This window comes from Oryza sativa, chromosome 2 (assembly GCF_034140825.1).
Source record: "Oryza sativa Japonica Group chromosome 2, ASM3414082v1".
Classification (NCBI taxonomy): domain Eukaryota; kingdom Viridiplantae; phylum Streptophyta; class Magnoliopsida; order Poales; family Poaceae; genus Oryza; species Oryza sativa.
Genome location: NC_089036.1, coordinates 16,530,930 through 16,602,336, shown reverse-complemented (window position 1 = coordinate 16,602,336; position 71,407 = coordinate 16,530,930). Strand labels below are relative to the sequence as shown.

At 43.1% G+C, this 71,407-nt stretch overlaps 3 protein-coding genes and 1 long non-coding RNA gene across 8 annotated transcripts; 3 read left to right on the top strand and 1 right to left on the bottom strand.

Annotated features, from left to right (window-relative positions):
- The first annotated feature begins 7,821 nt into the window (after positions 1-7,821).
- LOC107280087 (uncharacterized) lies at positions 7,822-10,942 on the top strand. Its single transcript, XR_001543139.3, has 4 exons — positions 7,822-8,068; positions 8,159-8,258; positions 9,385-9,450; positions 10,670-10,942. It is a non-coding gene; the product is annotated as an uncharacterized lncRNA (long non-coding RNA).
- Positions 10,943-22,855: 11,913 nt separating this feature from the next.
- On the top strand, positions 22,856-28,338 carry LOC4329350 (aspartic proteinase 39). Of its 2 annotated transcripts, none has more exons than XM_026023501.2 (10): positions 22,856-23,235; positions 23,338-23,467; positions 23,565-23,812; positions 23,953-24,177; positions 26,512-26,674; positions 26,760-26,830; positions 26,944-27,034; positions 27,428-27,500; positions 27,625-27,696; positions 27,841-28,338. In XM_026023501.2, the coding sequence occupies exons 1-10, from the start codon at positions 22,973-22,975 to the stop codon at positions 27,984-27,986; spliced, it is 1,482 nt and encodes a 493-aa protein (XP_025879286.1). In that variant the 5' UTR covers positions 22,856-22,972; the 3' UTR covers positions 27,987-28,338. The 2 variants fall into 2 exon arrangements, with proteins under 2 accessions (XP_025879286.1, XP_015626877.1); XM_015771391.3 differs by having other exon boundaries at positions 27,425-27,500.
- Positions 28,339-32,436: 4,098 nt separating this feature from the next.
- LOC4329349 (riboflavin biosynthesis protein PYRR, chloroplastic) lies at positions 32,437-38,533 on the top strand. 2 transcript variants are annotated; one of them, XM_015767094.3, is made up of 9 exons: positions 32,437-32,947; positions 33,326-33,456; positions 34,338-34,437; positions 34,543-34,668; positions 34,758-35,071; positions 35,531-35,650; positions 36,050-36,295; positions 36,451-36,576; positions 38,052-38,533. In XM_015767094.3, the coding sequence occupies exons 1-9, from the start codon at positions 32,785-32,787 to the stop codon at positions 38,310-38,312; spliced, it is 1,587 nt and encodes a 528-aa protein (XP_015622580.1). In that variant the 5' UTR covers positions 32,437-32,784; the 3' UTR covers positions 38,313-38,533. The 2 variants fall into 2 exon arrangements, with proteins under 2 accessions (XP_015622580.1, XP_015622579.1); XM_015767093.3 differs by having other exon boundaries at positions 33,322-33,456.
- A 10,358-nt stretch (positions 38,534-48,891) lies between these two features.
- LOC9266813 (cysteine-rich receptor-like protein kinase 44) lies at positions 48,892-60,880 on the bottom strand. 3 transcript variants are annotated; one of them, XM_015767443.3, is made up of 8 exons: positions 60,093-60,880; positions 52,273-52,743; positions 51,769-51,963; positions 51,375-51,499; positions 50,726-50,936; positions 49,995-50,232; positions 49,739-49,889; positions 48,892-49,424 (listed from the first exon to the last, which is right to left on the bottom strand). In XM_015767443.3, the coding sequence occupies exons 1-8, from the start codon at positions 60,658-60,660 to the stop codon at positions 49,116-49,118; spliced, it is 2,268 nt and encodes a 755-aa protein (XP_015622929.1). In that variant the 5' UTR covers positions 60,661-60,880; the 3' UTR covers positions 48,892-49,115. The 3 variants fall into 3 exon arrangements, with proteins under 3 accessions (XP_015622929.1, XP_066164176.1, XP_025879281.1); XM_066308079.1 differs by lacking the exon at positions 60,093-60,880 and adding an exon at positions 54,133-54,740; XM_026023496.2 differs by lacking the exons at positions 49,739-49,889; positions 49,995-50,232 and having other exon boundaries at positions 60,093-60,737.
- Positions 60,881-71,407: the final 10,527 nt, after the last annotated feature.

The window sequence follows — 71,407 nt, the reverse complement described above, 5'->3', positions numbered from 1 at the left end:
GTGCAATAGGCGTGGTTGTATCGTTGGAAGGGATGTCCACATCATCCTCCCCTTCTTGCATTTGAGTCGTCCTCGACTCTAACTCATCTTCTTCTACCAAATATGGCTTTAAATCTGCAATGTTAAACGTGGGGCTAACCCCAAAATCGGCAGGTAGCTCAAGCTTGTATGCATTGTCATTAATCTTTTGTAGCACTTTGAAAGGACCATCAGCTCTAGGTAGCAACTTAGATTTTCTCAAATTAGGGAACCTATCCTTTCTCAAATGCAACCAAACCAAATCACCAGGTTCAAAAGCAACATGTTTCTTTCCTTTGCTCCCAGCAAGTTTATACTTAATATTCATGTGCTCTATGTTCTCCTTAGTGGTCTCATGCAGTTTTAACATCAATTCAGCGCGATATTTTGCATCAAAGTTCACTCTCTCTGAAGTTGGGAGGGGCAAAAGATCAATTGGAGCACGGGGTAGAAGGCCATAAATAATCTCAAAAGGGCACTTCTTAGTAGTAGAATGTTGTGAACGATTATAAGCAAACTCAACATGAGGCAAACATTCTTCCCACATTTTAATATTCTTTTTCAAAACAGCCCTAAGCATTGCAGATAATGTTCTATTCACCACCTCAGTTTGTCCATCAGTTTGGGGGTGACATGTAGTAGAAAATAAAAGTTTAGTCCCCAACTTAGCCCACAAGGTTCTCCAAAAATGACTAAGGAATTTTGTATCGCGATCAGAAACTATGGTGTTTGGCACTCCATGCAAGCGAACAATCTCACGAAAGAACAAATCAGCAACATGTGTAGCATCATCACTCTTATGACAAGGTATGAAATGCGCCATCTTAGAAAATCTATCTACAACAACAAAGATACTGTCCCTCCCCTTCTTTGTTCTAGGCAGCCCTAAAACAAAGTCCATAGAAATATCCTCCCAAGGCACACTAGGAACAGGCAAAGGCATATACAAACCATGAGGGTTAAGGCGTGACTTAGCTTTTTGGCATGTTGTGCAGCGAGCAACGAACCTCTCCACGTCTCTCCTCATCTTACGCCAAAAGAAATGATCAGCAAGGATATCCTCCGTCTTCTTCACACCAAAGTGTCCCATCAGCCCTCCACCATGCGCTTCCTGCAATAATAGCATACGCACGGAGCTAGCTGGAATGCATAACTTATTAGCTCTAAACACAAACCCATTGGTGAGAACGAATTTGTTCCAAGTCCTTCCCTCCTTGCAATTCAACAACACATCTTTAAAATCATCATCGTGCGCATATTGCTCTTTTATTGTTTCTAAGCCAAAAATTTTGAAGTCAAGTTGGGATAGCATTGCGTAACGTCTAGATAAAGCATCAGCAATGACATTTTGTTTTCCCTTCTTATGTTTGATGACATATGGAAAAGATTCAATAAATTCAACCCATTTAGCATGCCTACGGTTAAGTTTTGCTTGACTTCGAATGTGTTTCAAAGATTCATGATCAGAGTGTATAACAAATTCTTTGGGCCATAAATAATGCTGCCATGTTTCCAATGTTCGCACTAGAGCAAACAATTCCTTATCATAAGTAGAATAATTCAAACTAGGCCCACTCAATTTCTCGCTGAAATATGCTACAGGTTTGCCTTCTTGTAACAACACACCACCCAATCCAATCCCACTAGCATCACATTCAAGCTCAAAAGTTTTGTTGAAATCAGGAAGTTGGAGTAAAGGAGCGTGTGTTAACTTATCTTTCAAAGTGTCGAATGCATTCCTTTGTGCTGCAGCCCAAGTGAATGTGACATTTCTCTTGGTAAGCTCATGTAATGGGGCTGCAATGGTGCTAAAATCCTTCACAAAGCGGCGGTAGAACCCAGCAAGTACTAGAAAACTTCTCACTTGTGTGATCGTTGTTGGAACCGGCCAGCTATGTATGGCTTCAACCTTGGCTTGATCTACTTCAATTCCCTGCGGAGTCACAACATAGCCAAGAAAAGAGACTCGATCTGTGCAAAATGTGCACTTCTCAAGGTTACCAGATAAACGTGCATCTCGTAGAGCATCAAAAACAGCATGCAAATGACCATGATGATCCTTTATTGATCTGCTATATATGAGAATGTCATCAAAATATACCACCACAAATCTGCCAATGAAAGCACGTAAAACTTCATTCATTAAGCTCATGAAAGTACTGGGTGCATTAGTGAGACCAAAGGGCATGACTAACCACTCATATAGGCCGAATTTAGTTTTAAAAGCTGTTTTCCATTCATCTCCTAACTTCATGCGAATCTGGTGGTAACCACTACGCAAATCAATTTTAGAGAACACAAGTGAACCACTCAATTCATCAAGCATATCATCTAGCTTAGGGATAGGATGACGATATCTGATTGTGATGTTGTTAATTGCTCTACAATCCACACACATGCGCCATGAGCCATCTTTCTTAGGAAATAAAAGCACGGGGACAGAACAAGGACTAAGAGACTCACGTACATACCCCTTGTCGAGTAACTCTTGCACTTGACGCTGAATCTCCTTTGTTTCCTCCGGGTTGGTCCTGTATGGCGCACGGTTTGGCAGAGAGGCCCCAGGAATGAGGTCAATTTGGTGCTCAATCCCTCGAATTGGTGGCAGCCCCGGTGGAACCTCCTTTGGGAAAATATCAGCATACTCCTGCAAAAGGTTAGTGACCGGAGGAGGCAAAGAAATAGGAGTATCCTCAATTGGAAATAAGGTTTCTTTGCAAACCAAAGCATAGCAAACAACAGTGTCAGTGTCAACTTCATCCAAATCTGATTTTGTTGCAATGAAACAAGATCCCTTCAGCTTAATCTCATTTTTATTATTTTGAACAGAGTTGGTGGGTTTCTTCTTATGCTTCTCAAGTTCATTAGCCGCAATAAGATGCTCACTCCTAGTACGCTCCTGATTTTTTTGTTTGCTAGCTCTAGCAAGTTCATCCTTTAAAATAACTTCAGGAGACATAGGATGTAACACAAGTTTTTTCCATTATGCACAAAGGAGTATTGATTGGATTTGCCAAAGTGTAAAGAATCTTTATCAAACTACCATGGCCTACCTAATAACATAGAACATGCTTGCATAGGCACAACATCACAGTTGATTGAATCATGATAAGAACCAATGGCAAAATGTACTCTTACCAATCGTGTTACCTTTACCTTGCCGCTGCTATTAAGCCATTGAATATAGTAGGGCTGTGGATGTGGCTGTGTGCTCAATGCAAGTTTTTCCACCATTTCAGCACTAGCCAAATTATTGCAGCTTCCTCCATCTATGATCACGCGGCAAGAGCGTTCCTTGATCACACACTTGGTTTGAAACAAGGTGTGGCGCTGATTCTGTTCAGCCCTTTCCATTTGTGCGCTTAGCACTCGCTGCACCACGAGGCTCTCATAGTGCTCTGCAGCTTCAGCCCCAATGTGTTCCTCATCTTGGTGGGGCGCGTCACCTTCCCCTGCATTGTTAGTTGCAAGCAAAGCATAGGTTTCTTCATCTAAATCACTAGCGGAGGAGTACCCACCATCAGCTCTCACAATCATTACACGAGTGCTTGGGCAGTCCTTGCGCACGTGACCATAGCCCTTGCAGCGTAGGCACTGAATATCTCTTGTCCTTCCTGATGAAGCTACTGATGATGAGCTCTTGGAAGGTGTAGCAGCAACCCCTCTTGTTGGTTCACTCGGGCATGGTGTAGAGTTTGTTGTAGAGGGACGCAGCTTGTTGCTTGAGGACGATGGTGCTGCTGCTCGAGTTGACGGTGCAGCAGCGTTAGAAGATGTGCAAGAGCTAGCACGACCTGCAGAAATGTTAGTCCTAAAGCTAGCTCTTCGTCCCTGTACTTCCCTTTCAGCTTTACAAGCAAGATGAAACAAACGATTAATTGAATTATATTCTTTGTAGGCTAGAATGTCCTGAATTTCTCGGTTCAGCCCACCCATGAATCTAGCCATACCAGCATCATCATTTTCTACCAATCCACAACGAAGCATTCCTGTTTGCAAAGCTTGATAATACTCCTCTACAGATTTGTTTCCCTGTCTAAGTTGTTGCAATTTGTGCAGCAAATCACGTGCATGATATGAAGGAACAAATCTAGCTCGCATGACTCTTTTCATTGCATCCTAGGTTTGGGGAGTGTTATTTGGATTGGAACGAACAAATTCACTCCACCAAATGGATGCAAAATCAGTGAACTCACTAGTAGCAGCGCTAACACGTTTATTCTCAGGAAAATCATGGCAAGCAAATTTCTGATCAATGGCTAACTCCCAAGTAAGATATGCATCAGGGTCATATTTTCCATCAAAGCAAGGAATGGTAAACTTGATCTTGCCTAAAGAATCATCATTATCACGTACCTCCCGCCGTGGTGGAGCGCCCATGCCATGGCGCTGCCGGCGCAGTTGTCTTTGTGGACGACCAAGTACCTCCTCATCATGCTCAGTGTCAGCAGCGTACTCCAGTTCTTCCCTTGCTGCGATGCTGCTATTAGCATCATGGCCATTGTGGTTGCGCCTAGCCGATCCATCATGACCATCTTGGCCCATTCTCTCCAACGTATTCAAGATATCTGCAAGAGAAGTGTTCACAGCCACAAGGGACCTCTCCAATGAGGAAAGCTTGGAGTTGGTGTCAATTTGAGCAGCCTCCAATTGACCAAGGCGATCATTGGCGACCCTAACATCCTCATCAAGGCCTTCAGCATGCTCCCTCACTTGGCGCTCAAAATGTTGTATGATGCCCCTCGTACGTGGTGAATGTTGAGGGTGCTCCCCCGATCCTCCTGTCATGGTTAATGGGAAGAAACAATTCACAAGAAATATGTCCTATCAACTATTGGAGCTAGGTGTTGTCCATCTCCACTTCTACCAAACTTGTGCAAACGAGTTCTTACATGTTCTTACTTTGTTATGTAAAAGGCGTTGGCAAACAACAAGAACAGCAACAACGGTTAGTAGTACCGGAGCCGACAACAAGCACGATCCTGTGATATAGTAGATAAAAATTTGTGGAGCTATAGGTGGCTGCAAGTAATATCAAGATACAGCTAGAACCACATTAATCAAAGCAAGTTGAATAATCATTCAACGATGGTATTGTGCTGGTCCTAGGCAAAACCCTTTAGAGACGCGAGGCTAGTCACAAGCGTAGCCACTCAAAATAGCACGAAAATAACACAAACAAAACAGCAACAACAACAACTTCCTCTCTTCCCTTCCTTTTTTTTTCCTTCTCTTCACTTCTGATTTTTTTTTCTTTCTTTTTTTTTGTTTTCTTTCTTTTTTTTTGTACAGCAAGCTCAAAGCTTCAGCCAACAAGTCAAAACAAGAAGTAATGATGGGTTGGTTGGCTAGTTACATGATTCAGCCAACAAGTCAAAAGTGAGAGCACTTAAATGCTTTCTTGGGAAGGGCTGATTCACTTCAAAAAGTTGCAAAAGGGTTGGCTGTTGGTGGAGGCAGCAATAAATGCATTTGGGGGTGGCTGATGTGGTGATGAGGGTGCTGCTGGTTGTGGTGGACGAAATTTGGTGGGGTTGGAGGTGGATTTCGTGGTGAATATGGTGGTGATGGTGGCAGCGGGATGAAGATAAATGAAGTGATGGTGGAAGTGTTTGCGGTGACGAATTCGTGAGCAGAACTCGAAACTCTAAAGGACTAAACTACTAGAACCAGCAACTCAACCAATCGATGCAATCGAAAACTCAGCAAGCAAAGACTAAGTAAAACAGCAAAGGCTCAACATGTTTTGGTGATTTCGGGTTTGACCTATTTTAGTGGTTTTTCTTTTGGGCTGTAGGTAAAAACAAAGAAGTGATAAAATCTCTCACCGAGCAACTTGAGCTCTGATACCACTTGATGCAGCAACGGGGGTTCCCGATCTTTCGATGAGAGGAGGATAAACTTCGATTTGGGGAAGGATACGACGTTGGCGGTCCGACTACAACTACCACAGGGGTGCTGCGCCTTAGCAACCGGTACACCGACTCCACGTTATTGCTGTTCTTGCCGTGCCAAGAACAACCTTGAACCTGCAAGCAATCGAAGAACAAGCAAGAACAAGCTGACAAGGAAACAGCTCACGGCACTTGTCAAATGATGAAACTTAAACAAACCAAAATGGGGTTCTGAATACAAGTATCCGGGTGGTCTAGCCGACACACGCGAGTACAAGGAAGTAGCTGCAGCTAAACTTACATCAAAACAAAACCCAAAGTGCAAAATGGTGGCTGCTAGGAGTTTATATAGGTGGAGGAATGACCAGGAGAGGAGGTGGGAGCAAACCCTAGGTTTTGTGGACCCCTAATGGGCTGTAATGATACAAGGCCCAAGCCCAAGTTTCTGATGTAAAGAACTATTTTCGTCATTCTGAGCAGCCTGGGTCAAAGTTGATGGTGAGGCCACACATAGCTGAAAGTAGACGACGAGATCTTTCCAACAAGTACTCATTTGCCCCGTTTGCCCTCCGGAGTGAAGAGCATTGACTTCATCAAATCAGCGCTGCTAGTGCTGCTTGCGATTTGGTTCCTCTCCCATATTCCTAACAACAAGTAGATCATAACAACCATTTAGTAGCACCCAATTCTGACAAGAACTTGTATGATTAGCTAGGAATGACTTTACCTGATAATTAAGTTCACGAGCTCGAGCTCTAGTCATTGGTCCTTGCTGTGCAATAGGCGTGGTTGTATCGTTGGAAGGGATGTCCTCATCACACTGCCACCAGACCCTCCCCCTCCCATCGTTGTTGTTGGAGTCGCCAGAGCCCACACGGTGGATCCGGAGTTCCCCAGCCACTACCGAGTACCCTGCCTCCGGATTCGTCATCGTCGCCCTCCCTACCGCCAAGCTCCGCCATCACAGCATTCCCCACCGCCGGATTTGCCGCCGCCGACCTCCCCACCACCGGATCCGTCCACAGCCGTCGTTGCCCTCAACCCCCCGCCACTGTCGCCCGCCATGCCGCTCCCACCCATGACCGGCCTCTCCCAAGCCCGCTGCCACCGGAGCTGGGAGGGGGAGGGCGTCGGCTGACAAATCTGGGAGGGGTAGGGCGTTGGCCGTCAAGCCCTCAGCCCCCTGCCGCCGTCGTCGCCTGCAGCCACCGCCGCTGGATCTGGAAGGGGAGGGTGCCGGCGGACGGATCAAGGAGGAGGGGTAGGGCGCCGGCCGTCAAGCCCTTTGTAACAGCCCTACATTCATAACCAGGTATTTAGAAGTGCATTTATTGTCCTTTAGATTTCATATTTACTATATTGTAATTTGATCATAGGCGATAACAAAATTAACTCTAATCGATAAAATTGAAACCACTTCTATTTAAACAATAATTTGAACAGAAGTGTACGTGTGTAATAATTTATTCAAATACTAGTTTATTCATCACCAACAAATAAATTTTGTAGAATTTTTACTCTCTGTTTAGGCCTCCTAAAAATTCAAACCAACTTTCAGCCTAACCAATTTCATCTTTTCACCAGAATTAAAATATTTCGAATTTTTGAGTGAAACTTTGAAAAATGGAAACTAGGTGTCCAGATCTATCTCCACACCAAAGGATAAAATTCTATCACTATTATTTCTTGAACTAACTGAGTGTCATAGTGCAAGAGGTGTAAAATTGTTGAAAATTTCTGAAAATCTGCCCAAATTCTTGTTCCACCTCTATTCCAATCCTTACCTCTTAAACCACCATGACTTGGGCCCACTTGTCACTGACCTTGGGTGCCTCTTTAGCCCAAAACCCACCCTTAGGCGTTCTCCCCACCTCAGGACATAAGGTGGGAAGAGGAAAACCCCTTCTTCCTCCCCTTTCACTTCCCTTGCTTGTTCTTTCTTTTCCTCATCAAGCTCATCTCATTTCTCCTCCCCAAATCCCATCCAATAGCTCAAGATCAATCCCTGCATGTTAGACCACAACAATCCCCATCATCCAAGCTTTCCATCCATCCCAACATAATGTGCAAGGAGAGTTGAGAGAGATCGAGAAGGAATAAAAGAGTGGTGGTTTCAGCCTGCAGGGCAGCAGCAGCATTTTGTTTTCCTCCATTTGGTGAGCTCCAGATCCTTTACCCTGGCCAAAAAGACTCTGCATGCAATGTTCTAGCTCATTCAAACGTTTATTTGGGGTTTTTATGGCCAGATCTAGTCGTTCTCGGGTCGTCATCGTGTTTGTTGTGTTGCCGGGCATCTCCAACGCCATCGCTGCTTCCTGGACCTCTCCGACCCCTTTCAGCTGCACGGTGAGACACTGCATACCCCTAAACAACCCATGCATGCACCCATATAGCCCATTCCGAACTGTAGCTCGACATGCATGCACATTCCAAGAACCACCGCCGCTGTAGCTTGTTTTTCACGAGCTATAGACCACCTCTTTCATCAGCACGGACACCTCCGTGTTCGCATGGACCTCCTCTACAGTTTCTCTGTTGAACTCGACCCCATCCGAGCCTCTGTTCGCTGCCGGCAAGCTCTAGACTGAGCCCAGTCATGGCTGCCTCCCCGTAAGCTCGAGCCAGGGACCTCATCGGTGAATTAGATAAACTTGAGGGTTCTTTCCCAAAAAAAAACAGACCAAGACATATAGCACTGTAGCCTTGACCGCTCTGTAATATCCAGGAAGTTCGAGGACTATTAATGGAAAACTGTTTTCAACATGCGCTGAAATTGTACTAAATTCAAAAATGTGTAGAAAATTCATCTGAATTCCGTTTGAGCTGAACAAAATTTCTGTGGATTAAGAAAAACGTGATATTCAATGTTGTAAAATAAAAATGACCAACTTTTGTACTGGTTTTCCCAGTAAAAACATAAATATCTATATGTATCCCTTGTGTGGTCTAGCTCTTAATAAATTCGTAAGAATTTATTGGTAAAAGCTAAAATTGTGAAACCAATTTTGTTGAGCTTATATTTTAGTACTCTTTGCTGTTGTGGTGTTGTTTTTGGCAAAACTACCTCTTAAATCTTGTTTAGTAGTTGTTTAGCATTCCCATGATTTTAACTTGTAAAACCCATATATAAATAATGACAACACATACAGCTGTGAAATATATTTTCTTAGGACCGGACCCGTGAGTGATGTACTTTACTCTAAAAATAATCATTATTATGAAAACTTGGTTTGAGTTGCAAGTTGCTTGTAATGCTCTAAAGGAAACACTAAAATTTTCAGAACTGCCATTTTCAGCACCTGAGATCTTGTCATTTTCATATCTCCCAAACCATAAGTGATAATCTGATGATTCTTTCACCTAAATTCAAGTTAAAATATGATCTACCCACTGTATTTATTCATAATTTATTGATCATTTTACATGTGCATGTTTACTTGGCTGTTATTCGCATATTGCTTCTTTTCGATAGATTCGGAGATTCCGGAGAGTAACGAGCCATATCCCAAGGAGGATAGTTACTACCCTCAGCAGCAAGGCAAGCACCTTAGCATATAGAACCTATGCTTTCTCTAAAAAGGATTTGGTTGCAATCTATACGTATATATATGCATGCATTGCCTAGATATTAATATTGTCGGTTTATGGTGTATGGGTAGAACCTATTTATGCATTTAGTTCTTGTGATATTGTTGTCCTTATACCCTATTACCACTAGTTGGGATTACTTGGGACGTCTTATTCATTAATGCTTAGCCATGCTTAGTGTTAATAGAACTATAGGGATGGACAGTGCTATTAATTGTGGTATATAGACAACTTGCATTATTGGGCATAAAACTTGAGCACTTACACTAAATAATGGTTGATAAAATATGTTGGACTTGGACGGGTGATAGGACGATGATGGGAGGTTGGTTTCCCCTGATGCAAGTAGCCTCGTCTAGGTCGTTAAGGACCGAACATTTTGACATCTAATCAAGCATCTTACGTACTTACCACATGTCTTATTTGGGACCGGCTTGTTCTTACTAGTTCTACTGTGATCATTTATACCACGTTGGAGAGTCGTGAGGCAGGTAGCCTTTGGAGGGCCTCGGGTGCCTAGGTTTGGCCGGGGGTGCCTCCCGCGTGGCGCGCCCGCCTTGGTCACATCATGCACGCACGTGACTGAGTCGTCGGGAACCCCGACGTGGTATAGATGGTTGGGGTGGGATTAGGAAAGGCATGTAATGAGCTTGTATCACTCGTGTACCGCACTCGTCGGGGTGTGTAGCTTTTGATCCTTGTTCATTTCGTGTGGGTCCAGTTGTACACCTCTGATCAGAGTATAATCTATTCGAATAGTCGTGTCCTCGGTTATGGACAATGCTTGATGTGTTAGTCAGTTATGTTAGCATCAAATGTGGATTATTATGGATGGGATTATGTTTGATGGTGGTGTTGGCATATTGTGCCATGTTGGTATGGACTTTGGTGGTCCATGGTTGATGATGAGAGTGCCGTTTGGGCTCATTTGCTTATACATTTCAGAATTATATACTTACTGTCCATAAATTAAAATGATGCTAGATTTACTTGTCCTTGCTTATTTTACTCATTAATTGCTTACAAAAATTAGCTTTATGCAAATGTTGAACCTAGAGACCCACTATAGGCTAGAAAGCTTGCATACTTCTCTCTCCCTTATGTATATACAATTTTGGGTAAGACTTGCGAGTACAATCTTGTACTTAACCCGGTGTCTGCAATTTCAGGAGAGGATTCCGGTTATGAGTTATACTTCTTGTGTGGTCATTGCTCTGCCGAGGGCGACGAGGGCAATGAGTGACCTCTTGCAGCTTGGCTCTTACCCGGTTGGTTTGCCCTAGTGGGATTGTGGCACCACCGGTTTTATCTTTTGCTTATGAACTCTATTTGAGACTTCCGCTGCTATATTTATGTGTTGTATGTTGGGACCTTGGACCCTATTATGTGTCATGTACCTCACTGCACTTTAACCCTATTATGGTACTTGCTATGTTTATTAATTGCTTGCGATAAAAGTGTGAGGCTAGTCGCATTCCTGGGGACTAGCTAAGCATGAGTAACGGGTTTTGATCGCTTGAGATAATCGGGGATAGCACTTTGGATCGAGTCACTGGGGTATGCTTTTGGTCGCCACCTTCGAGTGGTTGACAGGCATATGACAGAGTGGACTGGCAAGCTATCTTACAGTTATGTCTTGCGCTCACTACTCGACATTCCGGTTATTATAACAGAAGGTTGTCAACCGCGATCATGGACACATTGAGGACGAATGGCTATTTATGCGTGTATGGATCCCACTTCTCCAATAATATGTGGTGGTCGCGTTGGACACTGGATGGTATAATACTCGGGGTGTCCACACCTTAGCCCCCCGGCGCCGCTCCCGCCCACGAACGGCCCCTCCCGAGCCCGCCACCGCCGGATCTGGGAGGGGAGAGCGCCGCTGCCTCCCCCCTCGTGCGCCACTGCATGCCTCCTTCCCTCCAGCTGCCGCTGCCGCCTGCCGACGCCCGCTACCGCCGAGGAGGGGAGGAGTGCGTGGGAACCGGGCATACGTGCGTGAGTGCGGGAGTGCGTGCGGGGAGGAAATAACTTGATTATGTTTCTGGACGAGCAATGACGGCGTTTCACGTCGCGTCCTTCATGGGGGTGTTGTTCTAGAGAACCTTACCCATGCAGCGATGGCCATTGGTGGACTCATGTGCCTGTTGTGTTGGCGTTAGCTAGGTGCAGAAAATGGTGCTTTTGTAACTTGGGCTCTGATGATGTCCGACATGGGAACTCGATGTTGTCCATTTTGTTGTTTTGGCAATGCCTTTGCTAATGGGCCAGCTCAATAGTCAGGCCTTTTCTCGGTGAACAAGACGTGGGTTTTTGCATTCCTTGTAACCAAACCGAGTAGTGGGACGGCCGCACGGTTGGTGTAGTGGCACGGGGTGAGGCAGCTGTGGCGGCCGAGCTGGAGTCTGGGGGAGATGGACGACCCTGATTTTGTGCGCGGGCATGGGAGCAGACGCTCAGTCGAAGGGAGGCATGGGAGGGAGAGCAGTGGAGCGTGAGGTGGGAGGAGGAGATGGCCACACGGAGCGGTGCGGTTCGGGAGCGGAGGCGGCATGACGGTTCTAATTTCTTGCGTATCGTATTGGTGTCGACAATAAATATTTTAAATGATAAATATAGTCAATTATCAGTCAACCGATCATCGTTTCTGAATAGCCGCTATCGATTCCGACCATTTCACCCTAAGTGAGATAGTAGAACTAGAAGTCTAGAACCGAGGAAAATCACAAAGAAAAGCCCCAACTCAGCTTGCTTGTTCTACGAATCACCGGCCATTCAACTTGATCAGAAATGGCCGAAAGCTGGCTAGCGCATTTGTTGGGCCATAAATCGGTTGATTAGAAAGACAAGGAATAAGTCCACTTTTCATCCCTCAACTTTACATCAAGTTTGTTTGATATCCCTTATCTCCAATACCAGAAATCTCCACCCCTAAACTATACAAGACCATGCAATTTAGGTCCCATAGCAATATGGATGTCTGGCTTCGCTGATGTGACATCCTAGTCACTAAAATAAAAATAAAAATAATATGTACATGTAAAGTGAAGTGAGAAGAAAAATGTGTGGCTCGCGTGTCAGCCCCATCATTTTTCTTCTCTTTTCTCCATACAAGCCTGGGAGAGAGGGGGACACAGTTGGCGGGAGAGGGGGTCGATGGGCCTAGAGGGAGAGGGGGAGAGAGGCAGCCGACCACGCCAGTGGGAAAGGGGGAGAGAGGCGGCCAGCGAGCCTGGGAGGGAGGGGGAGGTGCCTGCGGGAGAGGGGGTCAGCAAGCCTGGGAGCCATGTTCGCTGCAGTCTCACTCGACGATGATGCACACGTGCCATTGCGGCGCCCACCCTTTCCACCACCAGCTCGCGTGCATGAAGGTTGTGTCACTCAGCTCCAACCCATGTGCTACCGCTGCCAAGGAGACGAGCATCGCAGAGGGCGGCTCTTTCCCGTTGAGCCACCGCATGATGCAATCGGCCTCCAAGCTTGCGCCGACATCGCTGCATCCCCCTCCCTCCCAGGCTCACCGGCCGCCTCTCCCCTTCTCCCTCCGGTGCGACCAGCCGGCTCTACCCCCTCTCCCTCCTAGGCTCGCCAGTCGCCTCTCCCCCCTCTCCTGCCAGCTGCCTCCCCCCCTCTCCCAGGCTTGGGAAGAAAAGAGAAGAAAGATGATAAGGCTGACATGCGGGCTCCACATTTTTTTTCTCACTTCACTTACATGTGGACCCCACATATTATTTTTATTTTTATGTTGTTGACTAGGATGCCACACATCAGCGAAACCAGTCATCCATACTGTTATGGGACTCAAACTATACGGTTTTGTATAGTTTAGGGGTGAAGATTTCTGGTATTGGAGATAAGAGATGTCAAGCAAACACGAATGAAAGTTGAGGGACACAAAGTGGACTTATTCCCGAAAGACAAACACCGGCCGAACGGATTCGACAGAACCAAAGCTCTGGCCCATGAAGGGAGTACAGATGAACGAGAAGCCCAGACGAAAAATCACCTCTGCGGCGCAACCCAACATTCAGTACCCACCACCCAACGCTCGGTCGGATACGGGCCAACGGCGGAGAACGGCAGCCGATCGACTAAACTCTTCGACGCTGACGATGTGATTTGAGGTCGCTCGAGATCGACAATTTGCAATCAGCTTCCCCAAGCCTTCGATGCTAGTAATGTTCTTCTTCCTTTCTTGGGGGATCCGTACCGTATCAGGATGCACCTGACACGTACGTCACTTGGTAACAAACGACGACTCGTATGGTCGTGGGCGCGTGGCGTGCTTTGTGCTTCAGTCAATCGGCAAGTTGTAAACAGTACATCTCGGCTTTGATGCCTGCCATTTGTTATTTTTTTCTTGGAAGCTGCCAGTCAACTTCTTAATTTCTCTAAATAATTCAATTCTCTGAAAGCTAGGGGGGGGGGGAACATATGCTGGAGTACTTACGAATTCGATCGCTACTCTTATGAGGGAGACACATTCCATCCAATGTCCAAGAAGACCCTTACGGACAGTTGTATTAGTAATGTTTTCTGTAATTACTCACTGGTTACTCTTTACAGAATATACACGGTTGACTTTGCACTTAAAAAAAATGTTTGGCTGATGATTTATACAGAAAGAAACAACTGCAGTCCTCTGATTCTCTGACTCTGTTTTTTCAAATTATAATTGTCTCACATCGGTTATATTCCAGATTCTGGTATACAAATTTTGTGTATGAACAATCATTAGCAAAATTAGAATGTAAATTGCACTCCCAGCGCTCCACGTCAACTAGAGTTTGTGCAGTTAAATAGCATGACACATAGGATAAAAATTGAGATGCATTACGATTAATACGGAGAGACAAGAAAAACTTAGGTCATTTTTTTAATAATGGGTTATATTAGCCCGCAAAAAAAACTTATGTCATGCAGGAGACCTTGCTTTAACATGAAATCCAACCACAAAGACTGCACCAAAATTTTACTGAAGCATACACCTTAGGTTGTTTTCGGGAGGAGGGGTTGGGAACTCGGAACACCTTCTCTGGGACATGTAAAATGAAGCACGTATTATTGCATGATTAATTAAATAATAACTAATTTTTTTGAAAAATGGATTAATATGTTTTTGTAAAACAACTTTCATATAGAATTTTTTTTGAAAAAAAAACACACCGTTTAGCAGTTTGAATAGCGTGTGCGCGGAAAACTAGGGGAAGAACACGGTCTTAGTATACAAGCGTCAATTAATTGAAATGATGATTGCATAGAAATAATGTGGAATTGTTTAGATGTCAAATATAGATACTACTTATTTATGTATTAGGTGAACAATTTCTTTCATTCTATCTAGCATAACATTGATAAAATAAATTCTATGCACTGAGACTGCCCATATTGAACTAGTCAGGTTTGCCGGTGGGCAGACCGTCCAGAAGAATGTGTAACTGGCCTAACATGCATGCACATATAGTCAAATCGGTTTGGTATCACAGGATGGATAAGTCAACGGTAGAGATCTGTCGCAGGTTCGCAGCACACGAACAACGGTAGAAACTAGAAAGGGCTTGATTGAAACTTTTTTTTTTTTTTTTGAAAACAGCTTGATTGAAACTTGAAAGGTTCACTGCAAGAATTCATCCCTCAAAGTCAGAACCACTAGCTGCTTTTTTATCTTCTTTGACATTCCAAAATCGCAGTTAAGATGGAGCCTCCAAGATGACCGATTATATACACCTAGTAGTAGTATCTGTACTACAACCATTTAGTTTTTCCTTTGAAGTGAGCGATATACATATTTGACGGAAAATCAAATATATTTCTTCTAGTCAAAATGAGTGAATATTAGATGTTCGTGCATTCAAACTTTAATAATCAATTTATATTTAGATATCTCGAATCAACGTTTAGAAGTAATACAGTTATATTTATTAGAGTTAACTCTTAAACATGATCTTAGGCTATGCATGTATCATCTAATTTCTTATGTGGAATTTGGTGGTTTACTGACCGGATCTTGATGAAGCCATGAATTACGTTGGTGTAGTGGTAGTAGGCCGCCGCCCGCCGGTGATGGGAACACCGTGCGACAGCTGCGATAGGAACGCTGCGCACTACTACATGATCCATTTTCTTGAGCGCTGCCCCCTTTTGTTTCCATGTGGTCCGTAAATGGAACCGTACGGGAAAATAGGGGGACCGGCGCCAGGCTGTCACCCGCACGGGAAAACGTATTATCCAGTGCGGGCGCCTTAAGCCCGGCGGATCCGGTGGCATGTGGCAGTGTGAGGGAGGCGGCCCGCGCCCCTCGGCGGTGGGACGGAGGCAGCCTGCACCGGATCTGGAGATGCAACGCCAATTGGGATGTGCGGCCGGCGTGGAGGTGGGGCCACCTGCAGGAGGTGCGACGGTGTCGGCGACCGGCGGATCCATCTCTCCCCCTCTTCTCTCTTTGTTATTTTGTGACTCTTTGTGACTCTTTGTGATTTGTGAGATGCGTTCTTGGAGTTTATTTGTTACTCATGTGAGATGTGTTCTTGGAATTGATGTGAGGTCTATTGTGTGTCGATGTGCGACTACGGATCCGGCGCCGGCGACGGGAGCGGGCGGCGGATTCATAGCCGGCGACCGTGGAGGGCGACGGCGGCGGGCCTCGGCTAGGCAACGGCGGCGACGGATTAGGGTTAGGTTTTTTTTCTTTTTTTTTCAATTTTTTGTTTTTCCGTGCGGGTGGTGCACCAGCACGCGAAAATCGTGAAGAATCGGTATTGTAGTAGTGGTGGTGCGACAATGGTGATGGGAATTCGCCCTTCAACACGTTTTAATTAGGATCGGTAGTCTTAGGGTTTTGGGAATGGCTTAGCGTACGTGAGTCGTCACTCGTGCACAAGATTAAGGTTCCCTTTATATGTGGGTTAAGGGGATCGGGGGTGATCCTTCTCAAGGAAAACGACTTGTCCATTCAGCGCTAAGTAGAGAAATGTGCGAGAGAATGCGTAATCTTGATTGGTTGAACTCATTCATCCAAGGCATTCCACAATACATATTTACTCTTTGCACAAACAAAACTTTATTAGATGGTGATAATTTTAAAATATCTTAAAAATATTAGATCAAGTTTAATAGTATAGCCAACTATTGGCTCGAAAGTATTTATAGTCAATTTAATAGCCAATTCATACAATAGTTATATATTGTCTGGTCCCACATGTCATGCACATATGTATCTTGGAGTCCGTGCTGCAGCTGGCTACAAATCTATAGCCTACTGTCTTTTTCTCTTCTCTTTTAACTCCTTAAAATATATTTATAGCTGACTTATAGTATACTATTGTACCTACTCATAGGTGACGATCAAATCAGGATAGGAGAACTATTTATTTGTGACCTACTACCTCCGTCCCAAAATAATTGTAATTCTATATTGTTTAGCATATATTAAGGTGTGAGAAGAAAGACTATTGTGCCCCTCATTAAATGGTGTTTATGTGAGAGTGGGAAGATGGTTGAGGGTAAAATAAGGAGAAATTTAAATGAGAGATGATTGATGGGGCAATTAATACTCTAGAATTACAATTATTTTGAGACGAATTTTGAATTCTAGAAATATAATTATTTTGGGACGGATGTAGTATTAATTTATTGGCAGGAGCACACTCATTTTGCTAGTTTCCCTAAACACCGGCAAGATAATTAAGCTCCTAGTACCAATCCCGTGGATTAGCACAATCCAAAGTCCTCAGTGGTACTTCACAGCAAGTCAGCAATTATCTCAAGGTTGTACATTAGTGAGAAAAAAATGGTCTAAATACCAAAACGTCCAAAACCGACACGCAATGTTCTAGATTATCTGTTTATCCAGTCAACAGTTTCAGCTGCCGGAATCGTGTACAACTCCTCTTTTAATTATATGCCGGGTCGCTTTGAGGTTTTGTGGGTTTGGTGCCGATGGATCCGAAGGTTTATCAAGGCATTTGCTGTCTAGGGGAGCGGAAACCGAGGGAGGTGCGCCGTGCGCGCCGTTCTGCAAGTTGCATTGCCGTTTCGGGACGCGGCGGCCGCGGCAAAAGCTGACGCGTCTCCTCCCGCGCCGTGGCCGCGGCGCGCGTACTAGCGCACCCCCCCGCTAGCTCGAGTGCTCGACACGGCCGAAAGGTGAGGGCGAGAAATCAGTTTCATGTCCCCTGTTGCGATTTAAACTAAGGGGCTGTTTAGTTCGGGGAATGAAAATTTTTGTATGTCACATCAGACGTTTGATCGCATGTCGGAAAATGTGTTTGCACCCGAATGAAAAAACTAATTTTATAACGCGAGACGAATCTTTTGAGCCTAATTAATCCGCCATCAGCACATGTGGGTTACTGTAGCACTTATGACTAATCGTAGACTAATTAGACTCAAAAGATTCGTCTCGTGATTTCTTTCCTACTTGTGCAGTTAGTTTTTCTTTTAATCTACATTTAATGCTCTATGCATGTGTCAAAGATTAAATGTAATGTTTTTGAAAAAAAAAGTTTTGGGAACTAAACGGGGTCTACCTGTCTTGAAACGAAATTTGCAAGGTGCTACTGTATTTGTTTTCGCTTTAGTACTACTCAATAGTCAAGAATACCCATGTTGCCGTCTTTTTTCGGAATAAAAAGAGAGAGAGAATGCCCATGAATATACCAGTGGATCGGGCTGACGCTTCATCGAATAATTAATTGGATTAATTTAATTGCGACACTATTATTGATTTGCGCTTGCCGTCGTGTGCCAGCTGCCCGATCGATCCTGCGTACGTGCGCCGGTCAGAACCAACCAGCCGGCGGAAAAACCCGTGTACGGATGATCGATCGAGCTGGACGATCCTTGTGCGTGCATAGCGTAAGGTGTCCCTTGCAAGCGCCGCCGCTTGCTGCAGCTCGATGCCGTTCACATCAAAAGCGACCCAAAAAAAAAAGAAAGAGAGAGAGATAGAGAGAAAAAACCGAACAAGTAAGCAACGCCACGCACCGTGTGATCGGATACGATACGGTCGATGTCTCGACGTCGACTACGAATAAACTATATTAATTTATTTAGCACCGAATGATAGTAAAAAATAATCCGGGATTAGGCTTCTCTCCTATACTGTGCCGCGTCGGTTGGCTTCTCTTGTCCGCGTCCGTGGCTGCGCTGGCTTCGCGAAGGGGAAACCAAACCGGTATCAGTCCACTCCACCTGCGAAACGTGACCGGCCGTTTGGCGAAGGGGATGGATATTCACGTTACGGTCCTTGTTCTTGTGAAATTTCCACGGAGGCCAGAAATGCCATCGCTCTTTTTTTTTTCTCGCCGCCCTGTTAGTTCAGTGGAGTAGTACTGGAATCCAATTTCTGTGGAGTAAGTTAGGAGTATTGTGGTTTGCGTTTTACAAATAAAATTGAGTCAATATATGCTACTTCCTCCGTTTTATATTATAAGATTTTCTAACATTGTCATATATATGAATGTGGGTAAAGCTAAATGTGGGTAAAGCTAGAAAGTCCTATAACCTGGAACGGAGGTAGTACCCACCTGATCAGTCGTTTTGGACGTAATAATATTATTGCTTGCAACTTGAAAAAACCATTCACCTATAATATCTATTGAAGTAAATGTACGAGTCAGAATATACTGACCAAACGAAAAAAAAATTATTTCACATTAATGCAAAAATATTCTTTCTTCATTACGACTCATTGTACTGATATTATACCAAAGTCAAAATATTACGTACAAGTGGCGGCACCGCGACATACAGAGATATACAACCATAAATATTCGTCGTCATGTGGGTCTATGGTGTAATACACCTATACATTGGAAGTTTGATTAGTCTTCTAAAATACAACTCTACATAGATTTTTTTGGGCTTAGATCATGAAATATGACTTTAATCAAGGAACTTGAGATTGTGATAAGCAAATGGTAAGTAGCCATATGGCGAAAACCTAGAAAATCGAGCTTTATAGTATCTTACTTCTAATTTGTATTCTGATTTACAATTATATATATTTTTATAATCTAAAAAGAAAAAAAAATCTCTAGACCATCTAGGAAGCGGAAGATTAAAAGAGTTTTATTTAAAAGGTTTCCAAACACGGACTATATCTATAACTAATATAAATATTCGTATTTTTCCGGTCGTCACATCTAATTTTCGTCCGTTTTTCGTCCATACACAATCTTATTCGGTTAGCAATAGCGATAGAAAAAATTGCAAAAAAAAAACCCACCGCCGCCGGAGGAGAAGAGAGGTGCGGAGGGAGCGCCGCTACAGGAACCGCCCGCGGTGGCCGCCACCACCGACGGATTCACCCTTGGACGAAGCCGACGCCGTCGTCGCCGTCGACACCGACGGGGAGAGGGAGAGGAAGAGGGGGAGGGACGGACGTCGCCGCCGTCTCCGCCGTACCCCGCCGTCGCTGCGCTGTGCCGGCGAGACGGGAAGGAGAGCTGCCGCCGCCACCGCCGCTAGCGTGGGGAAGGGCGCCGCCGCCGCTAGCGTGGGGGAAGGGCGGCACTGCCGCCACCGCCGCCGCAGCCCGCCGTCGCCGCGCCGTGCCGACGAGAAGGGAGGGAGAAGGGAAGTGAAGCGGCGCCGGTGGTGGGAGAGGCGGCCGGCTGGGGGGAGGGGGAGAGGCGAGAGATGAGGAGAGAGAGCAGCGCCGCCGGAGGGAGGGGAGGGGAAGCGGCGCCGGTGGGGAGAGGGGGAGGGGGAGAGGCGGCGTCGGGAGTGGGGGAGGCGGCCGAGCGGCTAGGGGGGTGGAGGCGGGGGGGGGGGGGGAGGGGAGGGGTGGGGAGGGTTAGGGTTAGGGTTTTGATAAGGCCATGGGCCGACCGGCAAGGGACGGAAATAAGTCTATTTTAGGTCCCTCGAGTCGGAAATAAGTCTATATTAGGTCCCTCGGGCCCAAAAAAAGAGAAGTTCATTTTTAGTTCTTCATTTTTTTAGAAGCATTTACAATTATAGTTATTGAATGTGTTTATTTCTAAGCAAACCTAAAAGGAAGGATTTTCTTTTTTTTTCCAATTAAATAATTATTAAATGATGTTTGTATTATTAAAATTAGCAATTAAGCTCTGAAAATTCCAATAAAATTCCAAACAGCACTGTCGACGTTTGGTGTCGTAATTCTGGTATTTGCATAGTATGGGGACCGTCGGTGCTAGGATATACACGAGACTGAGGTAAAAGAGACGGAGACAAGGATTTTTACACAGGTTCAGGCCCCTGAATTGTCGGGTAATGACCCTACATCTTGTTGGCCATAGCCGGAGTTACTTTTATTCACCATAATCACACCAGTACAATATGTGGGGTAGCCGATCTAACTGTTGTCGATATGTCGGTCTAAAGGTCTGACTCGTAGTCGATAACAGGGTAGCCTTCCTCCTCGAATCCGTGCCCAGCGAGATCAGAGATAGCGCTTTCGTCTCTCCTGACGGTATCCAAGGACACCGTAGGGGAATAGCCATGCCTATCCCAAGTTGATATCCGGCGGCGTCTTGTCTTGGCGTATGTTGGTTTGTATGTTGTCCCGTAGATTGCGGTGGGTGTGTTGATTGAGGTGCTCGTCTGTTGATCATGTTGATCCTGTTGATCGTCTCATGGTGAGTGTCCCCTTGTCCTCCTAGGGGGGCTTGTATTTATACCCATAGGTGTCCCATTGTCCAAGTAGAACTAGGGAAACAAATATGGATACAATCCGAGTAGTCCTTGTCGTTTCCATGTAGAACTCTGGTTGTCTTTCCTTATCCAGAACTCCCACCATATCTGAAGTCGGTTTCCGTATAGGACATGGTATGTGGTGGGTCCTGCCGAGATTTAGTCAACTACTATTAGGTATGTGGTATCCATAACCCTGACAGTAGCCCCCGACTTCAATGCAAATGAACGAATTCATATTCTCGACCGCTGACCATGGAGTAACTGTTATCGAGCTCAAATGACCGTTCTCGGTGAGTTCAGAGGTAACGTTAGACTTCCTTTGTCAGCCTCGTGCGGGCACCTAAAGGGTTTGTCTGAGTCAATCTCCGATGTCAACCAAGGAAGTACAGAGCAGACGACTAAGTCTCCCGTCTTGCTGTAATCGAGAATTTGGATTGAAGTCAAGAAATTTTATCTCGGCGGGTACACCATCTTTTCATTCTGTATTCCTTGTCGAGATCCAGCAACCGTTCTTGAGCGATCGAGAAGGCGTAGAGTCTGCGTGGAGCCTTGTCAACATTTGTCGTACTCACCTTAGTCGATCTTGGTGTAGAACCATAGAGACATGGAGTCTTCGTCAATGTCGAATAGAATTTTCCTGAAATCAATACTCAGAAAAGAATATCAAATAGAAAGAGCCCCCGAGCGAATGCTCAAAGGGTGACATGTTATAATATGTATGGTAAATTGAAAATGAATTAAATTTACCGACCAATGTTTTGTGTATGAGTGTCTTCTCTCTTACCGACTTCGATCAGTCAGTTTGTAGAGTCATACACTCTCCCTAGCCTTCAGTCTTGTCGTTGGAGAATCGTTCTCAGAGGATAAGGCTCTTGGACCCTTGACCTGACTTGGTTGTCTTTCCTTATCCGGAACTCCCTCCATATCTGAAGTCCAGTTTCCGTATAGGGCATGGTATGTGGTGGGTCCTGCCGAGATTTAGTCAACTACTATTAGGTATGTGGTATCCATAACCCTGACAAGCATAACTAATCATGGAGAATTTAATAAAATTAAATTTAAAAATGTCATTTTATTTCTCACACTTGCTTTACTTGTAAAATTATTTAATTATACACATACCTACTTAAAAATACCAAATATTTCAACGAATTTGTATTTTAATTAATTGCATATTTTTTCTGATCTGTGCGCTTCCCGGTGCAACGCACGGGTACTTTTGCTAAACCAAACAACAATTTTGGTCAATATACACACTTCGTAATCACCTGGTGCAACGCACAGGCACTTTTGCTAGTATATATATACTGTCTCCGTTTCAAAATGTTTGACACCGTTAACTTTTTAGCACATGTTTGACCGTTCATCTTATTAAAAAAATATGTGAAATATGTAAAACTATATGTATACATGAAAGTATATTTAACAATAAATCAAATGATGTAAAAAGAATAAATAATTACTTAAATTTTTTGAATAAGATAAATAGTTAAACACGTACTAAGTGTCAAACATTTTGAAATGGAGGGAGTACGGAGGGAGTATATCGGATGGAAGCCAGAAGGGGCCAATAGAAAAATTAGCCGCTGTCGATTTAAATAGCGGCCGTTGAGATCAACGCTCTTTTCCTCCTCTCCTCTTCTTTTCTCGCTTCCTCCCTTTCCCACTCCCCTCTCCCTCCTTTTCCGGAAGAAAGGCGCGGACTCCTCTCCTCCTCCTCCTCCTCGCCGTCGCCGGCGAGGCGACGAGGGCGGGAGCTCCAGCCTAGCGAAGCAAAGCTGCAGCTGCCTCAGGCCGCGCGACCTATGGCGGCGCGTGGTGCTTGCGATCCTCCTGGTCCTGGCGCCTCCCTGCGCCGCCTCGTCCTGCTGCTCGCTCTGTCGGTGTCGGCGCTCGCCGCGGCGGACGCATCCGGGGTGTTCGAAGTGCAGCGCAAGTTCACGCGCCACGGGGACGGCGGGGAGGGACACCTCTCGGCGCTCCGGGAGCACGACGGACGCCGCCACGGCCGCCTCCTCGCCGCCATCGACCTCCCCCTCGGCGGCAGCGGCCTCGCCACCGAGACCGGGTAAGTTTTACCGAAGCTTTCCCTTAGTCGTGCTGGGCGCGCCCGCGCGCGCGTGCGTGCGTTCGTCTCTGATCTCGGTGGGGAGCACACGGGGGGGCGCAGGCTCTACTTCACGCGGATTGGGATCGGCACGCCGGCGAAGCGCTACTACGTGCAGGTGGACACCGGCAGCGACATCCTCTGGGTCAACTGCGTCTCCTGCGACGGCTGCCCGCGCAAGAGCAACCTCGGGGTGCGATACTACTGACCTCCGATTCCTCCTTCCTCCCCTGCAGATTCCCCCCCTCTCGTGCCCAGATTGGATGTTTGATTTGGGGGGAGTTTTGCAGATTGAGCTGACGATGTACGACCCGAGGGGGTCGCAGAGCGGGGAGCTGGTGACCTGCGACCAGCAGTTCTGCGTCGCCAACTACGGCGGCGTGCTGCCGTCGTGCACCTCCACGTCGCCGTGCGAGTACAGCATCTCGTACGGGGACGGGAGCTCCACGGCCGGGTTCTTCGTCACCGACTTCCTGCAGTACAACCAGGTCTCCGGCGATGGCCAGACCACGCCGGCCAATGCCAGCGTCTCATTCGGGTGAGCCTTTTCTCTTCTCAGGCGAAAAAACGAAAAGAAAAACAAAAAAAAAACTAGCATGTGTGGATGGAAATCGGTGTGAAAAACCTTCTGAAAGCGATGCCAAGATCTGGGGGTCTCCCCTCTGTCGTGATTTGCAGGTGTGGTGCTAAGCTGGGTGGGGATTTGGGGTCGTCAAACCTGGCACTCGATGGGATTCTTGGATTTGGTCAGTCGAACTCGTCGATGCTGTCACAGCTCGCCGCCGCGGGAAAAGTTCGGAAGATGTTTGCGCATTGCTTGGACACTGTAAATGGTGGGGGGATTTTCGCTATCGGGAACGTGGTGCAGCCGAAAGTGAAGACAACACCGTTGGTGCCCGACATGTACGCCATTATACTCTGCCAATTATAGTTATGTGCTTGTTTTTTTTTTCTCTTTTTTTTCTCTGCTTCTGTATGTCCCTTGTTTACTTTGTTTGGATCGTTCTTCGTTGCTTGCTAAATAGAGCCTCTTTTTTTTTTTTACCAATGCGTTTAATTTGATTCGTTATATAGTCTTGCATATGAGTATATGACTGTCTCCCTGCTATGGGTCTATGAGGCTTAACTGGCATAAGAAGTCCGTAGTTTCTGGCTGATGCTTCACTTTACACCAGGAAGGTGATTTCATCAACTTTTGTGAATGATATGGGCCAAGAGTGTGATCGGTAGTTGCTTTCCTACTTACGATATTCTGTTCAAGATTTGGATTTTGCCAAATGAATTAGGATATAGTAATTTAACTAGTTGAGTAAAAAAAAGAAGAAAAAACTCAGCATCCAGAGCTTTTGACTAGTGTTTCCTATTCCCCTAGAGGCCTAGACAATTTGATAGTTCATCCTTAGATGGCAAACAAACATTTATTGAGTTGTTTGAATTTCAAACTTAGTTATGACTTTTAGCTTATATTGTTTCATTCAATTTGAATTTTGAATCATAGTATAGTATTTTTCTACCAAAATAAAAGATAATGATTTTGTATCAAATCATTACTTCCTCCGTTTCACAATGTAAGTCATTCTAGCATTTCCCACATTCATATTGATGTTAATGAATCTAGATAGATATATATGTCTATATTCATTAATATCAATATGAATGTGGGAAATGCTAGAATGACTTACATTGTGAAATGGAGGGAGTACATGTATTGAATTTTTGAAATGTTGTATACTGTTTTATAAATTGTGTCTGCTTTATGAAAGTATTCAACAACTGCAAGTGTGCAAAGTTCTCTTCTCTCTAGCATGATTGTCAAAATTTCGGTTTGCTTCTCCATGTCCCACATTCATGTTTGTGTACTGCTGTTCTCATGTGATTAATAATCGTATCATTCTCTGTTAATATGGCTTAACTTGCTTTTTTTAATTTTCCGAGATGTACAGTACATTAATAACCAGGCTTTACTAACTAAAATAATGTGCTTCTGTAGCTGTTTAGTTCTTTTAGTTGTTTTACTGGTCTCTTTTGCTGATGTTTTAGTGGGATATCTGGCTGCAACTTTAACTGAAATATCACATTTCTTTGTAAAAAGGACTAACCCAGCAGTGCTAAATATTGATCACATTTATACCTATGGATTCCACACACAGCTAATCAACTTCAAAGTGCTAAAAGGTAAAAACTCCTCGAATTAGGGTAGGGATATTAATAGATGGTTTTCTTAGCACTCCTTCATTATCTAAAATTTTGTACATATCAAAATATTGGTTTGGGGACAAGTTTGTATCTGCCAATGATTAAGCATAGTGATTCAAATCTTGCCTGATCCAATCAAGCTTGTCTGCCTATTAATCTCTGGATTACACATCTTCATGGCAGCCAAATGAGAAGCTTGGTCCTTCTCATGCATAGTGGCAATATGTTGTGTCTTTACTGATCAGTCACCAGCTACCAGTTCCACTAACCACTGCCTATGCCCGCAATGATTCCCTACTCTCTTTCATCTTGCATGGATAATTGTGTTGTAACACTCTCAACTATTCCACGATCTTGCCACTTTCCGCACTCTCAACTATTTCCTAATCTTTCACCTCCATCATGGATTTTGCTGAAATGGTGAAAGCGCTCCATACACGAGAGGGTGGTTCAGCTACCTGCTGCTGTAGATAGAATTGTGAGATCCAGCCATCCAGGATGCCTGCACCAATACATATGGCCCATATGCATATTCATTTGATAAGAGGATGACCACAGCACTTCAGTAGTTCGTTCTTTCGGCTCAATCCTGCTATATATGACTGAGCAATGTCTAAACAATATATTATACCCTTTAAAATGAAAGTTTTAACTTTTAACCTCCAATATCATTGTGCTTGCATATAACTGAGTTTTTTATGATTAAAATACTGAAATAGAACTTATTGAGTGAATGGTTATTTTCTAGTGCTAGACTGTGCAAAAGAATAAAAGACCGTGGAATGATTTAGCCATTGACATGTCATTACAAATCACTTGTAATAAGGCATAGTTTAACAATAGTGTAGGAGAAACCACAGTTCATTAGCCGCTGTATAGTAAGAGGCTAGATGCTATATTTTCATGCAACAGATTAACTGATATGCCCATGAGAGGTGTACATTTCTTATTCCTGACATTCACTTCTAACTTTTTTTTGAGGATTCGTGACATTTACATTAGTTTGTATTGCTGAGATCTTATAAACATGTTACTGTCTAGGCCACACTATAATGTCATCTTGAAAGGAATTGATGTTGGTGGTACCGCACTAGGACTTCCAACAAATATTTTCGATTCAGGTAACAGTAAAGGTACCATCATTGATAGTGGGACAACATTGGCGTATGTCCCAGAGGGGGTTTATAAGGCTCTATTTGCCATGGTACGAAATCCTTTCTGAATCAATCCTCTTAGTTGAGAGTGATTTGTGCACATCATTATACATTTTCATGATTATTGTTTTGTAGGTATTTGATAAGCATCAGGATATATCCGTACAGACTTTACAAGACTTCAGTTGCTTCCAATATTCTGGAAGGTACGCATGATAATGGTCCCTTTTACATTGCCTATCAAGGTTTACATTAGGTGGTTCAAATTATAATGCATTGGTAATATGATATGTTTCTAATTTTTGTGTTCCTATTGCAGCGTCGATGATGGATTTCCTGAAGTTACTTTTCATTTTGAGGGAGACGTTTCACTGATTGTTTCTCCACATGATTATCTTTTCCAAAATGGGGTATTTAATAATCTCTCTTGCCTATTCTTTTTTTTTTTTACCATACAACTTACAAACATTATGTTAGGCCGTGGGCATGCATGTTGAATTTAGTGCACAGATGACAGCTCCATCACAGCCACACTACTTTATGCTGTCCATTATTCATTTGGAGAAAGATACACCCTTTTATATTTTTTTTACTATGCAAATACCAACCATTATTTCTACTTTATAGATCTAAAATTTGAAACATTGGATAACTTTAGGTTGTTTTCTCATCAAAAGAATATAGTTTTTTCTTATGATCTTTCTACCATTATTGTACGTGGCAGAACTTCCTATGATACATTAATGCAAGTTGTGATAGTAAGTATTTCATGTAAATATCTAGAACCCTTTGTTGTGCAGAAGAATTTATACTGCATGGGGTTCCAAAACGGTGGAGTACAAACCAAGGATGGGAAAGATATGGTGCTTTTGGGAGGTGCATATTGCTTTGTGCTGTTCACCTATTTATGCCCCTACAAGTTTTATTTCTGTTCTAATGGTTGCCACTTACTTTAAGTTGTTCTCCTTTTTTTTTTTTTTTTTTGCAAACTTACTTTCAGATCTAGTGCTTTCAAATAAGCTGGTTCTTTATGATTTAGAAAATCAAGCTATCGGGTGGGCAGATTACAACTGTAAGTCTTTGCTCATTGAAAATTAATCTTTTGCGCTGGGCACTTAATGTGCCATATTGCAATTTGAATTTGTTAGTAGATAAATATACTCTCTTTAACATATGATTGCACATTTGATCATATTGACCTTCACTGTTGTCTCAGGCTCCTCCAGCATTAAGATCAGTGATGACAAGGGATCAACATACACTGTTAATGCGGACGATATCTCCTCCGGCTGTGAAGTTCAGTGGCGCAAGTCCTTGATTTTGTTGCTAGCAACAACAGTGATCAGCTATTTAATGTTGTAACCTGGCTTTGGAATCTTGGGTGCACAATACGTCTGTTCTGAAAATGATAGAAACTGATTTTTATTCTTACGATAAAAGGGGGGAGAAAAAGTAGAAGCTTAGACTTGACACTGTGAGCACTTGTTTTGATAGGGGCACAGAGAGAGGAAATACTACACACCTAGCACATTGTACAAACAGGGTTGGACTAACACGAGCTTTGAAAAGCATACATTTAGAAGTAAATTCAATGTTGTTTGTTTCTAGAAATTGTCTAAACTGTTCTGCTTAATAAGCGGCATCATAGTTTTAGTCTGATTGCAATAACTTTTTCCATCATTTAATCGGTACGTCTCCATCATGTGTTTTTTTCCATCATTGCTCGACTTGTGTTTTCATCACCTTTTTTAGTGTCATGTGTTAGTTTACACTTGCATTTTTTTCCCGAATCAATCAGGTATAATTGATAGTTTCCTTTTTTAGTTAGCAAAGCTACAATATTAATTAACATGGTGAGATTTAGAACCTACAGTGCAGATATAAATTTACACTCAAATATACTGAATTTACAATGTAAAACACTCATGTTTAATCTAGTGTTGCTATGAATCCACTCCATGTGATTTAGTGAATTCCTGCACAAGCAAACAATTCTTCCTCCAACACTTGATACATGAGTATTTGGGGATACAAATGGGGGAAATGGAATCAAGACTGAGAATCAGCAGTAGGTTAGAGAAGAAGAGATAGCTAGAGATTGGAGAAGAGAAGAGAGATACAAAGGTTGAAGAGAAGAGAACATCGGAAGGAAGAAGTCAAGTTTCATCTGTTCTGTTCTCCATTTGTTGGCTCTGCTCCTTTTGTAGTGGCTGGAGTGGTCGGCTTGTCGCAGCGGATTGGGCCTAGCCAGCCCTGAGCTCAATATGCATACCGATCTGGCCTAGTTACATGGCATTCTCTCCGCCTTGAAAATCAGCTTGTCCCCAAGCTGATGCAATTGAAGCTCAAGATCAATGCCTCTAGGATCCCAGGGTAGCTGCAAGTAATCATCAAGAGCTAATACATAAGCACCAGCTGATCCACAAAATGCAACCACAAGAGATGACTCCATGCCAATAGAAGTGACAAAACTTGCACTCTGGTGGATGCATTGCACCTCCATTTGTCTAGAATTATAGTTAGGGATCTTGATACTAGTCACAAGCTTTTTGGATGGAAGGACGGCAAACATGGTCAGTGATAGAGAAATGCTAGATACTGTGCCCACTTGGATACTATCATGAGCATTCTTGTACTTGCAAACTGAGCTGAGATCAAGAGTATCACTCCCTCCCTTCTTCACTGTTGTGGCATATTTTCTGAACAGTTCAATACGAACTTTGATGTTTCAGTCCTCTTGTCACATTATTAACCACAAGTCTAAATTTAACTTGAGCAGGCAGTAGTTTAGGTTCAGCCAAAAGAATTGACAGTGGCAATAGTTTAGGTTCCCACAACACACTATTCCCAGTAGTCATACCATCAAAATAATGCACATCAGGTGAAAATCTCTAGAACTTTGCATAATACGTGGTCACCAATCCACGGAACCGCACCAAAGTGAGAGCAAACAACAACCATACCTTCACACCAGATAATCCAACAGACATACCTTCTGTAGAAATTTGGCAAGCTATTATAGTAACCAAATTGACAATAACTGGATCCCAAGATCTTATTCTTGTCATCTCAGCAATCTTGACATACACAAGCTTCACTGCCAATTGCACAGTCCCAGCTTCTAGGAAATTTATCAGGGCAAAAGCAGATAATAGCCATGTCCTCCCAATTGCTACAACATGGATCCATTTGCTTGGCATGACAGGAGTCCATGTCACATCATACACTACATCTTCAGAAACACTGCAATATACAATGCTGATTTGATGATAGTATAGCAACATCATATCAACACCATCAATTTGTTGCTTTATCATTCCTTGAAAATGAAACCCTTGGTAAGCTGGAGCACCCACAATATATTTTCTCCATTGATAAGGCTTGCTCAGGAAATAATTAGCTGATAATTTGAACCGACACCAGCTCATAGCTTGCTGAATCAGTAAATTTTCATTCTCAAATTGAGCTAGACTGTAGCTTGGAACTAGCTGTCCCAATGACTGCATAGGCAGAGCAATATCCATCATATCTCCAACTAAAAAGATTTGAAAAACTGTACCAATTGGACTTGACAACCTCACACTTCAGTTGCTCTTCCTGTAACATTCGTTCACCCAACAATTGCAGACCTTCTATGGTAGCCTTGGGGATTGAACAGACTTACGATAATCTGAATCTCTAGTTTCTGACCATGTAAATTCAGTTTTTCTACTTTAGCTTTAACTTCTGCTTGAGCAGGTGGTGGCCAGGGCTGTAAGAGCTTCACCACCACGCCTCCGCTGCCTTGATTAAATATATCTGGCCATGGCAAGAATCGAAAATCCAGTGGAACTGCTAGTCTCCAGGGAGGTACTACTTGCGGTCTAGCTGTGAAATCTGCTCCTGAGACAAAATCATCGTAGCGAACCTCACATTCAGAAGAGACAACAGGAAGGTTGGTGACACCAATGTAATTGCTCTGGCACAAAGCCAAACTCACATCTGTAAATGGTCTGAACACATAAATGAGCTTGGTATCCACCTTGGTAAACTCGACACAATCATCAGTGACCATACCACCGGCATCACCATCAACCTTTTCCTTTTTGCTTTTTGTCAAACCCTTGGTTGGTTTCACTTTCACCATACTAAGCTTGTTAGTGTTGACAAGATGAGTTGATTTAGCCTCATTACTGACCTCTGATAAGATGGGTACTGAATCAATGTTGACGCTCAGTGCCGTGGCATCTCCATTGGAACCCACACTCACGGTATAATCCTCCTTGGTGTTACGGCATGTCTCCAACATTTTGTCGATCATGGCCATCATCTTAGTGTACAAGTCCTGAGTGGTTTCCTCTGATTTCAACACCTCCTTGTCTATGCCAGCCCCAACAACCTTGGTCTCGGTGGAAGGTGCCGGAGTCGCCATGGTTGTTGATGAAGTTGAGGGTGCCAATGAAGCTTTAGTGGCTGGGAACACGCATTCTGTTGCAGCTGGTATGCTCTTGGCCCCTGATGTGGTGGTGGCATAACTTGGTCCCAACGTCGAACACTTGGTGGGCATCATGTTAGCACCATTTCCAGGGAAAGACTGCGTGTGCTGGACATCAAGCAAGCAGCACCCATCGTAAATGTTGCGTTCATTGGTGTCAGATCGAGCCCTCTCCGCGTCACAGCTTGACCGGAACCAGACTAGCGCCTCAACGCCCCAACAACTAGTGGCGAGCACTTGCACTGCCACGGCTCCATAGTCGTTGTAGACTTGATGTAGTACCTCGCCAGTCACCGGGTAAAGGACCCGGCTCACTTGGACACGAAGAGCAATGCCTGCACCAGCTCCCAGCCAGCTCGGCATTTCTTCGAACACCTGGCAGGCGCCTCCAGTGCAACCCCCTCCAATGCTTGGATCTAGCCTCTGGACGTCACTGCTGCCACCGTGTGTCATCCACCTTGTCTCCTGGCCTGGAATCCCACGGATTGTTGGCTCTGATACCATATTGTTACAAATCCACTCCATGTGATTTAGTGAATTCCTGCACAAGCAAACAATTCTTCCTCCAACACTTGATAGATGAGTATTTGGGGATACAAATGGGGGAAATGGAATCTAAGACTGAGAATCAGCAGTAGGTTGGAGAAGAAGAGATAGCTAGAGATTGGAGAGAGAAGAGAAGAGAGATACAGAGGTTGAAGAGGAGAGAGCATCGGAAGGAAGAAGTCAAGTTTCATCTGTTTTGTTCTCCATTTGTTGGCTCTGCTCCTTTTGTAGTGGCTGGAGTGGTCGGCTTGTCGCAGTGGATTGGGCCTAGCCAGCCCTGAGCTCAATATGCATACCGATCCGGCCCAGTTACATGACAAGTGTCCACTGCCCAAGTGCTCTCGTTGAGTTGGAAGGAAAAATAACAGAGCTCTCGTTTGAGTTCGAGACAATCAACTCGTCACAACAAGTTGTTCCATATAAATTAGCTAAACACCCTCTCTTGTCTAATACTCCCTCCGCCCCAAAATATAAAGGATTTTATTCAGACATGACACATACTAATACTATGAATTGGTCAGCCCCAAAATATAAAGGATTTTGGTCAGACGTGACACGTCCCAATATTACGAATTTGAACAGAACACGTGTCCAAATTCGTATTTAGTAGGATGTGTCACATCCGGTCAAAATCTTTTATATTTTGGAACTAGGAGAGTATTTACCCCCTATAAAAAAATACCCTTTGAGAGGGATTAGAGTTTACATATTCAAAACTTGAAAATAAAAAACATACTTTTATAAATATAAAAAACAAATATATATATTTTTAAAAAAATTCCTTTACACCTCATCCAAATCCCAATCGTGGTCTACCTACCCCAAACTCGGGGGAGCCTTCGCCGCGCCGGCGAGACACCACATGCCTCCGGCGCATCCGCCTCCGTGCGGGGTCGCGCCCGCCGCGGCGGCGACCTGCCCCCTCTTCCTCCTCCCCCGCCGGAGCCTGAGCCGGAGCCTCCACCTCCGCCTCCGCCGCCTCTCCCTCCCCGCCCCGCGCGCCGCCTCCCACGCCCACGACGCCGTCCTCCTTCGCCGCGCCGCCGACGCGGCCGACCGCTCCGCGGGGCTCACCTCCCCGCACCCCAACTTCGGGTGCGTCATCGCCAGGCCCCAGCTCGAGACCGACAACGCCGAGGCATGGGTGGTGGGCGAGGGGTTCCTCTACGCGCAGGGCACGCCCTGCGCCGAGCTCCTCGCCGCCCAGGAGGCCGGCGAGCACGCCCGCGGCGCCACGGCCTACCTCAACCTCGAGCCCGGGGACTGCTACGGGGACAGCACTGCCGTTTCCACCCTAGTCCAGGTGCTAATCCTTGGCCCTTCGCTGTCGCTCCCTTCTTTTGCACGCACATCTCACAATTCACAAAATATAATGAAAATATTGTTCAAATTCCTACATCGTGATGCAAATTTCCTGCGCCGTGCTGACCGATCGCTGTTCGTGCGAACTCCAAGGGTAAAGCCACAACGATGACACTACTGTACCCTCCTGTCTCAGCTCCTACACATTAGTCCACCTTGCATAGGAGCTAATTTCGTCCAATCATCACTATGGCCACACCGAATCGTGCATTACTCTTAAAAGAAAAATAAACCAGTCCTACCTATTGTTTATGTTGTCTCTTATGAGATATCTTTGAAAATTGAAGCGCAATCGGTACGCTAACATTCTATTAGGCAGGAATTACAAGGGTTGTGGTTGGTCTTAGGCACCCCTTAAAGCACCTGAGAGGAAAGGCAATTCAATCACTACGAAATGAAGGCATTCAAGTTGACGTTGTGGGCGAGGATCTGCACAGTAAATTATTTAAGGTTTTCTCCTGGATTATACTTTTCTTTGTTTTGATTAGTTGCAATATTCTAATTAGTAGTAGTAGTAGTTGTTAAAGATTAAAGCTGTCACTATTCAGTAATTTTTCATCTACTCAACATCTTAAGCTACTAGGGGTATGTCATAACATGTTTAGAAAATTTTCTACAATAAAAAAAATCATTATCCATTGGGATATATTGCCAAAAAAAGGTAAGAATGATAATAATGCACAACAATAAATAATATTTCGCCAGGTAACTATAATTTGTATTCAGTTTGAAGGTTCTATTTATTATGTACACTGTACCATCATGTGAATGTTGTTTTAGTTTAGTAAATTTATTGCTACAAGTCAATATGGAGCACTTGAGCTCTCACTTGATGTTATGTCATTTTTGGTTAATTTGTATTAGTATCTAATTTAGTATCATAGAATATATCATTATTTGATATTTTCATTTATTGAGGTTCAGTTGAGCTTCTGCTGTTACTATTTTGATGGTTAAACCCCTCCACCATGTGCAATAATCTTTTTATGACTGACATTTGATGTACCTACTTTTTAAGTGGATGCTATTCGGCTAGTGTTCACCTTGGTATTTACCTTAATTAGTTTCAGTTTGTGTTTAATGTAGGAAGCTGTGTTTTCATCTAGAATATGAACATGTCGTTGCCTCGTGGTATACTGTATCGGTATATTTATATGCTCTCGTGGTAGTTATACTGTATTGGTATATTTGATTATGTCGTTGTGATTGTGGTAGTTATACTATGAATATTATCGATCTGTTCTTTCATTTTATGACCTTGATAATGTCTTTAGTTTTCACTGTAGGAAGCTCTTTCATAGCCTTGCTAATGTTTTTAGTTTTCACTGTAGGAAGCTCTTAAGTCATGCCTCATTGTAAATGCCCCATTACTTTACCGAGCTGCCTTCCGTGTTCCGTTCTCTGTCCTGAAGTATGCTATGACTGCAGATGGTAGGCTATATAATTCATTTGATTTGTTTATATTAATTCTGTCAATGTGTTATAATGCTATAGCTGAGCAAAAGTATCCAACCATGCTCTACTGGAAACTGGCAGGAAAAATTGCAGCAAGCAGTGGGCATGCATCTTGGGTAAGTGGCAAATCATCTAGAGGCAGAGTATTTGAATTGCGTGGAAGAAGCGATGCTATAATTGTAGGTGGAAATACAGTACGCCTTGATGGTATTGACTGGATAGTGCAATCTTCTATTTACTATATGTTTTATATATTGCTCCTCCATAAAATTGAATAGCTTTTGGTTGTGCCTTAGATCCTCGCTTAACTGCCAGGCATGTCAAGGGGCATGTTCCAGTGCGAATTGTAATGTCACAGTCTCTTAATCTTCCCGAGGAAGCAAATTTATGGAATGTACATGATGCATACACAATAGTTGCAACACAAAGAGGTGCTCGGAGAGATCTCCAAAAGAAACTTGCTTTGAAGGGTGTTGAAGTAGTGGAGTTTGACATGCTGAATCCTAGAGATGTTATGTCATATTGTTATGATCGTGGTTACCTCTCCGTATTATGGGAGTGTGGTGGGACCCTAGCAGCTTCTGCTATATCTGCAAGTGTTATTCATAAGGTAAATGTTTTTAAAATTAGATTCACACTATATGCATTCTATGTGCATTCACTAATGCTATAGATATCCAAGGTGAAAAGAACATGAACTAAATGGATACGAATTTATTTAGCCTTTATCAGCTTCTTATTTGCTACAATATGAATGCTGCAACGACTGGTAAGGAACCTTCTCATTGGGAATAATGTTGAAGCCTTTTACGTCTCTTAGAGGCCAACTCAACAGAATAATAAGGAAATATCTATGACTTCATTCACTTGTTTTGCAACACCACATGTGACATATATCCGATCGTTGCATTATGCACCTCAGCCTGTTAACACTTGTTGTATTACTTACTTGATTGTTGATTGATTATATTTATTAGACTTAATCTAGTTTTGTGCCTTAATTAGCATTTTGTTTGCCTTGTCCTTAGTGAACTCTATTTATAGTGTTGATTTTTACATTTTTGAACAGGTGTATGCATTCTTGGCTCCAAAAATAATTGGGGGAGTGAATGCTCCAACACCAGTCGGTGAACTAGGGATGAATCAAATGACTCAAGCGATTGATTTAATTGATGTTTCTTACGAGCAGGTTAACTATCTATGTTTTAGTTCAAATAAGTATGCATAGTAGCTGCTAAATTAAAATTTTTACTCCATAATTTATTTGTAGATCTCTCCCTTGTTTATGTAGAACTTATGATACCACCATTTTCATTCAGTTTGGACTAATGGCCTTTTCTTATTATATAATTTTGCATTGAACATCTGATTAACTAAACTGTTAGTGTACTCCTTCCGTCCCAAAAAGAATCAACCTAGGAGGGGATGTGACCCCTCCTAGGACAATGTATGTGGACATAGGAGGGGTCACATCCCCTCCTAGGTTGATTCTTTTTGGGATGGAGGGAGTAGGCCTGTAGGCATATGTATAATTTGGCATTTGTTGACAACGTCTGGATACTATATCTTTTTCTTTGCGATGGTGCAGATTGATAGGGACATGCTCATGAGTGGATTCATCCAACCTATTCCTGATCTCTCACCTGTAATACCATCTGTGGATGAAATGCCTTCAGTTGATCCAGAAGTATCTCCATATGAAACTAATATTATATCCTTCTACAAGACTTGGGATACCTTTGGTGCCTTCTCTAACTTTTCTCCCCATCCAATTCACATGCCCGATGAAAATGGAGACTATTTCACATGGCCAACAGTGGAGCACTATTACCAGGTTTATTTTTCTCTAACATTTTATTATTTTTGTGTGCTGTGAAAAAAAAAACACTTCATCAGGATTCACTGAAATGTTATCTTAGCCTTCAATATCATGAACTGTATGTAGAATCTTTGTTTGCACTGTGATCATTAAGCTCAAAGTTTATTCAGGCACACAAGTTTATTGGTGTTGATGATCCTCAAGCAAGAGAGATTGTCCAAGAAATAAAGCTGGCTAAGAGTCCTGAAGAAGCTGCTAGAATAGGACGCACTCGGCAAAGAGAATTTCAAGAATTGGTATGTTTGAATGTTCTGGTTACTTCCATATTTGCTTGTTATAGTAGGAAATGATCTAACATACTGAGGGGCTATTTGGTTCAAGGCCCAAAGTAGATAACTAATATTGTCAGTGTGAAAACCTGAAAAATGCCAAAGCGTGGAAAAATAGTTCTGTTTGTATTGTGGTTGTACCAATTTGCTTGCAATACCAAATTTGGCAAGAGATTTTCCACCCTTGGGTTTGCCTGCACATGGTGTTAGGTTTCATTTGAATTACCAAAAAATTCTTGGTGTAACCAAATTTTGCCTCCGAAGTGCCCCTGTTTGATTGACTGATTTGTCCCACTTCAGGAGCATAGCAGCATCTGTTGCAAAGTAGTAGGTCATTCTTGTACATAACCATAGCTCGCCTCTCCCTTTCTGTCCTGAGTTTTATATTTGCATGAAAATCATGCTACATCTTAGAAACTGGCCCTACCACAAAAGATCTCCTGTCTTTCATGTTGTGCTACTGCAGGAACCAATCCTTCTGTGACTTAATCCAAATTGGTTTTACTATCAGCATAATTAGTCCCATCATTTGGATGGGAAAGAACACTTACCCAAAATCCAATCAGACAATTACTACCCATCGAGGAGCAAAGTTTGTTTCCTTGATCCTTTATGTTTAATAGTTCGTAACCCTTGTCACTCAAGTGATAGAGGGAGACCAGGATGGTTGGAACAGTATAGGCCTGATACATGTGTATCAGGTCCGATATACGTGGGTATCAGGTATGATACCTAGGTATCATGCCTATACCGTTCCAGAAGTACACCGTCCCCTAGTATTTCTGCAAGTGATATTGTGGAATTCTTGTCTGCACACGCAATAAGTGGATAAGTGCATACAATTAGTAGTACATCTTAGGCAGTTCCTCCTTTCTTAAGTTGCAAAACATTTATAAAAGATACTCCCTCCGTTTTATAATGTAAGACTTTCTAGTATTGTCCATATTTATATAGATGTTAATGAATCTAGTCACACATATATGTCTAGATTCATTAACATCTATATGAATGTGGGCAATGCTAGAAAGACTTACATTATGAAACAGAGGAAGTACACAATAATTCAACTATTAATATGGTATATTTAGATGAAAGTTGTCTTACCATAACTTGCTACAAGAAACCTGTGATTGTCTGTGACTATTAGCCACCTGGCACAATTTTGTTCTTCCCTGTGGGTAACAATTTTCTGTTAGTTGAAATAAATGACCTATTAGCCACCTCGCACTCTGACAGTTCCAGCGTTGAACCAATATTCTGTAGGATCTCCATGACAATTGGCAGCAGTTCTCTCTGAAAATATGTGCCGCCTCAGTTTCCTAGTTACAATGACTACTTCACTAGTATATATTAATTTGTATTTTGCAATTTTAGTGTGATAATCTTGCTTGGTTATGTAAATCAATATAATAATTATTCTTTTCAATTATTTATTCTCTTAGGTACGACCAGATTGGGATTCCATCAAAATTGAAGTGATGTACAGAGCTACAAAGCGCAAGTTCTCAACTTATTCCCATCTGACTGACATGCTGTTGTCAACGGCTGGCTCTGTTCTTGTTGAGGCGTCGCCCCACGATTTATTTTGGGGCGGTGGGCGCGAGGGCGAAGGTATGAATTACTTGGGTAGATTGCTGATGCAATTGCGATCAGAGATTCTAGGAACAATTCAAACAGCTGTTGAGGTAGGGGAGCCAGCTTGATTTGCTGGAGAGGTGATCATAACAGCAGACGTTTTGATCTGGGGTATTTATATGTATCATTATGGTGATTGCCTTCAAAATTTTGTGAAACATTTGTTTCTTTATCTCTCTAAATTCCTGTAGAAATTTGAGATGCTTTCGTTGCCGAATTTTATTTGTTATCATCTTGTTGTACTGGTCTGGTCTGCAAATATAAAATCAGAGCAGAGATAGAGGATGCATATATCACCCAAAACAAATTGTTCACAGCAAGATTACTCTATACATATAATAAATAGTAAAGGAGGAAACCATGTAGTGCTACTATGAGATTTCTGCATACTTTTTTATTAAAACCTGATAACTAATTTAATCGCGTTTTTGCTGACGAAGAAGGGCTTCCTGCAATTCCTGAGAGCGCAGGGTGCAGCAGTAGCACGGGGCTTTGGGGATCCCCAGGAAGGCGTCGGCGTCGACGTCCTTGTAGTTGGTCTCGTCGACGACGACGCTGTAGGGTGTCTGGCGCCGGTCGAGGATTTTCCGGGAATCAAAATCCAGCCGCCGCAACGCCATCTTCACCCGCCTCGCGATCATCCTGTCGTACCCCCGCCGCAACGCCATCTTCTCACGCTCCGCCGCCGCCGCCACCTCCTCCGGCGTCCTCACGACCTCCTCCTCGTTCTCGTCCAGCTCACGTATTACCACCATCGTCACGTACGAGTACGTTCACGTACCTTGTCGATTTGGAATTGGTGCGGCCGTCTGACTATTGGGGATTATTTTGAAACCCGTCCGTCCGTAAGTAACTCGTCTCTCCGACTGCAAAAGCGAAGCTGTTTTTTTTTTTAATAATTAGAAAATTAGAAAATAGCGAAGCTGAATAGGGCATGTTTATTGGTAGTGACGAGTATGGTCTCTTAAACAATACAAGATTAATACAAGATTATGTAGAGACCGTGTCTTTACAATAGTTGAGACGACAAAGTCTCTAATCATTAACTTCAAAAATATTCCTTTTGTTAATATTCTTTTCATTTTTTTATCCTCATGCAACCATATTTCCATATTACAATGATTAAGAGTCGTTGTTAGGGTATGTATAAAGGTAGAGTCTAATATGAGCTACCTATATTAATTAATATCACTAGAGACTATCTTTTTACAATAGTAGAGACAATACGATTTCTAAACCATTAATGCACTAAATATTTTTTTATTATAATTCTTTTCTTTTCTCCAACCTCATGCAACAAACTTTTCGTTAATAAATGCTAAGAGTCGACTCTGAAAAGAGCCCGTTATTAGACACCATTGTACATGCCCTTAAGCCGTTGTTATGCATAACAACGATGCTTTGTCTCTCCTCTTTCTCTTTCTTGTTGGAAATTTGGTCATAATTCGGCATATTTTAATCCAAAATAACAAGATAATAAACATGATATTTACAATAGGATTTGATCCAGTGATAGTGGTGAATGTAATCAACATGAGCATGCTTAACGTTGAATAAGCATCAACAATCACATAATGACACAATGTTGACATTGCGATGAACATTAACGGTAAAACTTCTAATTGAAATAATGTAATAAGGTTATACCCCAAGAATGGTCCTCCGCTGGAGTTTGAGGCAGTATTGCCTCCGTTGGTGTTGATGGGAGTCTCCTTCTCCTTGTCTCCAGTGTTCGACATGTTGGTGAAGATGAAGTAGATGTTGACGAACAGTGAGTAGTCGCGCCTTGCGCTCCCCAAAAACCTGATCGCCCGCCCGTCTGTGCAAACGTCGCAGCAACGCGTGGTTTCGGAGGCCTACTCTCCCAACGCGTGTGCACACACTCGTCGGGATGGGATTACCGTAGCAACAACAGCTTTGGAAAATGGATGAAAGTGTGTCTTCTTTTTCTCGCGGGAGATCAAATCCATTCCCATTTTATAAGATGAATGGAAGATGAAGAGTAAGAGTCATGGAATAGGAAGAGGAATGGAGCAACTAATTGTCATCAACTAGCCATGAACCATCCTCCACTACACAACCATCAACCAACAATCAATTAAGAGTAATTGATGTAAGTTACCAATGGAATAGGAAGAGGAATAGAGCAACTAAATGTCATCAACTAGCCATGAACCATCCTCCACTACACAACCATCAACCATCCATCAATTAGGACTAATTGATATAAGTTACCAATTCCTTAATCAAATGGATTAATTCTCAAAACTCTTCATCCCATTGATATCCCATAGAAGAATGAATTCACATGAATTCCTAGCATAATGAGCCTTGGAATTTATTTGATTTAATTGATTTAAATGGATTAATTACCCAATTAAATCTAACAATCCCCACCAAATTTTCAAGGCTCATGAGAATGCTCTCTATTCCATAGCAGCTTTTATATACCAGTGTTTCGGTGAAGACTGTTAAGTTGAACTTTCACCTAGAAAAGGAGCTACACCTGACCACAACTGAACAATGGACTATGCCTTGAATTGTCAGTCTTGTGCAGTTAGGTTTCACTCAATTCCATAACTGATACTAGGCAACCATTAGTATTCCCTCGGGTTGGAGCTTATAAGTCATACTCCAGGCCTTTCATGAGTATCTAGAGATCACCCAAATCTCATAGACTGTGACTAGCAGTCGAACTCATATAGGTGTGTTCCTTCTAAGATGTTCTGCAGGTCAACATCTCTGCTTGGAAAAGCCACTCGGATCACATTAAGACATAAGCCATCCTACCATACAGGAAAGAAGAGAAGCACATCATGAAAATGAGCCCTTTTCAAGGGTCTCTTCTCTCAGTCACACAATAGTTTGTTTCACCATCCAAATTCACGGGATCTCCGATCATAATGGACAGGTTTCCACTATTATGCAACCTTAGGTGGGTATCAAGCCTATTTCCCTCGATGCACTGTCTATCACATTACGTGGTAGCCCCTTGGTAAACTGATCTGCCAGATTTCTAGCCGTTTGGACATAGTCCAATGCTATCACTCCGGAGTTTTTCTGCTTTCTGACAGATTTCAGTCTTCTCTTGATGTGTCTAGATGACTTCATGTTGTCCTTTGAACTGTTCACTTTAATAATCACTGTTTGATTATCGCAGTTCATTAGGATAGCTGGCACTGGTTTTTCAACCACCGGCAAATCTATCAGGAGTTCACGAAGCCACTCGGCCTCAACTGTCGCAGTATCTAGTGCTGTAAGTTCTGCTTCCATTGTTGACCTCGTTAAGATGGTCTGCTTGCAAGACTTCCAGGAAACAACGCCACCTCCAAGTGTGAACACATATCCACTTGTGGCTTTTATCTCATCAGCATCAGATATCCAGTTTGAGTCACTATACCCTTCTAGTACTTTTGGATACCCGGTATAGTGAATTCCATAGCTCATAGTACCCTTTAGATAGCGCATTACTCTTTCCAGAGCCTGCCAATGATCATCTCCCGGATTTGAGACAAACCGGCTCAGCTTGCTTACAGCAAATGAGATGTCAGGCCTCGTTGCGCTAGCCAAGTACATCAATGAACCAATGATTTGAGAGTATCTCAGCTGATCCCTTGCTATTCTTCGGTTTTTCCTTAATAGCACGCTGGGATCATAAGGAGTAGGAGCTGGCTTGCAGTCACTATATCCAAAGCGACTCAAAACCTTGTCCACATAGTGGGATTGCACAAGTGAATCCCACCCTCATCTCCTCTTTGTAGTTTGATGTTAATAATAACATCAGCCTCTCCCAAATCTTTCATTTCAAAACTCTTGGACAGATAGTCTTTGACCTCCTCAATCACATTAAGGCTGGTCCCAAAGATCAGTATGTCATCGACATATAAGCACAAGATCACCCCTTCTCCCCCACCATAGCGATAGTATACACATTTGTCAGCTTCGTTCACAACAAAGCCTGCAGATGTAAGCGTGGTGTCAAACTTCTCATGCCATTGCTTAGGTGCTTGCTTGAGGCCATACAAGGATTTCAATAGTTTACACACCATTCCCTCCTGACCTTCTAGTACATACCCGTCTGGTTGATCCATATAGATCTCCTCCTCCAGCTCTCCGTTTAGGAAAGCTGTCTTAACGTCCATCTGATGGACGAGAAGACCATGAGAGGCTGCCAGAGCAAGTAGTACTCGAATCGTGGTCAAGCGAGCAACTGGTGAGTATGTGTCGAAGAAGTCCTCGCCTTCCTTTTGGGTATAACCCTTGGCCACAAGCCTTGCCTTGTACTTTTCGATTGTACCATCAGGCCTAAGCTTTTTCTTGAAAACCCATTTGCATCCTACGGGCTTGCACCCATATGGACGCTCAACGACTTCCCAAGTACCATTAGACATAATCGAGTCCATTTCACTGCGTACTGCTTCCTTCCAGTAGTCAGCGTCAGGAGATGAATATGCCTCTTCTATGGTTCTTGGGGTGTCATCCACGAGGTATACAATGTAGTCATCTCCAAAGGATTTTGCAACCCTTTGTCTCTTACTCTTGCGAGTATCTACAATGTTGCCCTCCTCAGGATTTTCCTCAGGCGTTTGATCATTGTGTTCTATCGGTGCAAAGTGCTCATGGGGCATGACAGTTTCTTTACTAGAAGTGCTAGGTGTATATTTCATAGGAAATTCATTCTCAAAGAATGTAGCATCTCTGGACTCAAGAATTGTACCAACATGCATGTCGGGTACTCCAGAGTTTACTATTAAGAATCTATAACCCACACTGTGGATAGCATAACCAAGAAACACACAATCAACAGTTTTTGGTCCAAGTTTCCGCTTTTTGGCTATAGGTACATTTACCTTGGCCAAACAGCCCCATGTTCGTAGGTATGAGAGATTTAATTTCTTCCTTTCCCATTCCTCGAATGGTGTTACTTCCTTATGCTTCATTGGAATTTTATTCAGGACATGACACGCAGTCAAAACTGCCTCACCCCACCATTCCTTGGAAAGCCCCGCAGTGTCTAACATGGCATTCACCATCTCAGTTAGAGTACGGTTCTTTCTTTCGGCCACCCCATTTGATTGGGGTGAATAGGGAGGCGTCATCTCATGAATAATTCCAAACTCTTCGCAAAAGGATGCAAACTCATTGGAAAAATACTCCCCACCTCTATCAGACCCAACCGTTTGATTTTCCTTTCAAGTTGGTTTTCTACCTCAGCTTTATAGATTTTAAAGAAATGCAATGCCTCATCCTTTGTTTTCAATAGATACACATAGCAAAATCTAGTGCAATCATCTATCAGTGTCATGAAATATTTCTTTCCCCCTTTAGTCAACACGCCGTTCATTTCGCACAAATCGGAATGAACAAGTTCTAGAGGTGCCAAATTCCTCGCCTCAGATGCCTTGTGAGGCTTGCGAGGTTGTTTCGATTGAACACAAGTATGGCACTTGGAACCTTTTACCAAAAGTGAATTTTGGAATTAAACTCATGTTAGCTAAGCGCGTCATACAACCGAAATTCACATGACAGAGTCGCGAATGCCACACATTAGACTCATCATTCTCGCTAATATGGTTCACAGCATTATGATTATTAGACATGTCATTCAAAGAAAAGCGGAACAAGCCTCCGCTGTCATAACCTTTTCCAACAAAAGTCCCATATTTAGATACGACACATTTATTGGACTCAAACACAAGTCTAAAATCTTCTCTACACAATAGAGAGCCGCTAACTAGATTCTTCTTTATTGAAAGGACATGCTGCACGTTCTTCAGCTGCACGGTCTTTCCCGAAGTAAACTTCAGATCGACCGTACCAACACCATGAACAGCCGCAAGCGACCCGTTTCCCATCAACAAGGAGGAACCTCTCCCGACCTGATAAGAAGAAAATAGAGAAAAGTCAGCACATACATGAATATTAGCACCAGTGTCCACCCACCAATCAGGTGAATGAAAAACAGAGAGAACTGTAGGTAATATTTTGCCGTACCCCGATGTTCCTCCGTCCTCGCTAATGATCATGTTGGCAGACTTCCTGTCTTTGCGCTCAGGACAGTCCTTGGCCCAATGCCCAGACTTGCCACACACAAAGCAGTCTCCCTTTGCCTTTCCCTTGCTTTTCTTCTTAAAATTGGTTGCAGCCTTGGGTTTGACATCAGGCTTGACTTTCTTGTTGTTGTGGGATGCATGAGGGTTCTTCTTCTGTACCATATTGGCACTAGAACCTCCCTCAACCTTTTTGCCCCGGACGTCCTTTGCCCTCGCCTTCTCCTCAACACCCAAAGAGCCAATGAGATCAGGAACACTGAACTCTTGTCTCTTGTGCTTTAGAGAAGTGGCAAAGTCCGACCAAGAAGGTGGTAGTTTGGCAATAATGCCACCTGCCACAAACTTGTCCGGCAACTCACAGTTGTTGTTCTCAAGTTCCTTAGCCAGCATCTGAATCTCATGAGCTTGTTCAACTACAGAACGGTCATCGACCATCTTGTAGTCATAGAACTGCTCCATAACATACAGCTCACTGCCGGCGTCAGAAACTCCGAACTTGGCCTCAAGTGCATCCCACATGTCCTTCCCAGAAGGCATGTGCATGTACACGTCCACTATGTTGTCAGCGAGTACACTGATCAATGCTCCACGGAACAGGCAATCCGAAGCCTCGAACTTAGCCTCTTCCTCAGGAGAAAGAGGTGGTTCACTTCGTTTGCCCCGTGAAACATAGAAGCACTGCATCGCTGTCAACCACAATAGTGCACGTGCTTTCCATCTCTTATAGTTTGAACCATCAAAGGCATGTGGTTTCAGTGCAGCAGCAAAGCCAACTACCGAAAATGACCTATCAGGTTTTTGGATTGTTGGAAATTTGGTCATAATTCGGCATATTTTAATCCAAAATAACAAGATAATAAACATGATATTTACAATAGGATTTGATCCAGTGATAGTGGTGAATGTAATCAACATGAGCATGCTTAACGTTGAATAAGCATCAACAATCACATAATGACACAATGTTGACATTGCGATGTACATTAACAGTAAAACTTCTAATTGAAATAATGTAATAAGGTTATACCCCAAGAATGGTCCTCCGCTGGAGTTTGAGGCAGTATTGCCTCCGTTGGTGTTGACGGGAGTCTCCTTCTCCTTGTCTCCAGTGTTCGACATGTTGGTGAAGATGAAGTAGATGTTGACGAACAGTGAGTAGTCGCGCCTTGCGCTCCCCAAAAACCTGATCGCCCGCCCGTCTGTGCAAACGTCGCAGCAACGCGTGGTTTCGGAGGCCTACTCTCCCAACGCGTGTGCACACACTCGTCGGGATGGGATTACCGTAGCAACAACAGCTTTGGAAAATGGATGAAAGTGTGTCTTCTTTTTCTCGCGGGAGATCAAATCCATTCCCATTTTATAAGAGGAATGGAAGATGAAGAGTAAGAGTCATGGAATAGGAAGAGGAATGGAGCAACTAATTGTCATCAACTAGCCATGAACCATCCTCCACTACACAACCATCAACCAACAATCAATTAAGAGTAATTGATGTAAGTTACCAATGGAATAGGAAGAGGAATAGAGCAACTAAATGTCATCAACTAGCCATGAACCATCCTCCACTACACAACCATCAACCATCCATCAATTAGGACTAATTGATATAAGTTACCAATTCCTTAATCAAATGGATTAATTCTCAAAACTCTTCATCCCATTGATATCCCATAGAAGAATGAATTCACATGAATTCCTAGCATAATGAGCCTTGGAATTTATTTGATTTAATTGATTTAAATGGATTAATTACCCAATTAAATCTAACATTTCTTTCATGTCAAAAGGTATTCCTAATTAGCAACGCTAAGAGACCATTATTGGCAACCATTGTACATGCCCTTAGTCCGGTCTTTCTGACAATAATTATTGGCAACCATTGTATATGCCATTAGTCCGGTCTTTCTGACAATATGTGTGACTGAGAGGGCCTAACTTCAACATAGCCAAAATTTCGAGGTTGCGAGAATCGGTAAACTGATCATTTTTTTTAAAACAAAAAATTGAATTTCAAAAAAAAAATCATAACATTTGTTAAAATTTTATTGGGTTTTAATGGTTTATAATGGAGAAAGCCGCCAAGGAGTGAAACTGAAATAGTCAATAAATTTGTGAATAATCAACTTTTTTTTGTTGTCCCACGTTAAAGGATGTTGTTTCCAGTCGCAAAGTTTCATATTAATAAAACATGTTAAAATACGTAAAACTTCAACATTTGAAGGCTATAATAAGAAAAAAAATGAAAAAAAAATCACACACCACCTGTGCTGAACACTTGTACACACTACGAAGCATGACCTACAATACAACCAACTACTCGTCTAGCTCACCCAACACCATCTCTAGACAGATCAGAGAAAACTCGAAGGCTCCTGGACATCATTATTGAGCAGACTAGGTGATTCTCCGCGCTTTGCTGTGAAAATTGCTAAGTAACTTATAATATTTTTTTAATAATCGAGCTAAAAGTAAAAAATTATATTAGTTATTAACAACAAATAAAATTGGTTTTTCAAATTATATTAAGAGAAAAATAAATTTAGTAGACTACGTATAAGATTGTAGATAAAATATGATATCCCGCACTTTGATTATATGATGTTAAGTATTATAAAAATGATGGGCCTGTTCGGCTGCTAGGGCTGCGGCTGCGTCGCAGCCGACACGGATAGTGCTGCACTCACTGTTTTTTCTATTATAATATGTTTGTTTTGTGTTGAAAATATTGTTATATTTTTAACTTAAAAATGTTTAAGTAGAAAAAATTCAAAACGATTTATGATATGAAACAGAGGGAAACGACTTATAATAGGACAAATTGACCAAATTTATTTATAATAGGAAAAACTTGACCATGTTCATTTTTTTTAAAGCAAACAAGAAATTTTGTTACTCATGATCCGAGATATCCTTGGCGACCAAACGAGTGATACAAACTGGAATTGCCACCAGTACTAGTTCAGACTGAGCGGGGCAAGCAGAGCCAAGCAGAGCTAACACATGATCTACTCTATTACATTCTCTAGACATATATGACTAACCTGAAAACTGACAAAATTTGTCACCAACAGTTGTTTCAGTTCAAGCACCAAGCCACCGCAAATGGAGAGATCATAGTCCGTAGATATTACTGCTTGTTTAACCATTGCCGCATCAGTTTCCAGGGAAATTCTCCCAATTTGCAGCTGTAGAACCATTGCCTCAACTCCATACACACGCTGTGAGTTCAGCCTGAAAAGCAGTAGAATTCTGGAGGCATCCTCTACCTGCTAGTACAACGTCTCCATCCGAATCCCTAATGATATAGCCCCACCCATCTGCTTGCTTCTCATGTGAAAAGGCCCCATCGCAGTTCAGTTTCGAAGTGCCAATTGCTGGTTTCTCCTAGCGGGCAGCAGCGGAGGGGGTATCTTACTACTACTAGAGTCCGATCGTTTGGTCCAATAAACCGAAGCAAAAGCTAAAATTTAAAATTTAATTTGAAAGTTAATTTTAAGATATATTCAACTTAATTTCTTTTTAGCGTTGGCTTTAAGTCACTACAAATAAATATTACCTATAAATGAATTTTTATTCCCTAATAAACCGTTTTTACTTATTAGGAAATATGGAGAACCGACAAGACGCTCAGTACAGCTTGTCCAAATTCGTTATATAATATACACACATATATATATATATATGTTACATCCAACCAAAATCTCTTATATTTAGAGATAGAGGGAGTATCTTTTTATACTTTGGTTTTATTATTGTCATCAGTGTTCGCCATCAATTAAATATACTTTTTAATTGCTGCATTGACCTTATTGCTCCACATTGTAGGTTCTCTCTTTTCTGTCAAATTTGTTCAGGTACACAAGTTTGTTGGTGTTGACCATCCTCAAGCAAATAAGGTGCAAAGAGTCCTGAAGAGGCTGCTAGAATATAGCACGGCCTCAACAAAGAGAAGATTGGTAAGTTCGAATATTCTGCTTATTTTGATTTTTGCTGATTATAGTTGGGAATGATCAAGACCAATTGTTCTAAAAAGTTCTTAAGCTGTATAGGTGCCTGTTAGGCTGTATGGGCTAATGGGCGGTACAAGGTGGGTGACTGCACAAAATACCAAAACCTGCAAAACCTGCAACATTTTGATGACAATAGCCAATAGGTCATCCTATCGTGCTATCTTAATGGTTCGTACATTTACTTCATATTAAGAATGATCGAACATTTGCTTTATATTCATTATTTGAAATATACTTTTTAATTGCTGTATTGAGCTATAAAATGCAACTTCACATATCCCGATTTGACTGATGCTGCTGTCAATGGCTGGCTCTGTTCTCGTTGAGGCATCACCGCATGGATCATGATTTATTTTGGGGTGTTGGAAGCGAGGACAAAGGTATGAATTACTTGGGCAGATTGCTGATGCAATCGAGATTAGAGATTCTGGGAACAATTAGGCGGACTGATTGTCTGGAGATGTGATCATAGCACCTCTTGGAAGCTTATTGCCTAATTATAATGTACTCTGGTGCCATCAAATTTGTGCGTAACATTGTGTTTTTTTTTTTGGTGTGCTTTTAATTCCTATATAAAATCAAGATGCTTGAAACCATCTTTCTTTTACTTAATCCTCTTCTAAAAGAGTTTCAGGTTTTGCGTACTATTATTACTTAACCTCATACGTTATCATCCCCAAGTTATGAAGATATCCAATTTACAAGTGTTCATAAGATGCACAGTCAGCCCAAAAAAAAAAAGCATTTCGATGGTGTTCCTAATTTCCCCTTAATCCATAGCTATGTACTGGGTGGTTGCAACTTGCAACTATCTTGGTTCAAGTTCTGTGATCGTCACCTTATTGAGTGAAGGATTCAGATTGTTAATACCATGATGGATATGGTTCTCATCATTCAGCCTAAAGAGAAAGGCAGGCCTGGAAGGAGCTGGCAAGGTTGTAGATTTCCCAACGATCATCAGAATCACATTGGACATCCGGGGCCTATCACCTGGATTCTCTTGAACACACAATAGTCCAATGTGTATGCACTTGAGAATCTCGCTTTCGGCACTTCTACAGCGCAATGATGGATCCACTATCTCTGTTATTGTGCCCCTAGTCCAATTCTCCCATACCTGTGCACAAATTATGACACGTATCAGAAAGCTACTGCCTCCGTTTCAAATTAGTAGTCTTGACTTTTTTCTTATAAAGTTTGACCATTCGTCTTATTTGAAAAGAATAGTGCAAATATAAAAATAGAGAAATCATACTTAAAGTACTTTTGATAATAAAGAAAATCACAAAAAAAATAATTTCATAATATTTTGAATAAGACGAAAGATCAAAAGTTATAAACAAAAACTCAAAGCGATAAGTATTCTAGGACGGAGATAGTAACATATAGCCAGTCTTTTTAGAATAGGGACCAAGTAAATAAAATACTGACATAGCTTAAAAGATGCTCAGTCCATATTGTTTCAGATGAGATAGTGTTTCTCCTCCCAGTCAATATTTCTAGAATAATTACTCCAAAGCTAAAGATATCTGACTTAGTGGAAACATGACCAAGAACTGCATACTCAGGTGCCATATATCCACTGCATATATTGAAAAATAAAAAGCAGAACATTAGTTCTCTGGGAGGAGGTAAAAATTTCCAATGATCAACTAGAACTAGCATAATTGTCTTCACATATACTTACTAGGTTCCGGCAACTCGTCTTGTGATATGATTTGTGTGGTCTCCCTCAAAAACACTTGCCAAGCCGAAGTCAGATATCTTAGGATTCAAATCCATGTCAAGTAATATATTGCTTGGTTTTAAATCCCTATGTATAACTTTCACACGAGACTCATCATGTAGGTATACCAAGCCTCGAGCAATACCACAAATGATCTTGTAACGTGCATCCCAAGCCAATTGTTCACGCTTTTTGTCATCTATATTTAAATCTTGTAAATAAATCATTGCATATAAAAAGTACATCTTATATATGCTAGCAAAATATAAAAGTTGTTACTAACTTTCAAGGTCCAATATGGTGCATGTGAGTGATAAAGGTAAACATTGCAAAAAATGGTTATTTTCATCAATTGTTTTAGCATGTCTGAACTAGCTAACGCCTGGGAAGAGTTTTATTCAATGCGATTTTCCTTTTTGTAGCTGTGCAGGATATTTTTATGATTGTATTAAGCATATGGTGTTCTTTGTATATTTATTCGACATGCATTATGTAGCTCATTTGAGCCCATTGCGATCTAAGGTCCAACTTCACAAACCACCCAGATAGGGGAGAAGCACCATACATATATTCCTTTTTCTTTTGTTTCAATTATTACTTGTTTGGTAAATAGAAAGGTGGAAATAGAAATCAATAAAACTAGTGAAATACAAGAGTACTTGAAACAAGAAATGAAGTAGAAATTTCGTTACCGAAAATAAAGGTGTCAAGACTTTTGTTTGGAATGTACTCGTACACAAGCAACTTGTCTTCTTCATTTAGGCAAGCTCCTAGTAACTTAACTAGATTCCTGTGTTGGAGTTTAGCAACTAACAAGAGCTCGTTTTTTAGCTCACGCAGACCTTGCTTTGATCCTTTTGCTAGTCTTTTTACTGCTATTTCTTGACCATCTGGCATTAAGCCCTGAAAAATAACAACATAAATTAATGAACAATTATACGATTGGCTACATGTATCTGCAACTACTCATGGCAGTATTAAGTGTACCAGGTAGAAACTAGCCTTATAGCAGGATACCAAAAGCTCGAAACTCAAGTGGATTTTTTTTAATAATGGAATTTATTCCGGCCTTAGATTCGAAGATACATCTAATTATTACAGGGATTACAGGTCGAAACTCAGTGAATAGGTCAATTACAAAGTGAGATTATTAATGCGAATTTTTCGAATATATCACGGTGGCTTTTCTATTTAATGTGAGCCATGTAGATTCAATCCAATAAGGTTTATCCTGTTTCAAGGATTTTATTTCTTGATTAGGAGAACAATGAGCTCTCTTAAAATTGAGAAACAATGATTAGGAAGCTGAAAGAAGCAATACTGGATTTATTTTTGGATCACCTTATAGACTTTGCCAAATCCTCCTTCCCCTAGTTTGTTTTCTTCAGCAAAATTACCTGTAGCTGATCTTATCACTGATGGGTCCAACAACACTGATTTAATATCTTCAACTTCCTCTGAACAAGCTGTATGAAATTAACAAAAAGAGAATTGAATTGTTTTTTATTAGATCTGATAAAATAGAGGTTAGAGAGAACATCTATTTTGATTGGTATGTATGTTACATATATAAATATTTTTTTTTGAAAAGAACATAGATAAATATTGATTAGGTCATAAGATTTTTCCAATGAACAACATAATTCTCTGAAACTTTCAGGGCAGAGTGTAGAGGCCAGAGAGAGAAAGCTATAACATATTGTAATTGTATTGATAGTACTGTAATGATGCTTACATGATTGCCTTCTCTTCAAACTTGATCTGTTTCTCCACAGGCATATTGAAATAGCTGAGATTATACCAAGTCCTATCGACACAGGAAGGACAATTGGCAGGATTGCAGGGTTACTCTTGCTACTGCTTTGGCTGCTGCTGCTGTTTCCAGTTGAGCTATTGCCGTTTGCCTGCTGATTAGTACCATTTCCTTTATCTGTGTACTGATACAAATAATTAGACTGAAAAACGAACATCTGTGGATCAATCACATGTATGATCCACGATTTCATTTTTTTCAACTATATAAGTTAGAGCTTCATGAAAGGGGGAAAAATAAAACCCAATCGTTCAAATTTCAAAAGAATATTACACATATTAAGTGTTCTGCGATGCGAGTGATAATGCACTAGGAACACACGTGCGTCAAAATAGCAATGCTGATAATTTAATCATTTTTAATGCAATTTTGGGTCAGTGGATAAGCAATGAAAATGCTGGAGATGACAATCAGGGAGAGTCATACCAGGAACCAGCCCTGGCAAGGAGATGCCGGCTTGGCTGCAGCTGTAGGGACGCTGGCCGGCGACGTTGCCCGGGGGGTCGTAGTTGCAGGCGATGAACGTTCCGCCACCCGCACTGTCGTCACAGGTCACGCTCGCGCACCCAACCCTTGTGGAGTTGGTCCACATGAGCTGGGTGTATTCACCGCACTCCTGCCCGTCTTTGCACGTGTTGCCGGTGCAGTTGTAGTTCTTCGCCTCCCCTAGCCAGGAGAAGAGCGCGTCCGAGGCGGTCCAGCTTATGTGGGCGACTCCCTGGAACAGGTTCTCGCCGTACGGGCCATTGGAGTGAACGTTCCTGCAGTCGCTCTTCCGCTTCTCGGCGTAGTCTGCGGCGTAGGCGGCCACGGTGCTGTCCCAAGAGAGCATGCCCGCGCCAACGCCTGCCCGGGCTGCGTTGTGGAGGTTGAGGAAATCTTGCGGTGAACTCTGCGCTGCAATGCCCAATAAAATTGGAACAAGAGAAGTTTTAAAGACAACTGATTTAGTTCGAATCTTTTTACTAACAAATCAAATAAGATGATAATAGCATTACCAACAGATTACCTATAATACCCCTTAAAAATTGTTTTTGTTTCTTTAAATTGAAAATAAGGAGTAAAAAAACTCCTCCCTCCAACAGATAGCCTAAATTCAATCCCTAAAACTTAAAAGTGAACCCTTCTGTTAAACTACAAATAGAACATTCCATCTTTTTTTCTTTCACGCACAGAAAGATCGCTATCTACCACGCGCAGGAACGGGAGGAGAGAGGCAGGAGTACGAGATTGGGAGCGACTTTCGCTCCCGCATATAGACGGAGCGAGGAATCGGGAAAAGGGAACTCCAAAACTCGGGTAGGAGAGTAAGGGATCTGTTGGAGCTGTTTTTTAAACTAAAATCCTTCAAAATTAGTTTTATGAATCAGATAGGTAAGCTGTTGGTGATGCTCTAAGGTTTGCTTTTTAGCCTAAATTCTTCCCGCGAGCCTCGGGTTAGACGTGCGGTTGGGAGATACACATCCCGTTTTCACCCCTACTGAAGTGTTGAACATGTTCAACCTTTTACTGGAGTGTTAAACTCGATCTAGCTAACTTCTGGCGGCAGTCATATCAACCCCACATTACATAGGTATTTTGTCATGTTTCTTTTCATGGGACAGATGATATGTCTACCAAATATGAAGAATCAAATGAATCTTACATACTCCCTTCGTTCTAAAATATAACTATTTCTAGAGTTTTCTCATGGAGATAGACATGTACAATGATCGCCAATTAGGAATATTGGTTGACATGAAAGAGAGAGACAAACATATCTTTGCTACGGTTAACAACATACAACAACGACTCTCATATTCAATAAAATAGAAACTTTGTTGCACGAAAAAAAAAAGAATAGTAATGAAAAAAATATTTTGTAGATTATTGGTTAAAAAAGAACGCACGCCCTTCATTAATTGTCGCGGTTGGTGAGAGATGAGTAGGGTTGTTGAGATGAAGTATACTCCCTCTGTCCCAAAAAGACCGAATTCTTCGGTTTTCGTGTCCAACGTTTGACCGTCCGTCTTGTATGAAATTTTTTTATGATTAGTATTTTCATTTTTGTTAGATGATAAAATATGAATAATACTTTATGCATAACTTATCTGTTTAAATTTTTTCATAATTTTTTCAAATAAGACGAACGGTCGAACGTTAGATACGGAAACCCAGGAATTGAGTTTTTTTTAGGACGGAGGGAGTATTTTTGACATTTCATAATCATAAACATTCATCAATACTTCAGATTTTGGGGTATATTTTGAGCGTTAGAGGTAGGTTCGGGACATATATAGGGATCACCTGTTTGATTGAAGCGGCCGCATCCGCCGTACGCCAGGACACCCAGCACATTGCCGGGGGGATCGTATTCGCAGATTATGAACGTGCCGCGGTCCGCATCGCAGTTCACGGCCGCGCACCCGACCTTGGTCGTCTTTGCCCACACCATCTGCGTGTAGTGACCGCATTTGTAGAACTGCTTCTCCGAGTGCCCACCTTGGTCACCGGCGCACGAGCCGTCGCTGCAGTTGTAGAACTGCTTCTCCGAGGCCCACGAGGCTACCGCGTTGGCGGCCGTCCAGTTGGCGCCCGCGCTGCCCCAGAATATGCTCTCCCCGTATGGTCCGCCGGAGTGCTGGAGGTTGCAGTCGCCTTTCCTCGTGGCGGCGTACCTCCGTGCGTAGGCCGCCACCGTGTCGTCCCACGTGAGCGGTGCGACGCCGACGTCGGCGCGGGCTCGGTTCTGGAGGTCCAGCTAGGAAGGGCTGCGCTGAGCCTAGGGAATCGGCTGCGGCGGCGGCGGCGGGGGCGACGAGCACGGTGACCACGCACAGACACGGCAGCAGGAGCACGGCCATCCGTGCCGCTCCCGCGCGCCTGCTTCTTGCTTAGAGGTGCGTCGGTGCCTCGCTAGAAAGTAGGAGTAGAAAGCGCAAGGGACCGTGCTCAAAGGGGCGTTTACTGGTGCCAGCACTCCTCTCAGCACGGTCTCGATTGGCTGCTCTGCCTTATTGACCACGACTTGGTGAAGGACAAGTCCACGCGATCTGGTACAAACGATGGGAAAGGCTATCTAAAAATAACAATGCCCCGGGGCCCACCCACCCATGAACAGTTCAGGTGTCTATCTTCTAGTTCTAGGGCTGTGTGTAGTTCCACGCTAAAATTGAAAGTTTGAAGAAACGGATTTGGTATCCTACTGTCGACAGTTTTTAGGGGTGAAAACTATCGAATTTTTAACCGTACGATATGCTTTGAGATTTGTGCTGTGGAGGAAAAAAAGTTTTGAGATTTGTGCTGTGGAGGAAAAAAAGTTTTGAGGGGTGAAAACTGTCGAATTTTTAACCGTACGATATGCTTTGAGATTTGTGCTGTGGAGGAAAAACGATATGCTTTGAGATTTGTGCTGTGGAGGAAAAAATGGAAAAAAATAACCTAATGCTCGCGGCAAGGATAGAACCCAAGACCTACAGCTTGCATGCTTGTTCAACTAACCAATTGCTCCATCCAATTTTTCAGTTACATATGAGTTACATATTACTTATATTGCAGTTATATAGTAGTTACAATGTAATTATATAGTAGTTATAATTGAAAGTTTTTCATTCAAAAAAACTGTCGAATGTTGTATAGCTACTCCCTTGAAGAAAATTGGAACGATATGATGGAAAAGTTAAAAGTTTGTGTATGTAGAAAAGTTTGATGTGATGAAAAAGTTAAAAATTTGAAGAAAATAGCTGGGAACTAAACAAGGCCTAGGTGGAAAAGGCGATTGAAATATTCCAAATACATTTTGTCAATTGACGTATCTGCTCAAATTCTGTTGGGCATTTGGGCTTTTGTTTTGTTTCCTGGATTCGTGGGCTTTCCTCTTTTCTTTTCGGCTTTAAAGACCTTGTAAATTACCATTTTTTATGGACTTTCTTGGGTGTGTTAGGTGCTCTGGGTAAACGGTGCGTTTTTTTTGCAAAATGTTGTTATACAAAAGTTGCTTAAAAATTAAATTAATTTATTTTTTTAAAAAATAGCTAACACTCAATTAATCACATGCTAATGGACTGCTCCGTTTTCCGTGCGGAGGAGATGGGCTCCCAACCCTAAGTTACAAACGCAGCCTTAGTTTGGGTTGTTTTGTCGAGTGGGCTTCATCTTAAAATGAAATTGTGGTTCTACTCTGGGACAATCTAACCCAAGACAACCACATACAAAAATAAGATATTGAGCCTCCCATATTTAGGAACGAAATCGGTTCAGATGGTTTCCGATATCCAGATACATTTCCAGAAACATTCTTGGATGCATAAATTTAGATAGGGAAATGAATACGGAGATAAAAAAATGGCTGGAAACTATCAAGAGTATTTTTTCGAATATCTACATATAGAATTTCTTTTAAAAAAATGTATATATACATGCTCTCTATCAAAAGTTATAGATCTACTACTTTGTTTTTTATGGCCTTTTTAGATGAAATTATTTAAAGTGCAAAACAGATATTACAAAACTGTTTTGGAGAGGCGAAATAAAATGAATAATATCTTTAATCTAGACAACGAGAGGTTAACAGGTGAGATGATAAGCTATGCATGGAGGAAGAGGTCTTGAGTTCAAGTAAGGGATAAAGAAGTGAAAAATGGGTCTATTAAGAGACTGACTATAAAAATTAAGTTTCGCAAATGGTTGTGGAACTGCCTATGAAAATCAACTATATAAAATTTGAAAATGTTGACCTATTATTTCAGAAAAATAACAAGCAAGCTCAATTTAAGGGGTCTTTATATTTCGATAAATAGTTATTGCCGCATTCATCCATTTTATATTCGCTCCGTATTTATACTTGATAATGTTCGTTTTCATTTTTATAACCAGGGTTTTCGATTTCGATTCCGAGTAAAGAAAATATGAAAATGTTATGGTGGAGCTAGTTTTCATCCATTTCCAATCCATTTTCATCCCTAACCGTATTGGGAGTAGCGAGTTTTCCTTTTTTTTCCCTTTTTTGTCGTTTCTGTTCGGTTGTTTTTTTTTCTTTTTTTTCTCCCTTTTTCTCGCTTCTTTTCGGTTTTTTTTCTTTTTTTTCCGGTTTATGTTCTGTTTGGTTCTTTTCCCGTTTATTTTTAAAGATGCATGAATATAAAGTTTGTATTCGTATATATGTAAAGTTTGTATACGCGTATGCAAAGTTTGTATACGCATATACAAACTTTGTATATGTGATGTATTTTCTAGTTTTTATTTTATTTTTTTTAATACGTACGTATATAAAGTTTGTATACGTATATATTTTTTTATACATATATATATATATATATATATATATATATATATATATAATAATAGTAATACTAGTAGTAGTATAACAACAGTAGTGTAGTAGTAATAGTAGTATAGTAGTACTACTGATCACGCGTCTGTTGGGGGGGGGGGGGCAGCGCGCACTCCCGGCCCATACGGCCCACGCAGCGCACGCATGATTTTTCCTTCTCTAATCACCATTGTTTTCTTTTTTTTTTCTGCTTTTTTTTCTTCCGTGATTTTTTTTCGCTTTCCATTTTTTTTTTGCTTTTTTTCCTGATTACTTTTTAATCTTCCAGCAGCAAGTGTTTTCAATTTTTTTTGAAAGTTTTTAAATTTTGACTTGAAAATTTTTAAATCTTAATTTAAAAAAATTCAAATCTCGAGTTGAAAGTTTTTAAATCCGAGTCGAAAGTTTTCAAATCCGAGTTGAAAGTTTTCAAATCTCGAGCTGAAAGTTTTCAAATCCGAGGTGAAAGTTTTCAAATCTCGAGCTGAAAGTTTTCAAATCCGAGGTGAAAGTTTTCAAATCTCGAGCTGAAAGTTTTCAAATCCGAGTTGAAAGTTTTCAAATCTCGAACTGAATGTTTTCAAATCTCAAGTTGAAAGTTTTCAAATTTGAGTTGAAAGTTTTCAAATCTCGAGTTGAAAGTTTTCAAAAATTTTCTTGCAAATTGAAAATTTTCAAAGTTTGAGTTGAAAGTTTTCAAAATTTGAGTTCAAAATTTAAATCTTAAGTCAAAAGTTTTCAAATGTAACTTCAATTTTTTTCAATCTATCAGTAAAAAAAATCTCCTAATAAAATAAAAAATCTATTGTTAATTTCCGTCATTATCCTTAACTACCGTATTCTTCCGAGAACGTGCGCCGCGTGCACGCTAGTTCTGCTCGCGGCGCGTACGCGCGTACTAGGAAGGCCTGATGATCTGACCCTTCCAACAGATCAGATAGCTCACATCCTCCCCGTCCCCGCTTCTTACCGCTGCGTTAATGGGCCACGCATCCTTGCCCTTTTGCCACCGCATTGGGCCGCCTCCGCCGGGCGCATGCCTTTGGGACACGGAAACTAAGGGCAATAGCAGTGCAAGCTATAGGGCCCATACCCCTAGCCCAAAGTCATAGTTCAAAGACACTCACCCCATAGTGGAAGCACCTATATATGTGTAGCTTAATTAGATAGAGACGCAGGTGAAGGAAACGAAGCCCACAGTGGGCGAGACTCTATGCGAGGACACGGGTAGCGCACCCAAATTTATTTTCCTCACCTACCCCTCACCCTCAGCGCATCTCCTCCTTCGCCTCGCCTTCTCTTCCCTCGTCGTGCTCTCCTCCCTCGCGGCGGACGTCGGGGACACCGCCGCTGTGCGCCTCGCCTCGCCGTCGACCGCGCCGCCCGCACCGCTCGCTCCGCCCGCGCCGCCCGCTCCTCCTCCCGCTCGGACTCGGGAGCGGTGGGGGCGGCTGTAGTGGACGGCGCGGCGCCGACGGTGGGAGCGGCGGGAGTGGACGAGACGGCTCCGACGGGCGGCCGGCGGCGGGAGCGGACGGCTTCTACACCTCCGCGGCGCAGGAGGTCGTCGTGGCGGCAGCGGCGGCGGTGGATCTGTCCGCCGTCCCTCCCCTCTCCCTCCCCCACTCCATTGCTTCGACCGCTTCTGCCTCCGGCGAAGCGTCGATCCATCTATCTCGCTGCCGCCGCCATTTTTGTTTCTTGGGAGCTCGCCGGTGACGTGGTATGTGTGTTGGTGGTGTGTGTTCAGATTTGTTGATTTGTGTTCGATTTTTGTTTACTTGCCCTCGATTTGTGTTCTTTGATTTGTTGCATTGTTCTGATTTGGTTTTGATTTTGATTTGTGTTGATGCAGCTGGAAGTGTGCTAGGCGCCTCCCAGCTCGTCGGGCACCCCGGTGGCAGCTGCGGCGCCGTCCGACGAGATGGCGAGGCCGCCCTGGATTTTGCTGTAGCGGGAGTGGATTCGGAGGGCGTATCGGGGATTTCGCCCTTGGATTTCACCGCGAGGGCACGTGTGGGCGAAGCCACGACGCCCACAGCATGCACGCCTCCAGTCTTCTCCTCTGCTCACGGCATCGTTTTGACGAAGTCCTGCGTCGCTCAACATGGAGACGAGGTTCCAACTTGAGACGCGGGTCCGAGCGACACGACAGCAAAAATCCAACGTGGCGCCTCATAGCACCGGTCCAGGGTGGAGCACTGTGAAAGGCCTAATGGGCCGCACGTGTTTGCAGCTAACTTGGCCATCTGTGCCTTGCTCAGTTGCAAGTGCACGTGTTGGAACGTGTACCCCACGGGCATGCAATCTCTTCTATAGGTCGGCTCGGAAGACTTGGACGAAGTAATTTGTTAATTAGTAACCGCCGAATTTATTCCTGATTAATTTACATAAATTCATTTATATTTCTTCTTAGCTATTTAAAATTGCTAAAAAAAATTATGATCAATTATTTGATCACTCAAAATTATTTCTTATTAAATTGAACCAATGGAAAGTTTGGTGAGAAAGTATTAATGATATGATATTGTACTTGACCAATGTTATTATATTTTCATATCAAATTTTATTATGATTAATGTTGATTTAATTAAGGAATTAGTTTTCTGTTATTTCATGATCTTTTTCTTCCCAACGATGATTTTATTATAGAAATTTATGAAACAAATTATAGGTTCGTTCTTGCATCAAACCTAGGTGTACCGTGTACTGTCGTTTATTGGTTGTGGATCTAGAGCTGTGAAGCGACCTGAAGGCCGCTCAAATCCACACGTTCGCGTTCATTATTTGGGCCTTTAATTGGGGCTGATCCAACCTGCTAGATCTGCTTCGTGTTTTCAAGGTTCTAATAACGTTTTGTTGAGATCTATCCCAACAGAAGAGAAGCGAAGAATCCGGGGGCTGGAGCTTCACCAAACATGGTCTAAAATGGATATAGCAGGTTCATACCACGTACCTGTTTGATTGAAGTGTCCGCATCCGGCGTACGCCTGGACACCCGGCACGTTGCCTGGTGGATCGTACTCGCACACCATGAACGTGCCGCGGTTCGCGTCGCAGCTCACGGACGCGCACCCGACCTTGGTCGTCTTCGCCCACACCATCTGCTTGTAGTGGGTGCACCCTCGCCCACCGGGAGCGTCGCACGAGTCGTCGCTGCAGTTGTACCACTGCTTCTCCGAGGCCCACGAGGCCACCGCGTCGGTGGCCGTCCAGTTGGCGCCCGCGCTGCCCCAGAATATGTTCTCCCCGTATGGTCCGCCGGAGTGCTTGAGATCACAGTCACCTTTCCTCGCGGCGGCGTACTTCTCCGCGTACGCGGCCACCGTGCCGTCCCACGCGAGCGGCGCGACGCCGACGTCGGCGCGGGCCTGGTTCTGTAGGTAGAGGAAGCGCTCGGTACTATTGCGGGGGATGCCGAAGCCGCTGTCGCCGTAGACGTAGGCCGCGATCGCGCGCGGCAGCAGGAGCGTGGTGATCACCACGCACCGCAGCAAGAGGGCGGTGGCGGCGTCCGCGGCCATCTCCGCGCGTGCCGCCGCTCGCGTTCTTTGCTGCTTGTGAAAGGTTTTTCACGTACGGTGCCTCGCTAGAGAGTAGAGACGGCGACGCTGTTGCAGGTGACCGTGATCAAGGGGCGACGACGCTGCAAGGTGACCGTGCTCAAGGGGCGACGCATGTATGGTCAGCATTGGTCTGGACAGGTTGCTGTGCTTGATTGACGACGTCGACGCTACTTAGTGTAAAAAAAATCGACGCGGCAATGGAGAATTCCACACAATAATGCACCGGTGCAGACTGCAGAGGGCTGGGAAAATAGCTCGGGCTCGTCTTGGCTTAGCTCGGCTGATGTCAAACGAGCCGAGGCCGAGCCTGTTCTATGGAGTATCTTGTTTTTCTTTCATCTAAATTACTGTCAGGGCTTTGCCTCGTAGTGAGATTTTTACTAAAAGGAAAAAAATTACAAGAAAGCGTTACAAGGAAAACATAAAAAATATATTATAAAGGTTGTAACCAATTAGAGTAGGTACAATAGCATATTATTAGCCAGCTGTAAACATATTTTAATGAGATAAAAAATGAGAGAGAAGAGCAGCAGACTACAGATTTGTAGCCAGCTGCAGCGTAGACTCCAAAACGCAATGTGTGTGTATGATAAATGGGACCATATATTGATAGTATAGTAAACAACTATTATATGAATTGGCTACTGGATTGGCTATGGTTGAATTGAAGCTAGTAGTAGGCTATACTGTTAAACTTGCTCTTAAACACAATTTGTCTTTGGGAATCATTCATATGGAGTATCTTGTTAAGGAAACGAGCAAATCCCAAGCTGGATTGTGAGCAGGCGAGCAGCTACTTGGGCCACCTAAGTGACACAAGCACCATTAATTCGTGGCTTGACGAAAGTTGGAAGGCAACCAACAAGTCGAACCCATCTAGTGGCGAATCCAAGAAAAGAAACAGAGGGAGTCACTACTTAAAAACAGTTTATGCTGATGGTCAAAATAGGTTTTGCTGGTGGTCAGCTGTACCGCCAGCGATCAAAGGCCATTAAAAATAATATATTTGTGCTAACAAACAGTCGGCTGATAATTTTTGCTGGTAGCAAGGTTAAGTGGACCGTCAACGAAAATAGACTTCTGCAGACGGCAAGATTAAGCCAACCGCCAAAGAAAATGATTTTCCAGAAAAAAATAAATCCCCTTCCCTTTCTACTGTCTTATTTAGGAAGTTGCCAAAAAAAAATAAATTGAAAAATGCACATGAACATCATTCAAACATCAATCCAAATACGTGTTTTCTACCGCCTTCATTGGCTACATGCTGGCTCTTGTGCATGGATATTTGTGTAACACCGTATGCTAGATCTATCACCCGTTTTATTCTCTCCTTCTTTCTCTCCCCTCTATATATGTGTCACACCCTGAAAATTTAAAATTTATAAATTGTTGTTTAATTGGAATTATTAGAAGTTATTTTTAAAAGCCTAGAAGAGAAGATTTAATTTTAATTAATAAATTTCAATATAAAATGGGGCCAGATAAAATTTCATTAAATACTTTGCTTAATTCTATAATTCCTAGATTTTTCTGGGATTTATTTGAGCTAAGGAAGTATTTTTAATAAATGGAATTGCATTTCATAAATAATTTAAATTGAAAAAAGTTTTAAAAAGTCTCTTTTGGCTTTGGGCCGAAAGTCGGCCCAAAACCGCTCTCTCTCTCCTCGGCCCAGTCCGGCCCAGTCCGCCGCCGCGCGCGCGCGCGTCCGCCCGCTGACAGGTGGGGCCCACCTGTCAGGGTCGTCGTCAACCTCCGGCCGCCGCCGCCCGAAACCCTAGTTTCGCGCTGCCGCCGTTCCTTTCCAAATCCGGCCGTTCCTTTCCGTTTCCGGTGAAATTGATTGAGGGGAAACAATCTTTGGGATCTCCTCTACCTTTTCCCCTTTGGAAACATCGGTTAATTCGTTTTGGAAGTTCGTGGAATCGAGTTCGATTCGGATCGGCCTCTTTCCTTCAAACACCGATCTTTCCTTCTCGTCGCCGGTCGCCGTGGGCCTTCGCCGTCGCCTCCGAGCCCCTTTAAAAGGACCCCCGAGCTCTTCTCTACCCGTCGCCTCCTTCGCCTTCGCCTCTCGTCGTCCGTAGTGCCCTAGCACCGTGTAGCTTTGAGCCGCCGTCGTCACCGTCGCTCCAGCCGTGCGCCGCCGCCGTTCCGGTCATAGCCGTCGCTCGGGAAGACCGCCGTCATGATCGCCAAGTCGTCGCCGTCCTCGTCCGCCCCTTGGCCACCGCCGAAGACCGCCAGAGCACCGTCGTCACCGTCGACCCGAAGACCGCCGCCGCTTCAACCTCGTCGCCGTCGCCGTCCGTTGGTCTTCCGCCGCTCCTTTGGTCATCGGTGAGTTCGCCGCGCCGCGCTCTACGTCCTGGTGCTCTCCGTTTGTGCCGTAGCGCCGTCGTTCGCCGGCGAGCGTGCGAGCCCGAGCCGCCGAGCCGTCGTCGGAGGTGACGTCGTCGCCGACGTCATCGTCGCCCTCTTCCGTGAGCCGCCGTGGACCCGATGGATCTCGGCCGTCCGTTTTGGATCAAGTCGATCTCGGCCGTCCGTTCGTGTGAACCGTCGCCCGTGCGCCCGGTTCACCGAAACCCTAGCCGCTGACGCAATAAATCCTCTTTTCCTTTTCAAAAATAATTCATTATTGCGTCATAATTCAATTAAAATCAATTTAAGTGTTTTAATCCGATTAAATCTTCAAAAGTTCATAACTAATTCATCTTAGCTCGGATTTAGTTGGTTCAAGTCTCTAAATTTTTCTAAAATTGAGATCTACATGTTAAAAATATCCACATGTACTGTTCATGCTTGTTTATGTGCTGTTTTGGTGTTTTTGCTCTTTTCTGTTTAGATCCCGTCGTTTCCGGAGAGTCCGTTTTCGCCGGAGAAGAGTTTGAAGAGTTCCAAGGCCAGCAAGGCAAGTCACACAGATCCCAAACAACCCTTTGAGCATGTTGATCCTATTTAAAGCTATTGCTTTTATTCAACTATTGCATTTATTTTCGAATGTCATTGGGTGGAATTAACCTATTGTTTGCTATGGCCCTTTTGTTCTTGATTACTTTATTCCTTGATACCTTGGGTTATTACAATTTGACTAGTTGAGCTTTATTTATATTGGTTCAACTAGATATTAGATATAATTGCTTAGCTATGCTTAGAAACATTAGCACACTATTGGGATAACTTATGACTCACTGTTATTTAATGATGGCTTAATGATAGTTCACGATGGTCAATCGTGATTGATTAATTAATTAATGTGCCAACTAAAACCTGATAATGGTGGGTTGTGAGCACATGGTTTTCATGGTTGTGCTCATGACAATTAAGGACCGGTTCACGAGTTTCGGTTGTGAAACATTAACCGTGCCAACCACAAGCCAGCGTGGGCAACGGCTTTATCTTTTGTATAGCATGGTTCATTGCGGGGCACCAGACTGAGAAGTGGCGGAGATAAGCCCACGGGGGTCGCTGGGGAGTCCATGCCTTGTTTATAAGGGGGTGATTATGATCCAGGAAAGGTGCGCTGCAGTGGATTGTGTTGTACGAGAGGTAATGTCACAACTCCTTTCCGAGGTACCGTGGTGGTATTGAGGCACATGGTGACATGATGTGGGGTTGTCTTGTGGGTACAGTGGTACACCTCTGATCAGAGTAAAACTATTCGAATAGCCGTGCCCGCGGTTATGGGCGGGTCTAACAATGTCTTTCGTGATTAGTCTCACACTTCTCACCATAATAGAAGATGCTATAACTAGTAATAATTTGATTAGCTCCTGGTTTGGAATGGTATATTCCTGGTTTGGAGATAGAACTGTGCAGCCGGGATGGTTGTTCAGAATGGTTGGGCCTATACAACAGGGTATGTTGTATAGCGTTGGATTAATATTGTTTAATACTTAACTGTTTTATTAAATTCTCAAATGTTTGCTAAATGCTGCTTTTGCAAATGGAACCCTATTATGCCATCCTTTGTTATCCTGTGCACTTGCATATTTGCTGCGTGGCTTGCTGAGTATGTCATATACTCACCTTGCAATCATTCATCAGAGGAAGAGTTCTACAGTGAAGCTGATGGTGTGGAGGATTAGGTGTAGCCCTGGTCAAGCTGCCTGTGGAGTGGAGCCGTCTGCGCCGTTTATTTTATTTTCCGCTGCTTAGATCTTTATTGATTGAGAGGAACTATCTACCTCTGTAATGACATTTTATTCGCGTATTAATTAGAGTAATAATTGTACTCTATTATCAATTTGTTATTGTGTGCCTCGGCTGATTCCTGGACGAGGGTTCACACACATGTAAGCGTTTGGAATTTTGGATAGAAATTCCGGGCGTGACAATATGAATATGATCATGTGGAATATTTTGGAGTACGCTCACTATCTTTATTGTACCTACTCTAATAGTGAGTGTAAGATAAGTTCGTATGTAATAGCCAATAGAAGCTAGATTATCCCAGAGATCTTGGAAAATCGAGAAGCAATCTTGAGTGCTTGGTTGGTTGCTCTAGAGAATAGTGGTCCCCACAAAGAGTTATCATGGTGTTACAAAATGTACATATGGCATTATTCCATGCTTTTACTATAGAAATACTCCCTCCATCCCATTTTAAGTGCAATCATAAGTTTCTGTGCTCAATTTTAATCGTTCGACTTATTTGAATTTTTTATAATTAGTATTTTTATTGTTATGAGATAATAAGATATAAATAGTACTTTATACGTGACTTATGTTTTAAATTTTTTTAAATAAGACGGACGATCAAAGTCATGCATGAAAAAACATGGCTGTACTTAAAATAGGATGGAGGGAGTACTTACCAATAGTCGCTCAACTAGCACGTAGTCTTTGTTGACGGTCATTATCGATCAGTTTCGACCGTCAATATTACTAAAATAGAGGAGAACTAGTGATGCTTGCAATGCATAAATATATTAGAATAATAATATTTCACTAGTATTAGGTATACTAACCTTTTGCAGAGAATGACAATAAAGTGGAGGAGAATCGACATCAACTCAAACGATAAATCAATCGGACGATGTCGAGAACCAGACTTATGTATGAATGGGCCAAGAACTCAGAATTGACATGATGAATTGGGCCAAAAGAACAATGGAGGAGGCCACCCGCCGATTTTGGGTCATGTTTGATCCCTACCGAGCTCCACATATAAACCTTAGAGTAGGAATCAACAAGGTAACATTTGGTGAGGAATTTATATTGATTCACTTAGAGAGACTGAGTGAATCAATTGAGGAACTTGGCTTTCTTTTGCAAAATCATTTGAAAACTTCCGGAATGAAAGTTGAATAAATATTGGGTGATTGGTGCTCTAATTGTTGTTCTGTCTTTCAACCGCCCAAGGCAAAGAGAAACAGTGTCTCGTGGGAATCAGGGGTAAGGGTAAGCCATCGTGCCAAAGATTATTTAATCTGAGAGAGAGTACATATACCTTGCACCTGTATCTTTGAGATATGCAGCATAGTAGCAACTCCTGATCAACAACCAAGTCTTTGTTTCCTTTCGTCCTTCACTCGGGACGAGCAGAGCTTGGGGGGTTTTGTTGACGGTCATTATCGATCAGTTTCGACCGTCAATATTACTAAAATAGAGGAGAACTAGTGATGCTTGCAATGCATAAATATGTTAGAATAATAATATTTCACTAGTATTAGGTAGACTAACCTTTTGCAAAGAATGACAATAAAGTGGAGGAGAATCGACATCAACTCAAATGATAAATCAATTGGACGATGTCGAGAACCAGACTTATGTATGAATGGGCCAAGAACTCAGAATTGACACGATGAATTGGGCCAAAATTCACAAGTCTGCGAAGAAGAACAATGGAGGAGGCCACCTGCCGATTTTGGGCCAGGTTGGGCCGGTCCCTGGTTCGGCCGAACCTCCCTCTCCACCGTTGGATGTGGGGTTTGGCAGGGACGCTCCAGATCCTCTCCTGATGGCGGTTGCGGGGTACTTCAGACATTTCGCAGCAGTTACAACTGTCATACCTGCCTATAAAAGGACTTCACCTTCTCACTTCACTCACACACCTCAAGCAATAGCTCTCTCATTTCTCTCAAGTTTAGTTTAGTACTATCTAGCAGGTGGAATAGGAATAGAGTAGAAATCAGGAGTTTGGAAGCCTTCGGAAGAGTTCGGGTATGGCTATAGCAGCTTTCCTTTCCTCTTTTATAAGCTTCATACTTTTATTAGAATACTCTTCTATATACATTTATGGTATTGAAATACTTTTCGAGTATATGAGTACCTACTTTACATTATGTTCATGTTATACTGAATATACGGCTAGCTTATATGGGAGATGCTTTGGTGCGGGTATAATGTTTGCTTATGCAATTACTCTATGTCATGACGATGATATTAGAGTAGTATCTGGTAGTTTAGGCGTGGTGTCTAGATTACGGGATATCATTATTTGGGGTTATATATTGCGGATGAGAGGTGGGCCGCTGATGGTGACAGCTCAGTACGGGTATTCCTCCGCGCCGGTATATAATCCTAAGTTAATATCTTGGGAAGGGTATTCCTCAGTATTTAGCCCCAGTTGTATGGTCATGACGGGCTGTCGTAAGGAACTTGACAGTCAGGGGTGGCTTCTCGAAGTACCAGGAGGGCATCGGATAGAGGGTATTAGTTAGCATATCAATTAACTAGAATGTATGTATACCATGTATATTAGAAGTATAGGAATAGATTCTGTTTCTCTTTTCTTTCCACTAAGCTTAGATTATTTATTATGAGAATGAGTAGTTAATGCTTGTGTGTCACTCTACCCTTGGATTATCTTAACCCCTGCTAAGAGTATGATTATTACAAGTAATATATAAATTATTAGTTGAGTTCTCTCTACATGATCTTTCCACGGGATAAAATAAATACGATACCCTTGGAATACTCTCGGGTGAAATGCTATAATGGTATATCCGTGCGCTTGCGGATGAACTCTATAACCATAATATACCAGAAGTATTTCTGCACCATTGCTGGGAATTATATTTCTAGTAATGTCGTTAAGAAATACCAACAATCTTTAAGCCACTGTCAAATGATAAAAGGTTGTCAAGGTCAGCATTATTTGAAAACAATTCTACATAACATAAATAAACACTGACTAGCTTGATCATATGGTGCATATACCTTAAATTGCTTTGATAACTCTGCACACAGTAATCAGCGTATTGCTGTTCAATATCATAGCCATGAAAATCTAGCAGTACTCATCACATTTTTCGTATATGCGACCACCCTACATAAGAGGAGAGGAAATGATCCTTGGAATGCCAAAGTTTCACTATTTTTTTAATGACTCGCACACAGTGCGAAGTTTATATTGATAGAGCAGAAAAAAATTACAAGATTACATCCCTGGGAGGCCGTAACTAGGAAAAAAAAAGTATACCACCACCCACACACTGACAGCACAAACACAAACCCAGAAGGAGGCTAGCACCGAACCGGCCGCTGCTAAGCATTACCGACCGCCGCTGGGCCAACAAAGGAACTACAACTGGGAACGCACAAAACCCAACCCTCAACCGACACAAAACCCGCTCTATCCACATCATAGAGATTTAGGGAGAGAGGGTGAGAGACAAGAATGGAACCGCTCTCCCCCCAAGGCTCTCCGACGCGGCCAGCTTGTATAAACTAGGACACCGATACAAGAGGAAGAGACTATAGAGCGAGCTTGCAAGAGTTATATGGGTGGCTTCAGCGAGGGTGCTGCCTAGACGACGTCTCCAAGGAGAGAAGTGATGAAAGAACCACCGCCGCCATTTGTCAAGGTCTCAAGAACCTTAACTGAGATTTCACCCGGCAGCCCACTAGAGGGAGTGATGCTTGAGCGCCATCGTTGCCGGCTTGGGCAAAGCCGAACTAGGTTTTCACCCGCCATCCACTACCAGCTTATCCCCTGTTGACGCACCGATGCTCCACTGCCATCTAACCTCTGTCGGCGCAAGGGCAACGCTGCACCGGCGACCCTCGCCGGCTAGCCTCTGCCTACCACCACCGACCGCACCTTGTAGCCTATCGCTGCGCTGGTCACTACCTTTGCCGATCGCACCACGACACTCCTGCGGCACCACCACTGCCGCCACCGGCCAAGCCTCCTCATGCCGCAGCCAACCCCGTCGCCACCACTGCCTGTGCCTTGCCGGCCTACGCAGCCTCCATCCGTGCCGGTCCTCCGTGCCTCCTCGCGCCGCGGTCCCCACGCCGATCTCCGCCGCTGCCTGCCAGCTAGCCAGCCACCCGATGGCGCCGTCAGCAAACCAGCCACCTGCTAGTGCCGCCGGCCACCTGTTGTCGCTCCCGTCGCCGCAGGCTTCACGCCACCATCACCGCGAGCTCCGTGCCACCGCTGCCGCAGCCACCTTGCCACCGCCACCGTGAGCTCCGCACCACCACCGCCGCGACGGGCCTCGTCCTTGTCCCTAGTGGCCAGATCCTCCTCCGGGTGCTGGATCCACCTCGCCGTCGCCATCCCCTTCGCCAGCCGCCAGCCGTGCTAGCCCTCGCCCCTACCGCCGCCACCACCAGATTCGGCCGGAGCGGTGCGGATCTGGCGGCCACCCCTATGAACATACGCACGCAAGCCCTACCCCTATTTGCATCTTCGAAGACTGGGCCGGCAAATCCTGGAGAGATGCCACCCCTATGAACATACGCACGCAAGCCCTACCCCCCTGGAGAGATTGACGAAGTCACCACAGGCACCTCGCTGTCGCCGGGTACGTCGCCTACCACTAAAAGCAAAACGCCGTTAAATCCTGGAAAATTCGCTCCCAAGGGGAGTCGAACCCAGGCCCTCAGGTGCTACTGAGGCTCTTATAACCACTAGGCTACAGGCACTTTCGCTTGGACTTGAAAAATTGAAAGCAATATTTGTTATCAACTCTTATACAACAAGGTTTTAGGTATTAATTAAATGGATAGATTATAACCATCAAATTAAATTAGTTGCATCTCTTAATTGCATCTCTTGTTAAAAAATGTTAACAGAAATTAGTGAATTAATCCCATGTCTAAAGATGGACAAATGCAAGTGTATTTGCCATGCTGATTTGATTAGTCATTAAGGAGGTGTTTAGATCAGGGTATAAAGTTTTGGCGTGTCACATCGGGTATTATATAGGGTGTCACATGGGGTGTTCGGGCACTAATAAAAAAAAACTAATTACAGAATCCCTCAGTAAACCGCGAGACGAATTTATTGCTTAATTAATCCGTTATTAGCAAATGTTTACTGTAGCACCACATTGTCAAATCATGGAGTAATTAGGCTTAAAAGATTCGTCGCGTAAATTAGTCGTAATATGTACAATTAGTTATTTTTTAGCCTATATTTAATACTTAATACATGTATTCAAACGTTCGATGTGACAGGGTGAAAAACACGTTGGCTAGATACTCGCCTGAAGCTCAGGCCACCAAAATCGATGACCTGACTCAAGCTAATGAAGCAGCCAGAGAGTGTCAGGTCAGGCAAGCATTTGATTACTCAGGCCTTCAACCAAACACTGCTTAGACCAGGCTAGCTGTCAGGTCAGACATATGAGCTCAGGTACCAACCAAACAGGTCCTTAGGCTCCCAAACTAGTTAAACAGAAACTAGTTTTGTGTAGACTAAAGATAACGGCAACGTATCAGGTGCACTCAGCCTGATCAGTGCACTAATGTGCTCGCGCAACCACAGCTTTCCGATATCAATCTAACGGCGGCCATCAGGATGATGGATTTTTGCGAAAAGATGACCGCCTCTTGCACTGTAATTTTTCAAGAAAACCCCTGTCCAATGATTTCCTCTTCTCCTGTAGCAACCCTCTCCTGTAATTGCCCCCAAACTTGCGCCACTCTCCCATTGCCACCACCGCCAACGACGACCTGCACGGCTGCGCCCCTGCCTCGCGGCCTTCAGCCCAGCCTGTCCCCATCGACGCCGGTCACCATCACCATCAGCCTCAACTCATTCGCGGAGACCCGGGCGCCGTGGCTCTTGTTGATCTCCTCCCTGGCGTATCGTCGTGATTTCCGCTGCCAGCCCACACTTCTGCGCTGCCATTGAGCAGTGCCGGAGGTTGGTCATGGAGGCAACCTTGTACGTCTAGCATCAGTGTCAACAGCGGCCAGGATTGGCAGCGCCGGCGGCATCAGCAGCTGTTTAGTTGGTGTCAAATATATGCCCAAGCATTGCTACTTCTAGGTGGTGTTACAAATCAAGAAGCACTGCTAGCTAGTATGCAAGAGCCATTCTGAATGTTGACAAGAAACAAGGAACTAAATGCTACAAATTTGTTGTATTTGTAATGCTGGTTGCATGGAAGATTCTTTGTGTATAAGTTGTAAATTCATCAAGTAATCAGCTGGTGATTCACTACAGAGAGAGTAAAAGGTGCCGGTTTGGAAACCCTAATAGGTGCTGGTTTTCCGAACCAGCACAAAGAAGGCGGCACTGATGATACTTGTCATCGGTCGAACTAGCACCTATTAGGTAATAGGTGCCTATATGGTCCTAATAGGTGCCGGTTCTAAGCCAAATTGCCATGTGGCTGTCAAATAGGTGCCGGTTTTATTGATGCGAAAAACACACACTGGCCTGGAAGATCTGCTTAACTCCTATGTAGGTCCAAAATCTCGCCTTTAGGTTCGTGAGCGTGCTAGTTGGTTTGATCCT

Coding starts and splice junctions, on each gene's coding strand:
- LOC4329349 (XM_015767093.3), top strand. CDS start 32,507: ATGCCTCCGGCGCATCCGCCTCCGTGCGGGGTCGCGCCCGCCGCGGCG. Junction 33,457..34,337: donor TGCACAGTAAATTATTTAAG/GTTTTCTCCTGG, acceptor TTTTCACTGTAG/GAAGCTCTTAAGTCATGCCT. Junction 34,669..34,757: donor AAATACAGTACGCCTTGATG/GTATTGACTGGA, acceptor GTTGTGCCTTAG/ATCCTCGCTTAACTGCCAGG.
- LOC4329350 (XM_015771391.3), top strand. CDS start 22,973: ATGGCGGCGCGTGGTGCTTGCGATCCTCCTGGTCCTGGCGCCTCCCTG. Junction 23,236..23,337: donor GGCCTCGCCACCGAGACCGG/GTAAGTTTTACC, acceptor GGGGGGGCGCAG/GCTCTACTTCACGCGGATTG. Junction 23,468..23,564: donor CGCGCAAGAGCAACCTCGGG/GTGCGATACTAC, acceptor GGAGTTTTGCAG/ATTGAGCTGACGATGTACGA.
- LOC9266813 (XM_015767443.3), bottom strand. CDS start 60,660: ATGGCCGCGGACGCCGCCACCGCCCTCTTGCTGCGGTGCGTGGTGATC. Junction 50,233..50,725: donor TCTTGACACCTTTATTTTCG/GTAACGAAATTT, acceptor ATTTAAATATAG/ATGACAAAAAGCGTGAACAA. Junction 49,425..49,738: donor CTGAGCATCTTTTAAGCTAT/GTCAGTATTTTA, acceptor ATTTGTGCACAG/GTATGGGAGAATTGGACTAG.